Below are 72,089 nucleotides of genomic sequence, written 5' to 3' on the forward strand. Positions count from 1 at the left end.
CAGCAAACTGATTTTCTATATGTATAAATATTAGTTTATGTGTGCCAAGTTGAAATGCCACTTTTCTTTTTTTTTTTACAAACAATTGTAAGAACGCAGAATTTGAATGATCTTAGATCATGCACAGTAAATGGAAAGGCTTCATTATTCACACCAGAATTTTTTAAACCTGGGTGGGAAGAAATTGTAGGCGGATGGCAGCCCCTGTATTGTAATCCAACTTTTCAGTAACCACTGAAAAACAGTCAGTTGGTTACTGAAATGAGCTGGGGGTGCACCTGGGAGCCAGGGAAAACACTGGCCTTGTTAGGATTCACACATAAGTTTTCAGAAGAACCAAGATTGGATTTTGGAACTTACTGGCATATAAGCAAAGACCAATGCCAACACAGATTTTCAAACATAGTGGCTGTTTAGATTAAAGGCAGAGACATTAAATACGCTTAACTGAAATATACTTTTAAGAAAAATCACATCAATGCATACCATCCTTAAACCCAACCCTGCCTCCCCCCCCCCCCCCCCCCCCCCCCGACAACACCAAACAAAAACAGGAAACAAAATCAATGTAGCACCATCCACTTTAAACAAAATGTTGTTGCTATAAATAGAACAGTGATTTCTAGTACATATCTCAGGCCACCAATTTGGAGATATCAGGTTGGATATCCTTAAAAAAAAAGTTGGGTACAGTAATGTACATGATAAACCTATATACTGTATAAAGGCTTTTGGTTTCTTTTTACTAGTTAATAAATAAGTTGGCTTTGTCCTAACTCAAATCTGAACTTCAGGCAGATGAAAAGGACAAATTAATGTGTGATTTTTTTTTCTTTGTTTGATGGGGTCATATATATCATGGGTAGGTGGGCAATAGTAAAAAAATTACTTCTGTGTGGTTAGCGTTTTGACTGGAGTTCAGCTTTAAGCATCTGTCGTTACAAATACTGATCATTCATGGGTTCCAATGACATGATCCGAGAGAAGGTACCACTCCACAGACACTACTCCAGCCACCTCCTGTTTTGAAGATGCATAAACCACTATAGTTGTGCAAAAATTTGGCAATTTTTTGAGTATAAACACCTCATTTATGAAAGCATTTAATGGAAGAAGATTAACAGCAACTAGTCAGAATTATCTTCCTCCTTTCCACTGCTGAAGGACAGCAGACCATGCTCAACCCAAGCTAGGTGCAAGCAATTGTAGGTGACAGCCCCTGTATTGTGACCCCACTTATCAGTAACTACCCAAAAATAGCCGGGTGGTTACTGAAAAGTGCTGGGTTGTGCACCCAGCTAAAAGGGGGCTGGGGAGAACACTGGCAGAATAATCTGACTGACAGGAGCAATGCAGTTCTTCCATGCCATCTATTGTTCTAGAAGTATCCATGTGATCTTATCACGCTTATCGCTGGGGAAAAAAAAAAAAAAAAAAAAAAAAAAAAAAAACTTTGGAGGAACACAAGTTCTCCCATGTTGTATGTGACACTGGATTGGCATTCTTCACCCCATGTTTTGTCTAGGGATTCGGGAAAATCCCCCCCCCCCTCCTGGCTATGACTTTGAGGCTATGAGGCACGGTTGGTTCAACACAGACACTATGGAAGAAATTTGGCCCATTGTTTTCTTGGTTGTCCTCCCTGAGAATTTGCCTCAATACATGAGCGGATTGTACTCAAAGGTCCATATATGAAAAAGCTCTATTCTACACCTTCTTGTCTTGATTTTTGTCTGCGTTTTCCTGATTCCAGTCTTTAAGACCCTGCGGTAATGAAGTGTCTTCTTCAAAGCTGCCTGTCCCTTCTACGAATTCTTCATATGTAGACTTCTCAGGGAAAGGCCTGGGGCCTAGAAGGTCAATCATGTCTGCCTTCTCCAAAACTTCCTTCTCCAACAATAGCTTCCCAACCTGTTTGTGAGAAAAGCCAGAGTTAACTGATCCTTGAATAAAGTTGATGAACATTGCTACGATATAAAATAAATTCATTTTAATAATAAGTCAGGCAATCGGATGTTCCCTGGATCAAGTCTTCTGAATTGGAGACATTCTATCTTGCATGAGTGGATTGGTTGCTAGGTAAATGCACCTAGAGAGGCTGTCAGGCACTGGATATATGCCATACAACTCTTACGTGCAACTTTCCCAGCAATCAATTGGCTACTTCAACCTCAATGACATGAGATTGTATGTTTTAGGTCTAGAAAATACAATCTCCTGCTGCCTAGGATGGATGAGTTACCTGTAACTGGGTGGCCAGCAATACAAATCCTTTATGCAGGTAAGACGGCTCCCCTACATATAAAGGCTGGGACATTCATCAGGCTGCTACAGTTCTTTATCTAAATAGATAGCATCTGCCTTTGTTGTTTTCCTGGATCTCTCCACTCATAAATACTCTGGCCTTCCAATACTAACACTACAGATTTATAACGCACTCCACAAAGTTTAAACACTTGCTGCCAGCTGCACTGAAAGTCCTTTGGTATGGCTCCAGGAAGGAAATTATTGAGCCACACTGCAAATCTGATCAGATTGAATGCAAGGCGCAGCAAGGACTTAGATTTTCTCCAACTGCAGCAATACAGCTATGAGGCAACAGAACAGGGGGTGCCTAAGCACAGTCAATTGTTAGGAAGCAGAATCAACATTTTCTTATATGATCAAATCCAATTCAGGGGTTACAGGTCAAGAACTGTACTGTTCAGTTGAGTCAATTGTATAACTTATTCACTAAAGGTTGCTTGCGCTGAAATATTTGGCATCAAAACTCTCACACCCAAAAACAATCAGCCAAGGTGATAATAAAAGTACAGTTTAAACGATCAGTCAAAATTTTGGGTAGAGATCTTACAGAACATTGTTTATTATATTAAGGTGCCAAAAAAGCGGCATAGTTCTAAAGAAAAAGTGGAAAGATAGCGGCTCTTTATGGCATGCTAGACTTATTTTCTGCCATAAAGAGCCGCTATCTTTCCACTTTTTCTTTTATGTACTATTGGCTCGGCAACCACTCTAGTGGTATTTTCTATCCTTATCACTGCGGAGCTGGCTTCCTCTCCTTCTGAAATCAGCATAGTTATGCATTACCTTTTCCACCTGATCTTTGCAGCTTGTTAGCAGCTCCAGAGTTCTCTCATAAGCAGAATTAATCAGGTCTCTGGCTTCTCGGTCAATAAGCTCTGCTGTAGCTTCACTATAAGGTTTATCAGCGAATACCTCCCCTTGGCGGCCGAGATCGAAAGACACCTGGCCAAGCTTCTTGCTCATTCCAAATGTAGCAACCTGAAAGAGGAAAAGTGTTGGTGACACTTCGTTAAATGTTGGAAATGGTTGCATTTGTTTATTTTCATCGGGTGAACATGCCAGTAACTGACTTCCTGGTATAGGGAAGACACAATTGTCTTTTACCCTTTACCTGAGAATATGCTGTATGCGTGACCTTCCTCAGATCATCCTGTGCTCCAGTTGTGATGCGCCCAAAGAAAATTTGTTCTGCCACACGACCTCCCAGCATCATACACATTCTGTCAAATAATTGCTCTTTGGTGTACAGGTATTGCTCCCTGGGGAGGTACTGAGCATAGCCTAGGCCTTTTCCACGAGGAATGATGGAAACCTAGACAAAAATCAAATCAAAGAGATGACATCACATGAGTATCATACACCTACATAGAATAAATAAAAGCAAAAGCAGCACAAAAATAAGTACAAACAATAGGCCCCAAAATAAAGACTTTGTGGTTTCAAACAGTTGCTTTCTCCAATTTGTGAAAGGTTATAGAAGGAGATTATGAAAAAAATATGGACACCTACATGCAATGGGTGTTTCACAAGTTCTGGCCAGGTGCCCAAATCAGTATTGGTAGACATATGGTTATATTTATAAGTAAAGTAAAGTATTTATAAGTAAACAGAAATGTAAGGCTGTATACAATAATGTGGGTGAAATGATAAAATGTTTCACAAGATGTGTTAGGAATTACAAGTGTTAAGTACAACAAATTACTTTTGCCCCACATAAAGTCGATGTCTTAAATGATATGCCAAGTTTATAGTTTGTGGAGGGGTTAAAAAGTGAGTTAAGGTGAAAGATTTCACCCAGAGTGTATGTAAACTTCTGACTTCAACTGTATGCTCCTCATATAAACATTTTGAGCACATCTGGCCCAATGGGTGGAGCTACAAAATGCAAAGGAATGCCTAGAATCTCCACGAATTAGAATTTCCTACATAGAACAGTGTAATAGATCATTCTTGTTCCCGATATGCTTTTCTAGCTTTTTTATAACAACCCAAATCTATTTGCATGAGTTTGACATATTCATAGAAAGAAAAAGAAGAATCTTCAAAAATCTAGTCATGGAACAGCATTGTAGAGCACAAATTAAAGAAAATTTGCTTAAGTGTTTTGAAGGATCGCGTTATTTAGGACCCTATTACCATTCACTTAGTAGATCCCTATGCCATAGGAATGTCCTGAATGGCCAACAAGAAACTCTCACTGGATAGGAGCTCGAAACCAGACAGGGCTTTAACTTGGGTGAGGTACCTGTTCTAAGGCAGTATGGTTATCTTTAGATAGAGTGGAGAACAAGTACAAACCTACACTTTGTAGGTATTGGTGGTATTAGATGAGAAGGATATAAATGGAGATACAAAGGAAACTGCACTCTGGGGCAGTGTTTCCCCAGATAACCCTCCCGCATATACACAGGGATAAAATCTCTTAGCAATGCTGGGTGACTACCTATTCCATTTTCTACAAAATGTGCACCGTTGGAGCACCTGTACCTTACCTTTAGTAATGGATCAGCATGTTCTAGGAACCAACCAACTACAGCATGGCCGGCTTCATGATAGGCCACTGTGCGCTTCTCTTCTGGCTGAAGAACTTGAGTCTTCTTTTCCAAACCTAAGGAAAAAAAACGGAACATGTAAACAACTATTCTAAGAAAATACCTTTTACTGTGATAATAATTGTGAAGCTTGAACAAAGTGTTTGAGTGTGTGAATTATGACTAGTTAATAAAGTATTGTGTGTAAAAACATTGTGCGTTGTTGCTTACTCCATGTTGGGTTAACAAGGTAGGAGAGGCAATGCTCCTATGAATTTAGAGTAGCCAGCTGAACTGGTCTGGACGTCATACACAGATGTCCCTGGGAGCCTCCAGCTGGAATGGTTTCAGGAACCTCCTGCCAAGATGAGGCCCCATAAGAGACCAGAACACTCAATAAGCATCATTTCCTCCAGTTAGAAAGAGATGACTTGCAAATGAAGTGGCAAAATTGCATATCACCTCGATAAATGGATATGGAGAAGCAAGCCTGCCAACTTATATTTGAATAGGTAATTCTGAGAGCCTTGTGCAATAACTCCCATTACAGTTCTTTCTCAACTTTGTTTTTTAAAGGCTTAGAAAAAAACTGTATGGGACAACACACAGGACAAAGTAATACCCTGACTAAATATATATTCTGACATATCATGAACATTCTTACCTCCAACAACACGTTCAATGGCTTGTTCAAAATTTTTCTCTCCCACAAATTCATTTAAGTGCCTGGCTGCGATAAGGGCTGCTTCATTACAAACATTGGCGATATCAGCACCTGAAATATAGAACAGAATGTCATGGCTCAGAAAAACAAAGCAAAGGAATCTCTCACATACGTGAGCACTTGCTCACCATAAGGTGGCTATAATCTCACCGGTGAAACCTGGAGTCAGGGCCGCTAACTTCCGAGACAAGGCATCCTTGCTGAGGTTCTCAGGCAGCTTTAAAGGACGAAGATGAACCTTAAAAATAGAGGCCCTGCCTTTAATATCAGGGGGGCCTAAAGAAAAAAGAAAAGACAATGTTACTAAAACAATCATTCACTAGAAACAAAATGAACAATTTATTTTTATTGGGTGTTTGTATTCATGTATAAAAGGGGCCCCTGTATGCACTGCTATCAGCTTCAGGGCCTTGATTATCGCTTCAGGGCTAGTATTGTACAAGAATCCGGTGTGTACAGCGCTCGTCCGACATCATTCATGGATCCATCCTGCCGGATCCACAAACGACCAATGATCATAATACAAGTGAACGGGAGAGAGCAGCGGGGTTCCGCTTGCTCATTCTCTCCCCTTCCCTCTCCATAGAGCAGAACGCTTCTGTATGTACAGCACTCATTCATACATCTTTCAGTCTTTTGTCGTTTGAAAGAATCGTGAAATATCTTTTCCAACAACAAAAATTTACCATGTGTACGCAGCCTTACAGTGTTTGTTTTCCATAAATTATTTTAATACATTTGTATTGAACCTTTAAACTTTCAATTACTCCAGGAAAAGAACATAGACATTTTTAAGGAAAGCTCAGTGGGGCTTGAAAATTCAAAATCAAAAGGACACCTAAGGCTCTATTTATAAAACACTGAATCTGACATTCCCTGGTGAAGAAACCCCAAAAGGGAATGTCTGGTTGCCTGTTTTCTAAATAAAGCCCTTAAATTGAAAAAAAAAAATAGCAGTTTTACCTATATAAATCTGACGATCAAATCTTCCCGGTCTCATCAGAGCTGGATCCAGTGTGTCAGGTCGGTTTGTACCAGCCAACACAACCACATTGATGTCAGAACTGAAACCTATCAGGACAGAAAATAAAAAAAAAAATAAGATGCTATTCTATCCTATTTTGAAATGTATTTACAGTATTTGTTTCCTTTTGATTCTTCCAACTGGATTAAAAAAATATCCGCCTTCATGGGCGGGCACAAGTGCCGCACGCTGGATCTCAGGGGAAATCAAATGAATTTTTTTTTTCTTGTTTTCCCGTGCGGAAAACCTGGTGCGTCTTATAGTCCGGAGCGTCTAATGGTCCGAAAAATACGGTAAGTTCATAAAGTTCAATCACTAGGGAAATAAACATATCCCAGATAAAAACCCTATAGACATAGTCGATCCAAAGGGAGGCAAAAAAACCCTGGTAAACTGTGCTCCAACAGGGAAAAAAATCCATCCTGATACTGTGAGGCAATCAGATGTTCCCTGGATCAACAGTCTGTTATATTTATTTTAAAACTTTAATCCTCAGTTATATTCTGTGCTTCTAGAAATCATTCAGCTTTTTCATAAAGCAAACAATAGTTTTTTTTTTTCAGTAGAATATAACCCACCCTATCTTCTCATCATGTTGGCCTTACCCGTGGAATTTTAGCTCCAAGCTCATGATACTGTTTGGGATTTTTCAGGAAATTCACAAACTCCATGATTTCAAGTTTTGCTTCTTCGCAGCCAGCTACATCCTGGAACTTCACATTGATTTCCCCTTTAAGCATCTTTGCTGTTGTCTCCCCTACACCAAAAATCCCTCCGCTCTTCCCTCCTCGGGCTGTGCCCATAAGTCCCCTCCGCATGCTGAAGATCAGGTAACCCGCAATGAGCAGCGTTGGGATGAAACTCATAATTAAGGTCCTGCAAAGGAAAGGGGATGTTGAACAAGATATCATTTGAGCTGAGAAACAGTAATCCTTCCTCTAAAATATGTGCAGCATGGGAGATGTAAGAATTTTAATGAGAAGGTTTTAGCAAATTAGGATATGTTAAAAAAACATATTATTTTTCTTAGAACAAATATTATCAAGGTTATTACATTAATCCTTTTAAAATTGATTTCCTTGTGAATAGTAATTTTAACCAAAGACCTGCTCTGTACTGCACCGGTAAGCTGATATTTGTGCCACTCACCCATCGCTTTCATTGCTGTATACCACTGTGACTCTGTCCACAGGATCAATCTTCAGTTCTTGCTGTGCCATCTCCAGATTGCGCTCAAAGATATCCACGCTGCCAATGTAAAACCACGCTGGTTTCTGCAAGTGACAGGGTTAGCTGAAACTGGTGTACTGAAAAATATTTTACATATATGTGTATTCAACTCAGACACCTAGTGAGGGACAATAACAGCAAGAATCACACATCTCCTGTCATACACACACACATCATTTTTATGGTATTGGATAAACAGCCGAACATTGCCTGTATATACAAGAAGTCAAAGAAGGCAGCACTCACCTCTGAAGTTGTAGTTATCACTCTGACAAACTGCTTATTCACAATCTCCAGCCTGCTCACCTACAGCAAATAAAGTGGAATGAGAATACAAAGAGACATCTCCTATAACTACTAAGAATAACCCTGTGATTACAGCTAACATCCAAGCAAAAAAAAAAAAGGACAAAAAGGAATGTAGATCTAGATTTATTATGTAGTATTTACAATGCAAGCATTGCCTGAATTTGATCAATTATCAGTCTCAGGGTTCTCCCCAGCCCCTTTAGCCGGGCTCTCCACCCGGCACTTTTCAGTAACCACCCAGCTGTTTTTGGGTGGTTACTGAAGTGTTTGGTTACAATACAGAGGCTGCCACCCGCTTACAATTTCCTCCCAACTGGCGTAAAAAAAATGCCAGGGTTGAACACTGTCTCTTAACCCCCCCTGGCCAACCAAGGTCATTGGGATGACCTTTGATTTCCAATACACAGGAATACAAGAGCAGGCACAATAAGATGTCGGAGGATGGACCCCTTATAGGTCTTTTCCAGAATTACACTGTGGTGCAGCAAAAGAACCCTGACTCCCATGGTATATTGTGGGTTGTGACTCTCTGAATAAGGGTCCTCACTTATACCCAAAAGGGGCATATTAATGGGCATGCCCAAAAAACATGTAGCATACTACCCTTCGCCTGGTCACAACGCCTGCATCTGTCAGTGACCTCAGGAAAGAGGCTATGTAACCTCTCCGGGGTCCTGTACCATCTAGATAGGATTTTAAAACTCAGTTCCGGGTATCTACTGCTGATAGAGGACTTATGTACCAAGTGAGTAATTTAGCTTTCTGATTGGTCTCAATGGGATACCAGTAAAAATATATAAAATTTATAAAAAATTAATCCAAATAAAAAAATCGGAAAGTTTAATAATATTTCTAATTTCTAATATTGTACCCTTGTTTTTTTTTTATTAAATTCATTATTTTTTTCTTATTATTATTTTACTTATTTATTATATTTTAATTTATGATTTGTGTTACAAGCTTATCATACCTGGGATTTATTCCTAAGGATTACAGGCCTAAAATATTAAACAACCACGCAAAACAATGTACCGCTTTTGACATAAAAATACGGATAATCAGAGCGCCAGGGAGGTTAAAATCCATGGGGGAGCAAAGGAGAGACTGGGGAAACGGAGAAGCAGTGCAAGAATAGAACTGGGTGCACTTGTGCCAAGTAGTATCTAATGTGCCAATAAGAGGTGAGAACAGCATGACAGATGATGGGTTAGCTGCTTTCCTCTAACTGCCTCATCACAGGTTTGTTTGAGGGCTAAAAGATATACGTGTCTAGTATAGGTGGTCTAGTTGTCATCAAGTTATAAAAAAGTTTTTACTGGTACAAAATACAGAGTGAAATATTCATAAATCAAATTCAAGGCTGTATGAGCAGAAATCAAAAAACAACATTTAGTAAATTAAAGATGGTAAAAAAATTGACCAGTAAGCATGGTCTTGTTAAACAAAGTCAGTCCTAACTGGTTTATATTGAGAACTTAAGTACACATAGAGTCTGTAGGCTTGATGCGTTTCGCCTCTTGGGCATCCTCAGGGGTACTTGTGGAGAAAGATGTATACAATATGTCGCAGGAGGAGGATGGAGTATAGACCATGAGTGGGTTATAGGATCTTCTGGAGGGGAGCCTGATCAGGCTCAATTTATTTGGAGAACATTTATCTCCTGATTAAATGGGTTAAACCATTTAAAAATATTGCTGCTAAAGTTCCTTTAAGGAGTGTGAGAGGTTAAATTGCAGCCAAAGGGTTCCCTGTATGTCCAGTTGGGCATTTTATTGTGCTAGATATCCACATTTCATTCTTATGTTAAAGGCATTTCCTTACACAAATGGCTTCCTCAGCTCAAATAAGCATTGGGAACACAACCCAGCATTTACAGGTTTACAGGAAGCTCAATTGCTTGAACCGAAGAAGCCATTTGAGTGACTGGTGGCATCTCCAACATTATAGAATGAGCAGTGCTCAATTTTTTTTAAGCCGGGTGAGAAGAAATTGTAGGCTGATGGCAGCCCCTGTATTGTGACCCAACTCATCAGTAATCACCCAAAAACAGCCAGGTGGTTACTGAAAACTGCCGGGTGGTGCACCCAGCTCAAAGGGCCTAGGGAGAACACTGATGGGTCTAGTTGATGTGATTACCTACCTATACCATATTCTAGAGAATTGAAAATCTTCCCAGACATATCCACAACTGTTTGGTGATTTTAATATTGTCACTTACCAATCCCCTTTCTAAATACAACTGCACAAATTCCTTCCAGTTGATCTCCTTTCCAGGATCTCGGAAAAAATAAACCACTGCCAGACCTGTGACAATGCTTCCTATAATGGTGGCAAGGCTGCGGAATTCATTATCATCCCATGGAAAGTCACCCTGTAAAGAAATCAATATTACATTTTTGATTTGGGTTTTCACCATGCATGCAGAAAATTTTTATACTGAAATCCTGTAGGCTCAAAGTAGTTACACAACCACAGTCTTTTGCCTATGTTGAACTACAATTTTTTATTTTTTTTATTTAAATACCTTCTGCATACGTTGCCACCATGTAGATCCGTTCTTCCTTCCATTCTTTTTGTTGCCGTTGTCATTGCTTCCATGTGAACCATTATTTTTGGACTTGTCTGTGGAGAGACAGAAAGGCAGCATTAGTGGTGGTCTGACTGTAAAGCAAAGATAATAATAATAATCCCACTTACACCTAACTACCAGATTTGGGACAAGGAGCTTTGTTTGCATTAGGTGAGTTTTGTATTTCCAAGTCCAAAACTCTACTTAATTAGGTCAGAATTAGGTTAAGTACAGGTCAATAAATTCTGAATTCTCTCAGAAAGATCCTAAACTGATGTCATAGACACAAGGCCTTAAAGGGTCAGTCCTGGTTGAAGGCCAGCGAAGTCACACACCACCTTTAGCATTGATAATGACCCACAATCAGCATGGTAATTCTAACAGTACCCCCCCCCCCCGGCTTGTATGATTATCTATCTATCTGATTAGTTTAATCTGCTTAGTTTAAACCAGGTAGTGATATTTTTTGGCCAAGCAGTGTATAAGATCCATGTATATGATCTAAATACCGTATATATATGTAGTCCACAGGTTACATAACAGATAGGTTTGTTCTTAAGTTGAATTTGTATTTAAGTCAGAACAGGTACAATATTTTAATAAATGCAATTAGGACAGATGTTTGTCTCAACATATTATTAGGCAGTGTGGTGTCAGTAACTGAATAAAATCCTCACCGAGAGCTAATCACAAACAAAGCAAAAAAAAAAAAAAAAAAAAACATTTTTGGAGCCTAGACATTCATTAACTTCTGGAGAAAGCTGTGATATGCAAAAAGAAACAACTGCAGAGTTTGTCTTGGTCATTAACCTTCCTGGCAGTCTGAATAATGAGTATTTTTAAATGTAAAAGTGGTACATTTAAAAAAAAAGCATCTGCTCCCCCTGGCCTTGCATGCCCAACGTTCAGGGGACGCAGATGCTGGCCATTGCTGGAGGGCGCTGCTGGAATGTGGGAAACAGGTGGGACTTTAAACTTCCTGGCAAATCCACCCTAAGAGTGGCTTGGGGGTTACCGCTTTTGGCACTGAAAATTAACCTGGAGCCACACTCTGGAATACAACCGGGGAGGTTAAAGAGTTACAAGAGCTTGCAGAACAGCAAAAGATTTCTTCTGCAAGTCGTGCAAACTGCTCCCTCCCCCCATTAAGCTTTCGTCAGATGTCCTTAACTTGGGGACTACCTGTATATATTTTATCAGTAATATATATTTAATATATGTAATGTTAAATCCCAATTTCTAATTTACTATTATTAAAGTAACATTCCTCTTCTAATCTCCAATTAGACATGATTTTTAAAACTAGCCAATGATCACACACTTCCATGGTAGCATACATGCATACAGAACACCTGAGAAATAGAATTCCTGTTTGAGTAGCTTACTACATTTCCTATAGGGCTGCAAAAAGCTCACAATAGAAGGTTCGGCATTCTTTATGTGCCGAAGAGATGTCGGGACATCTGTCAGGAGTGGAGGGAAGCAAGGTGCTGGGCAGGAGAACAAGGTGCTGTGTCAGATGAAGGGAGATGAACAGGTTTCTCTGGTAAGCATAGTTTTGGGATTGGAAGTTTTAATGACAGGAGAGGGAAAGTATGCTGCACAGGGTTCTCCCCAGTTCTTTTTAACCACTCGGCTGTTTTTGGGTGGTTACTGAAGAATTGGGTCACAATACAGAGGCTGCCACCTGCCTGTTGTCTCTTCTTAGTTTCCCATTTCAGATTTTCTTTCTATACAAACATACAAAGAAGTGAACATCCTCACTGTGGCACTTACCTTGTAGTGGTTTGGAGCCCAGAAAGGACAACATTGGCGTTGGTTTCCATGAATACATCCGGCTTGTAAACTAAAACAGATACAAAACCAGAGATATAGCATTTTAGGATTTGTACACATAGTTTACACCACAGATATAGACGGCTCTGTCACACAGCACAGCACGGTCTGGCAGCACCAGATATTTCTCCAGCATTACCAGCAATCTGCACTGTGCAGGATCTTCCCCAAGTCAGACAGACTGCAGCCTCATTTTCTGGCCCTCTCCTCCCCAGCCTGGCCATCCCCTTTCATTAATTGAATTTCAGTCCTTTCAACCATGGAGGTTCAGTATTACATGTGTGCCATAGCAAGAGAATTCCGCATGAGGCCGGGGTCACGGAGTTATCACGGAGTTACGTACAGCACCCGGCAAACCCCCCCATCCATGATCTGCCTACATTGTATAGAGGAACACAGAAACAAAGTGATGATGCCACTGATGTGATGATGTCTAACATAATGTATGTATGGAAAAAGGAAAGATTATTATAACACGGTATTTATATAGCACCAACATATTTAACATATTGTACAAAGTCCATAGTCACGTCACTAGGTGTACCTCATAGGGGCTCACAATCTAATGTCCCTACCATGATCATAAGTCATTACCACAGTCTAAGGTCAATTATGGGGGGAACCAATTAACCTAACTGCATGTTTTTGGGATGTCGGAGGAAAGCGGAGTACTGCAAACTTCATGCAGATATCCTGGCCGAGATTCCAACATGGGACCCTGCGCTGCAAAGGCTGCGTATATAAAACTAGCAGGGAGGGGAAAATATCAGCAACTTCAGTTATTTAAGTCTTATTCTGCAACCATCATGTGACTGGAGAGTAAAATAAGCAGACTGATAAGTTCTTCTTTCTGTCATTTTGTTTTATCCTCCTAATAATTATTATTAATAAACAGGATTTATATAGCGCCAACATATTACGCAGCGCTGTACATTAAATAGGGGTTGCAAATGACAGACAGATGCTGACAGTGACACAGGAGGAGGAGAGGATCCTGCCCCGAAGAGCTTACAATCTAGGAGGTGGGGGAATTATCACACAATAGGAGGGGATATGGAATGGTGGGAAGTAGTGACAGAGGAAGACGGGTAAGTGAGGTTGAAGCGTTGGGTTTGTGTGATCTTTTAAATGAGCAGAAAGTGGGAGCAAGCCGAATAGGATGAGGAAGACCATTCCAGAGAACCAGGGCAGCTCTAGAGAAGTCCTGGAGCCGTGCATGTGATGAGGTTATGAGTGAGGAAGTCATTAGTAGGTCATTGGAGGAGCGGAGAGAGCGGCAGGGGGAGTATTTTTCTATCAGGTCAGAAAGGTAAGTGGGACAAGAACTGTGGAGGGATTTGAAGGCAAAGCACAGGAGATTTTTTTGATTCTAAGGTGAAATGGAAGCTAATGAAGAGAACTACAAAGAGATGCAGCAGAAGAGGAGCGGTGGGAAGGATGGATGAGTCTGGCTGCAGCATTCATGATAGATTGTAGAGGAATTACAATATGGTCCCCCTAGGACAGGCATTATTCTATAGAACACCTCCCCCTCTCCTCATATTCATAACATAAGGGGTTGCTGTTCCTCCTGCCCAGGCTGCTCCTCCATAGCATTGTACAGTAAATAAGAATTCAAGGTTGTGCAGTCCTGACACCTTTCCCTCTCCATATCAGAATGCTGAAGGTGCACATGTCCTGGTCACAATAAACAGAAATTTATGCTTATTCTGAATAATTTCTTCTTTCTTCATATTGTGTCCCCATTACAGGAAGTGAGGGGAAATTACCCCAAGGAAAAGAAGACAGAAAAATGTAACTAGAAATAACACAAAGTGGATATATGGTGAATGTGCTGTGAATGTTATGGTGAAAATATAAACAATGGTCATTTCTAGTGTTTATAGAGGCTGGGGCTGCCCTTGGAGTCTGCAGGTCACTACAGTTTTCTCACCTGAAGAGGCCTAACCCGGCTCGCCGGGCCTCTCCACCATACCGGGCCGCAGCATCTCAGCAGTCCTCCGGATAGCAGGCGCCCGAGCCCCGCACTCATCTTCCTATGTGGGGCTGAGGCAATGTCACTGAAACAGATACCCGCCTGACTTCTGCAGCTGCCTGATAACTTTAAACCAATAGGAAAACAGAATCGGGCGCAGGCATTTACAAAGACAAACTATTAGGGTCCTTGTGCGTTAGGGCCTTAGATGTCCTTTAATTATTCTGTGACGAGTAGGAACAAGAAAATACGAACTTAGTTCCGGTGTAATAACAAGCATAGTGCAGTCCAAGGAAAGAAACATGTTGGATATTTGTGGATATTTGGTAACTTTGTTGAAAACTGACCCATTTTTGACGTTCTGAAATGAATATAGCAAAAAGGACAATTTTCTGCCAAGTCCTAAAGTGAACCTATCAGCATACCCATAAAAATAAACTAAAAAAAATGGTAAAATGCTGACTTTTTGGTGCTTGCTCCAAAAACACAACTTCCAATTTATGTAGAATACCTTACCCCCCCCTACAGCATGACATGGTAACTTCCACATCAATACACAAAGTATATGCCAGTGGGAGATACCATTACGTAAAGTGGGGAGGGGGGGGGGGGCAAACAGCATTTGATCTCTAGTCATATGGCCCATTGATTGCAAGGAGCAGTGAATGTCGAAAAAGCAGTGTTTTACCAAAAGACTCACCAGAAAGGTAAATAAAAAGCCTCATTAAATGTGACACTGCACTGATTTGGTCACTTACAGGTTTATACCTTTTTTCCTTTTTTTCTGGTAAATAACTTTTAGTTTATTTTTATACTATCTGTGTCTGGTTGGGCTGATTTCACATGATTTCTGGTGTACAGAAACAACAGGGAGTAAAAGAAAAATTACTCTTATTAATAAATTTTATTATCAATGACCAAAAAAAAAGTATCAAAACATTTGCTTGTTGATCCTTGGACAAACAGTGGGTGGCGCTCAGCTGTCATATCCCGCATTGTAACCACCATCGCCATCTAGCGACCAAAGGAAAAAATGACACGCATGCGCAGTCCCGACTCTTCCGCAGCTCGCTCCTGAGTAGACTTGTACGTGCTCGCCGGCGTCGGGTGTAATCTACAGACATGTCCCGCAGGGCCTTGAGGAGGCTACGCGGGGAGCAGAGGGGCCAAGAGGAACCGGGGGGCCCCGAGGAGGCTGAGGAAGAGGAGGAGGTTCTGTCAGTCGAGCCACGAATCAGGAAGAATCGAGGAAACCGCAAACTATTGGAGGAGCGGGGTCTGAGTAACCCATTCCAGCTGGTGTGTACTGACACCTAGTGGGGGGAAGGAGGGACTGCAGGGGCCAAGGGGAAATGGGATTGGGGTAAGTTCCAGATGGCTGGGGATAGAGGGGAATTTCATGTCCCTAGAAGGAATATATTGAGTACATGCAGGATTTAATATAGGGATGTTTAGTACTAATATATCCTCTATCTGCAGCTGCTAGGGTATGCTGTGATATGTATATGCAGCTGCAAGCCCTTACCTTGGACTACGAACTTTCAGCCTTGGACTCCTAGGAGAACTTATAGAAGATACCCCTAAGCAGGGTGTAAAGACCAATGCCAATATAGCATGCCAAGCCTCCATGATAGCAGGAACTGAAGTCTAATGAATGAAAGAGCAGGTTAGGAAGGAAAGCGATAGATGGTGCTGTCCTCCACCCAGGGCTCTATCTGATTTGCTGCAGCTTCCAATGCACACTGAGAAGCTCTAAGTACAGTTGAGGAGCCGGTACAACCAACCAAGACTAAAAGGAATGCGTTCACCCTATTGGGGGCCACAGAAGGAGTGGGAAGGCAGTGCTAGTTTTGCCCCATCCCCTAATCACACTTGGACATCTAGTTTTTTTTATGCAATGCTTGTTGGCACTGCTCACAATATTGCAGTAGAAGATTAGCTTGGTTTGGGATAATAATCTGGGTATCGGAGATTGTCTGCTATACCAGCATGAAGGTTGGCTCATTTATAGTAAATTCAAGACTGGATTTAGCATTAGGTAAAGTAAGTTTGTGCAGATAGGAAACAGAAGCAAAAAAAGTAACTACAGTCATTGGTAACAATGTTGTTTTTTTTTTTTTTTATCATCGGTATAAATACCGGAAACTGGAAAACATGAATGAACAAAAACTGTATAAAGTACCTTCCAATGTTTGGGTCTTTGCATTATTCTTCCAAATAATGTTATGAGATGATTTCTACTGATGTTGGAGGAATTATTTATTAGTGATGACTAAGCAGGGGAAGGTCATTTCTTTTATTCTCTTCATAGGCACAAACCTGCAGGGCCTTATGATCGGTCTGGGTCTGTCTGTCTGTGGTAAGAACTCTTGTCATTATATGTCACTTTGTTGCAGATTACTGACGCAGATGAAGATCATCACAGCGAGCCGGACACAAGCTCAACACTTCAGTCAAGGCTTACGGATGACGAGGAACAAGATGGACAGGAGGGTCAAGAAAATGGCAAGGGCGCTTCCTCACAGGTAAGAATGTCACTTCATAACACAGATAGTTTGTCTCAAAGGCTTACAGCAGAACTAAATGTAAAATATAAAAAATTGCAGAAGGGAGAGCCAATACAATTCATTTTGCAATACAATAAACATACCTTACTCATTGCAAATATTTATTTTCATTGACTGTCCTCGGGGCTGCCATCTTCCTCCACTCCTCTTCTGGGTACTGGATCTTCAGCCACTTTAATTGGCCATGTCAGCATGATGGCGTGCATGCAGGTGTTCATTCGAGCTCAACAAACCTGTGGGATTCATGGATACTTGGCATATCCTAGCATCCTGCACTGGAAATTATTATTATTATTAATAATAATAATAATAATAATAATAATAATAAACAGGCTGTATATAGTGCCAACATATTGCACAGCGCTGTACAATAAATAAAGATTGCAAGTGGACTTTGTCTAGCGCTGTGTAGTATGTCGGCGCTATATAAATATTGTGTATTAATATTAATGGTGGGTAAAGGTCCCAGACCAAATTCTACTGTCCTGACTGTCAGTGTTGGAGTGATATTTTGTGGCTCATGCATGGGGAAAGGTAACTAATAATGTTTATATTTGTAACAGGGTTGCATTACCAACTTGTAGTGGTTTAGTTCAGGTAGAATCGATTTCTGATCTGCCTGTACTGCTTCCCTACACTGATCACTCTGCTGTAGTTCAGTAATCCTTGTTAATATATTATTTTTAGGCTGCAGCTGGTAACAAAACAAAGAAGAAGAAAAAGAAGAGAAAAGCTAAAAAGACGCCAACAGATGGTCAGGTAATGAATGTCATTTCTAATGCAAACAGGTGACCAGTGCAGTGGGGACAAATAAGAATAAAGTTAACATATTATGTAAGAGGATTGTTTGGTCCTGTTACTCTTTATAATATAATATAATCTTGGTGACACTCCTCTGGAAGTGCTAAAGTTCATAATAAAAATCATTACATTATACCATGAACATAACCTTTCATGTTTACCTTTTATCTTAATAATAATTGTAACCACAATAAAAAGTGAGGGGGTTTTAAAATGTTTAAGTTGTCCCCAGAACAAGAAAAGGGGTAAACTTTCAAGGAGGGCAGCTGTTTGTTCCTCTCACTTTGGGAATTTGACCAAACCCACTGTTGCATCTCTAAGACAGAATGTGATGGGAAATTTACTCAATTGTACATAGGCTGTGGTTTAAACCCTTCTCTACTCTACTTAACACTAAAAAGAAAGTTTTGACTATCCATACACTATAGTACGTAACTAATCCCCTAAAAACTGAGACCAGGCAGGCCCTTTATTGCAGAAAGGAAAGGAGATGTACCTTCTGCAATAAAATACCCTTACCTGACATCTCAATTTTTTAACATACACTCACCTGTACCTGTGCTGTCACAGGCAGGGCCATCTTCGTTTCTCTGTTCTTCCTTGTTTCAATCTTCAATCACCTTCATTGGCTAGTATGACGTAACTCCTGATACCTGGCGGATGCCAGGATATCAGGAGTTACGTCATCGTAGCCAGAGGATGCCAGAGGATAGCAATCAGACAAGTAAGCATGGCAGGCAATGTCACTTCTACTCCTTGCTTAACCCCCTGAGCGGTATTCCCGAGTGTGGCTCGGGTTAAAAAAAAACGTGTAACTAAAAACAATAAAAAACACACACTTACCTTGTCCCATCGCGTCCTCCAGCTTCCTGTCCGACGGATCCCATCCTCGGGCGGCGTCCTATTCTACAGATCTTCAGCCGGCGAATGCAGTGATGTTCTCCGGGGTTTCCGGATGACACTGGTGCATGTGTTGGTGTGTGTGGGAGGAGGGGCGGAAAATTTAAATAATTTTGTACAGGATTCAATACAAAATAGCTGTACTGAATCCAATACAAAGACATTTTTATATAATAAATATATATATATAATATTCATGCTACTGTACAGTTATATTACAGGTTTCAGTATTTTTATCCACCCTTGCTTTAACTGATTTTTTTTTATTATTAAAAGTTTATTATTAAATTTATCAAATATTGGAAATATTTCAGTTAGTTATGCCTAAAAATTATAGGCCTACAATGTAAAATATATTTTCATGAAAAACAATTTACCGCGTTTTGCGTGAAAAAAAAAAGGAACGGAAAAAGAATGCCAGGGGGGTTAACGACCAGATTCCTTTCCTGGGACCTATGCTCCTAGGAGCATAGGATAGACTCGGTGTGCAGTGCTGCGAGTGTGCAGCACCTGTCAATGAGAAGTTTACTGACAGCCTGGAGACCGGGGAACGAGAGGAATGTGGAGGAGGCAGACAGAGGGAGCCCAGAAGACCTAAGAGAAGATACTGTGTGGATGTACACTGTACAGTTTTGTACTCATCAGAGGCTCCGGTCCTAAGTGCAGGTGGTCTGTAAACAGGTAAGTCATAAAACAAGAATACCTGTATTGAACTTGCCCTATCTAATTTGTTTTTGCAGAATTACAGTTCCTCTTTAACTGGCAACAGATAATGAAGCCTGCATAGTGCTCAACCAGGCATTTTTTTTAAGCCAGTTTGGAAGAAATTGTAGGTGGGTGGAAGCCCCTGTATTGTGACCCAATTCTTCAGTAACCAACCACAAACAGCTGGGTGGTTACCAAAAAGTTCTGGGTAGTGCGCCTGGCTAAAAGGGGCTGGGGAGAACACTGCTGCAGTTCCTTTGCTGGAAGGAAATAAAAATAAAGCAATACATTGGTGTATATTTACTAATGTCCTTTGGCCATAAAAAGAATAAATGGAAAAAATAGATCCACAGACCAGTAAACAATTGGGCAGTTAATGACCATTTTATTTTTCCTGTTTCTATTTCCACAGCCAGATGGCAGCACAGAGAGTAAAGATGAGCTCGGAGATATTGACAGCATTCTAGAGAGAATCGAGAGTACCAATGGCATCGCTTTCCAGGGCCAGACCACTGGTAACACTGACAGCCGGCCCTTACTTTATGTGGAACACAGGTATAGAATTACCACTTTAATGCCTCACTGCCATGTACAACAGAATTAGGTAACATATTTCTGCACATACTGTGAAACTACTAGTCTGCGCTTCCAGACAGCCTAAGGCAAGAGGGGCATGCTACACAATGTAATGTCATATTCTGTGCTGCCTGCTGGATATACCCACATTCATGTATTAGGGGAATGTGTTTATAGTAATGGGATTGCAGCCAATTAAGTCCATCATCCTTGAATAAAGGACCTTGTAGTTTGCATTCTCTACAGACACTATGATTTATATTTATCATCTTTTTTTCATTTGTTTTCTTTGAACAGAAATTTGAACCCAGAGACCGAGCTGAAAAAATATTTTGGTTCACGTGCCGTCATGGGAGATCAGAGGTAGGATAATAGAAAATGTTGTTTATTCTAAAATATCTTGAATTTCAGTAAAGCTTGTACTTAAGGGGTTAGATAGCTGGTTCTATGATAATGTCCTCTTTTAGCTTGTTTTATTGCACCATATACCACACAACACTATAAGGGTGACTTAGCTTTGGGATTGTGAGCCCCCTTGAGGGACATCTAGTGACATGACTTTGTAAAGCCTTTTATAAATAGTGATTAATAATTTTAATAAGTAACATAACAAATTGTGGTGGAGGTTGTGTATGTAGTTTGGTAATAAGAGCTTTACCCCTCCTTCTTCTTCCCTCTGGAGCCATACTCAGCATTATTTTTTTTATCTCTGCATACAAAACGTTTTCGCAGTGATCTTAAGTCTGGCCGTGTAAATGGGTTTCCTAGATTTGCTGCATACAGTGAATAACCAAGACATTGATTTGTATTTTTGCCAACTTGCAGGGTGAGACAGAGACAGCGACCACATCACAGAAGCACCTGGATGACCTCTCCAAAGAGCACATGGCCAAGATTCAGTAAAACAGGTGAATTTATTACTTGGTATATGAGAATTCTGTTTTTTTTTTGTTATGGAACACAGAGTGTTTTCATATTTCCATAAAGAGTAACTTAATTTAAAAAGGTGCACCACCATAAACCTACCTTCTTCCATCTCAGGCATTTCTATGAGCCTTTTAGATACCAGACGTGGGGTCCAGTATTTCACATTTGAGCACCAGCGAGATTATCAGCAAGTCCAGTTCAAGTTCTTAGATGCTGTGGAGTCTATGGATCCTAATAACATAGTGGTGAGTGTCAAGCTTGTGTTGTTTCTGCTAAGACAGTTTTTGCTGCCCTTGCTCAGAAGAGGCCTAGTTGCTATAGCTTGCACTGATGAGATGCAACAAGTGGAAACCATGTGTGTACTTGTGAGAAAGCTGCATTAACTCTTATGTACTAAGGCGGCTCATTCACCGTTTTGGATAAAAAAGTGAACATGGCCTTAGTCAAGGTACTACAGGCTACTTGTAGTGCGGTAAGAAACTTTTTAAAATCAATGCAACCACAAAACCCTGTACTTTATGCAGTAAATTCCTAATTTTCCGCATTTGAATAATGCATCAGTATGAATGAGCCCTTATAAAGAATACCTGTAAATCTCCCTACCCTTGTGGAGGGGTCACTTATATAGCCCTTTTTACAGTGTGTTCATGCCTGGCGCTGCACAGCCTTTCTGCTAAAAGCACCATGGTTGTGTTCTTACCTTTTCGAGAGACATTTTCATGGAGGCCTCCAGCAGAATACAGCTTTTCCAAAGAATAAAAAGGGCTGCGGATTTTCAATAAGAACAAGATCTAGCAGGGACATTTTCAGAAGAAAGATCTTGGGCAGTGCTGCTCAATGAAGATTGCTGGAAAAAGGAGGAAGTGAGTATATAACTATGTGTTAAAGCATTAAGGATAGTGGGGGTAGGGTATAATAAAAGAGAACTTGTTCTGAAGTTTTAATTGTCCTTTAATTCATCTAAACAAAAAAAAGGCTGGGGAAGCGACTATATTGCAAAAAGGTTGCATATTATCAATTATTGATCTTGTTTTTCTTTCTGGGGCAGCTTCTCCTGCAAATGAACCCATATCACGTGGACTCGTTGCTGCAACTCAGTGATGTGTGTCGTCTCCAGGAGGACCAAGAAATGGCCAGAGACTTGATTGGTAATAAGCTGTTATTGCTGTTTTTTTTGTGTGCGTGGAACAGCACATACAGTACAGTGTTCAGCCCGGATTTTTTTTCTATTTATGCTAGCTGGGAAGAAATTGTAGGCGGGTGGCAGCCAATGCTGAAAAGTGGTTACTGAAAAGTGCCGGGTAGTGCGCTAAAAGGGGTTGGGGAGAACACTGTACACTGGTGTACACCAGGGAGATGTATTTGTCTGAGACAAAACACAAACCATATAGGCTAAAGCTCCTCATTATTCAGAAATCTGAAGTGTTGTGACGGATAGTGTTTTTACCAGCATACCTCCCAGTCGTTTTAATCTCTGAATCTGCATCCCAATAAGTTACCACTCTGCAGCCTAAAGTTACAATCTATGCATGCAATTGGAAGGACTAATGAGCAGGTTGGAGGCACTTAAATGTCTTTTGTGGGGGACAGAAATTTATCATCATAAATGTGTTAATGGGCAATGGTAATCCTAATATTGCAAGGAACACTAACACTGAAAAACACTTACATCACTTCTGTGCAACCATCTTGCAAGGGTAGTGTCAGAAACATGCGAAGCAGCTAAGCTACCTGCTGATGGCATAGGTATATGTCAGAACATTTTACATGGTTTCACATTGCTTTTAATGGGTAAAGATTTTTCTATTTATGTCTTTCAACTGTTCATTTAGCTGTTTGGTTTGCATTGCTTTTTAAAATAACACAAACCATCTATTGCAGAGAGAGCCCTCTACAGTCTGGAGTGTGCATTTCACCCTGTGTTCAGCCTTACCAGCGGGAGCTGCAGACTAGACTACCGCCGACCAGAAAACAGGTCTGTTATCTGCACTAGACTGTGACGTCTTTTACTTGTTTTGACATTTGCAAGTACAGTAGCTGTTTCTGCAGACCAATGTTTCTCAACCAGGCTTCTGTGGAACCCTAGGGTTCCTCCAAAGGTTCCTTGAACAATGAGCAATTTGTACTCCTTATTTTAAGTGATACGAAAAAGACTTTTGGCTACCTGTGGATGACATTCTACTGACTACCACACTAATGTATTGTGACCTGTGGATATAGTAATTATAGCAGGGATTCCCTGAAGACCTGAAAGGATTCTCCCATGATAAAAGGGTTAAAAACACTGCTAGAGACAGTTTGAAATTTATATTGCCAAAGAATAAAGGAATAACTGGATATGAGTTTGATATTTTTCTTTTGACAGAGCTTTTTTCTTGGCTCTTTTCAAACACATGATGTTCCTGGAGAAGAGAGGCTGTCCAAGAACTGCCTTGGAGTTTTGTAAACTTATCCTTAGGTAAGTGCACACTCTAAGACAGCTATTTTAATTTTTTGGATAACAAATTCAGGTGGCCTTAGACCCAAGGTTGCATTTGGTTGGGCAGGCTCAGCATCTGAAGGTTTATTTTTGGTTTCATGATAAAGCGCTCAAGTCACTGGAGCATTCCACACTGCTATGTGCTGATGGCAAGAGGGAAAACTGTACACTGGTTGTTACTCCTGACAGGTCTGTAGTGCAGAGGGTAACTATGGACACTTTGTGAGGGTGTCCAATACTGGATTTTAATATTATTATTCTTAAACAGGATTTATATAGCGCCAACATATTATGCAGCACTGTACATTTATTAGGGGTTGCAAATGACAGACAAATACAGACAGTGGCACAGGAGGAGGAGAGGACTCTGCCCCAAAGAGCTTACAATCTGACTATATTCTTCTCTCCTATTGTAGTAAAAAAAGGTTTAACTTTAAACTTGACAATACACTGATTTTGGGAGTTCTTAAGTCAATTTCTTTGCCCTCCTATTTAATGTCCACAGTTACAGGTATTCTCTTCTGTGCCATATGACCTTTGTCAGTCACAAAGCTCTCTCTATTCCTTTTAATATTATTATTATTATTATTAATAATAATAATAATAATATTAATAATAATAAACAGTATTTTTAGAGCACGTGTTGAGTGTTGCTCCAAAGGGAAGAAGAAGGGGGGAGTAAATCTCTTACTAACAAACTACATACGCAACCTCCACCACCATCTGTTAGGTTACTATTATTATTCAGTATTTATATAGCGCCCACCTATTACGCAGCGCTTTACAAAGTCAGTCATACCACTAACTGTCCCTCATAGGGTCTCACAATCTATGAACCTACCATAGTCATATGCCTCTAACGTAGCCTAAAGACAATTTTTGAGAGAGACAATTAACCTACCTGCATGAGTACCCAGAGGAAACCCACGCAAACACGGGGAGAACCTGCAAACTCCATGCAGATAGTGTCCTGGCTGAGATTCCAACCAGATAGTTTTCTGAAATTAAAGATTTCTTTATGGCATTTTAACTTACTACATTAGTTGAATTATAGAAAATTAATATATTTTGGCTTCTGGAGAAATTTAGAGGTGGATTAAGTGTCACTGTAGGTATTTGCCTTCTTCAAGCCCTTCTCTAGCCAGAATTTAGTTCATGTGATTTTCTATAAAAAAAAAAAAAAATAGTTAAACCAAGTTAGACTTGGTTTGTTTGGTAATGTTCATTGGTCTGCTTAAACAAATTCCAAACGTGGATCTGCTTTCTGCTTGCAGTCTGGACCCAGACGATGACCCCCTGTGTATGCTGCTTCTCATTGATTACCTGTCCCTGCGTGCGCGGGAGTACATGTTTCTCAGCAGGATGTACGAGGAATGGGAGGTGAGGCTGGCACCACACTGATTGGACCTTCTTTTATAATGCTGGGAAACAGCAGGGGGCTCATCTGGTTGAGAGAAGGGTGAACAGAGCATAAAGTATGATTAATTAGGAATGAAGCTACGCAGTGAATTGCAGCCTGAGAATTATCACTACTTAACAGGAATTTATGTAGCATTGTATTTTCCACCTGGTTAAGCGTAATTTATATAGGAGCTCTAAGGAGTAGAAACATTGCAGGCACTATTGCAGCTTCTGAATTTCCACCTAGTTAATCTCAGTATACATTTATTATAATATCTTAAAGCAAGAAAACAGATTTTCGCTCGGCTTTTGGTGGAACTATTGCCTCTTACTAAGCAACTGTTAGTGCAGCCTTTCTTTGTAGATGTGTAGATATTTTTTTTTTTGTTTTGAATAGGTTAGGAAAATATTGGAACACCCTGTCTATTTTAGTATTGCTCACCTCCTCCACAACTAGACTCTAGAATAGGTTTAGGGGTATAGCCCCCGGAGATAGCTGACCTCCTTTTTTTGACCTGCATTGTATCCTAATCTCCAGTAGGCTGTAGTAAATCCACACATATTGAAGAAGTCCGTCCTGTGTCCTTCAATGGCCAATGAAAAAGCGGATTTAAACCCGCACCTCTCACATTCTCCTTCCCTTTATCCTCACAGAGGCAATCATTGTTCTTGATTGTCTGTGCCGGGACTACGTAACTCTTTCGCAGGCATGCAATAATTTATTTATCCAAGGCACATGTAGGGGAATCCGGGAAAGCTGCGTTTTCCTGGCAACTAAAGGTGATTCAGTTCTGAACGCAACTAAAGCTGAACTCCGTTCTATCAACAGGTAAAACACATTATTTCAGAATTGACATCACCTCTCCCTTTCTGCAATAATGACTGGCCTGATCAAGCATTTGTAAAAGTGGAACATTTACCCCAAAACTTAAATAAAAAAAATAAAAAAAGTACTGCTAAAAACTTTTTGAGTGACATTTTTTGTTTTCAATGATTTTTATTAATTTTTACAAGTAACCAGTACAAAAATTAAATACACAAAACATCCACATTACAACAGTGGGGTAAACAATACAATACACGGGACATATCATAGAGTCCAGATACTAGTTACATTTTGAGTGACATTTTTTGATAATGTGCCCATATGATGTAGTGGTTAGACCAGTAAGAATTGAAGATCACCTGTCATTTATATTTTAGGCTCACCGGAACTTATCACAGCTGCCGAACTTTGCATTCTCTGTCCCACTAGCACTATGGCAGTATAGTCAGCAGGATGACGTATTGGAGAATGAGGAGAAAACGGCCATCAACCGAGCATCAAATCTTATACAGCAAGCACTCATAATGTTCCCAGGAGGTAATTTCCATTTTATGACCTTTTGTATATGCTGTTTTGTAGGAAAGTTTTGTGGTTTATGTTTTGTATTTAAACCATAGGTTATGTTAACAAAAAAATGATCACTTCAGGTAGAGACTTAAAAAGGATTTCTCTTTTGGACATCTCATCTTTTGTAGTTGACATTGCCGTTTCTTATGAATCTGTACAAGTATCTTTTAGGGAAAATTAGACATATCCGTCACTGGAGAGCATATCATGATGTGGTCTCTATGTAAATGTTACTGCCCCTTTTGTTATTCTTTTGAATCCTGACTGAGTCTAAGGGTTAGTAGAATGATCAGTGGGAGTTTTTGGCTGCTGAAAAGTGTATCTAAACCTAAAAACAGTCATATTTTGCCCACCATACCTTGGATGTAGTGAGTGCATTTTACAAGCTTCTTGCACTTTTATTTTAACCTGGTGATCTGGTCAGTAACACACTTCTGGTTTCTATGTTCTTTGGTATATAAATAGGGACAGTATTGTCACCCCCCTCCATTTGCATAATGTGGGAAAGGTGTTCTGTAGCTCATACAGAGGAAGTAACCAAGTATCAAAAAACTGATGCAACATTTCAGAGCTTACAAAAGGAAAGGTATTTACTGAGCTTCTGATAGGATAAACAGTAAAAAAGCAAAATTATTTCAAATATAATTTTATTGGAGCACATAGGTTTAGTTCTTTGTTATGATTTACATACCTTTGAATCTAAAAGTTTTATAAAGTGGCAAACAGAAATACTTCTCATTAGCTTACACATATTTGGGCTCATGAATGAAATGTTTCGCTCTTACTTTTAATGTCCATTGGAATGCTAGATTAAAACTCTTATACTGTTTTTCACAAATCAGTGGTTTGGCTTTAACACATCTGCCTATACACTACCTCAATCACTGCTAGTGCTTTGGGAGAGAAAGCGCTGTTGTTTTGGAACAGTGCTAGGAAAAGTAAAGGGATGGTGGTGGTGGTAAATGACTGGAGAACTGCTCTGCTGCTTTGTGTGCAGAAGCAGTGATCTGACTCCTCTATGTGCTGCAATCACAGTTTTTTTTTAAAGCACTTGGCAGTTAAAACAGCAGAGGTTTTACAGTTTATGCGTTCTTGATTCATTACAGTAATAAATCCTGAGGATTCATTTGGGCTATTGACTTTTGCTTGCCTCTCTTTTTGCTTGGATTGTGGCAAAATATTTTACACATTTCTGTATATTTATTTTTTATCTTTTTTTTTTTTTTTTTTAGTTCTTTTGCCACTTCTGGATGCTTGCGGAGTTCAGCCCGATAACATTGTAGCTTCTCATTCATTTTTTGGAACTGCCTCCCAACTAAGGTAACCAGAAAAAAGATACCTTTTTCATTTTCCTGAGATCCTCATGGTTATTAAGATTTAAACAGTTCATTATTATTGTGTGGCTGTCCTTGTTTTGCTGCTGTTAGCCACACAAAAGTATAAGACTTGGCTTACCTTGCACCAATGTGAATAGGATACCCATCTACCATTCAGCAAATACATTGTCTGCTGCTTCAATAGAAAAGGCTGAGCTACAGATATACTAGGAATGCCAATTTGTACATTACTTTTCTTCCTCTTCCTGAGGACGAATATTGTATTTTCCCAAGGGGAACTTATTAAATATCAGTTTTGGTCTTTTATTTATGTCTTGATACAATGCCACAGGGGGTTTTAAATCTTTTTTTCCCTCTGCTATTGCCTCCTATTAGCTGATCTGCCTTGTCTTTTCACATATATTGGGTATTAACCTTTAGCATGTTTTTCCTTTCTATTTTATGCAGCCAGCCTGCAGCCTTGTCACAGCTGATCACCTTGTATGTAGGCCGGTGTCACAGCTTGTGGAAGGAGCCTTCGGTCATGTCCTGGCTGGAGCAGAACGTGCGTGAAGTCCTCCGTATGGTGGATAATAGTGAACCTATTGTGAAAGAATGTGAGATGAGGTAAGCAGGATTCTGATATATATTTAAACCTCTGAACAACATTAAACATTCCAATAAAGTGTCCTTGAACTTTGGTCGGCCTTTTTTGTAAAAAAAAAATGTGTATGTTGTTTTCTTGTTTTTACTTCTCTACCTACATCCCTTACCCATGTTTGTGCTGTCCTTTTCCTGAGACATTCACACTTTCTGGCTGTCAATTCTCCACCAGTTACGACTATTAGACAGGCCTCTGTCCCTCCTAGTAGTTACCTAGATTGTCAATTACTCCACTCAGTGTTGAACCCAGGAATCTTTTCAAGCCGGGCGCAAAGAAATTATAGGTGGGTGGCAGCTCCTGTTTTGTGACCCAACTCTTCAGTAACCACCCTAAAAACCAGCCAGGTGGTTATTGAAAGGTTTGTAGCGCCCATCAGTGACAAGCTCACTGACAGTCTGCAGACCAGGGAATGAGAGGAAATGTGTAGGAGAAAGACAGAGGGAGCCCAGAAGACCGAAGAAAAGCTGCTGTGTGGATGTACACTGTACAGTTTTGTACTCGTCTGAGGAGCCAGTCATAAGTGTGAGTGGTCAGTAAACCGGTAAGTCATAAAACAAGGAATACCTGTATTGAACTTGCCCAATCTAATCTGTTTTTGCAGAATTACAGTTCCTCTTTAACAGGCAACAGAAAATGAAGCATGCACAGTGCTCAACCCAGGCATATTTTTAAGCTGGGTGGGAAGAAATTTTAGGTGGGTGGCATCCCATGTATTGGGACCCAACTCTTCAGTAACCACCTAAAAACAGCTGTACGGTTACCGGTTACGGGTACAGGCTAAAAGGGGCTGTGGAGAACACTGACTCCACTTTACATATGACAAGACTTCCCTGGCAAGTGACTAAGATTAAACAAAAAGAGACATATATTGCCCGTAGGAGAGATCACCTCCAGCTATATAAAGCTTCCTCGTGTGAGTTACCCATCTGTTTGTGTGCATAGTTTGTTAAATATAGTCTATTAGATTGTTGTTCAAAGGTATTTACCTGCACTAAAATATATAGGTGCAAATGCTGCCTGCTCTTTCAGGCAGGGAATGGGTAATTCTTCCTTCATTTCCTCTGGGATTCTTGCTATGGGGGCCCTGTAATATATCAGTGGAGTAATTAACCTAAATCTAACCTAATCTAAATTATCGCAAGAGAAGGAGAGGAGCAGATTCTGGGGACTGACTAATGAGAGAGAAATGACAGCCAGAAAGTAGCTGGGAATATCTCGGGAATTGAACAGAGACATAGAGTAGAAATAAAGGTGTAACTTATCATGCTTCAGAGGGGAACTTACATTTTAACGTACTTTTAAGCCATCCAGAGTTCAGGTACACTTATAAATAGATAGAAGGACGCAGCTAAGTGGCCTTTTCTTGGACATTTATTCTTGTTCAGCTGGCTGCCCATCAAATAAATCTCCCTTGTTTGGTGGTTTCCTTATTAGGGCTGTCAAAATGCAGCCCAATAAGTACCCATGTCCCAGTGCTAGCCTGTCAGTGAGATTCCTGTAGAAGAGGGAGTGTAACTTTTTTTTAGCTAAAATAGAAGGGGGAGCATATTCATTTTCTGCCAGGATAAGTGTAGAGGTTGGGTATGCCCCTCTATGAGTAAAAGAAAAGACACTGTATTGTTCTTCCTTGAAAAATCCACAAGCTGGGTGGGAATAAGTTGTAGATGGATGGCGGTCCCTGTTTTGTGACCCAGCTTTTCAGTGACCACCCAAAACAGCCAGGTGGTTACTGAAAAGTTCTGGTAGAACACTGCTGTAGCCAGCAATAAAATAGGGTAATGTGCTGTCAGAAGCGATGGGTGCAAAAGCTGCTTTGACAGATACTATTAAAGGGTTGCTTGGAGCTGCACATGATGGTAGTAAGTAGGAAAGTACTGTGATTAAAATATGGATCAAGTAAATATAAACATTATTTAATCAATTCATATGAAGTTAGAATGAACACACAGCAGTGTTCCTTTCAGCATACTCATTTTGGCTATCGAGCTCCAGAGGAGGATGGCTTGACAACAGGAAACATTCAGGTCAGTTTAGCGAGCTGCTGAAACTGCTTTGTTGGAAGCGATTTAAAGAATAATGATCGAAGACTTCCTACACTGCCGCTAACCAGGCCAGGCGAAGTGTAAACAGCTGAGAACAACAGCATATTGATGACATGAAAAGCTTTATATTTGGCCAGAAATAGCGGAATCGTTAAGAAAACATGAACGACTTGTGATTGCTTGGCTAATACTTCTCTGCTTTTCCCCCTGCCAGAAGGAAGATTCGCTATCAGAGTGCCCCTAGGAATATCCATCGTCATGTCATCTTGTCTGAGATCAAGGGAGTGAGTTCGGCATTGCCAGTGGTGAGTGAAAAGGCTCTGTGTGTCTTCTGTGCTCATCCCTCTTACAGTGTTTTTCTTTTCTAGCTGTGTGCTCGGCACTGGGAAAATTCTAGAGATCCTTATATTCATAATATCACAAGATGTTAATACAAGTTGGTGTCTGTCACTGCTTCACCACCAGGAGGCAATTTAATGTAAATACAGTAGAACCTCATTTATCCGGCACCCACGGGAAAAGTCCGATTCCGGATAAATGTAGTTTCTGGATAACTGAGGTTTCCTTTTCTCAGCTATTCAGCACTAGACTTGGGGAAACTTGTCCCTATTCACCTCTAGTGCTGAATGGCTGGGAAAAGGGAAACCCTGATGACGCTTGAGCCATCAGGAGGGTTTCATCAGCAGAGTGGAGTTCTGCTTTCTTAATTGCTCACCCAGCCATAGCGCAGCTGTGATATGTGTTCTTGGATTTTCAATTTGAGACACTTGTTGTGGGGTAAACTTTCTCTTTGGAGAGATATCCTCTGCTGTGTTGATTGCTCCTGAAGCCCTAGCGGAGCTGTAGGATGCTGGTTATCTGAGTTCGGGATAACCGGGGTTCTACTGTATAAGGCAATAGCCCAGAGATTCTTATTATTCCAAAGTCCTTACTTTTTGCAAAGTAGGGAACAGATGAAATTGCTGTCTATCCCAGATACCCAGGAATAAATGACAATATCTCTCCAAAGAGGAAGTTTACCCCCAAAAAAGTGTTTCAAATTGAAAATTTATTCTCGCTTCCTGTTCCTAAATCAGTTTGAAAAATGTTGAATTATGCCTCACTTGACGTACCAGTGACTGTGGTTACTAGGAGCACATAGAAAATCACAGAAAAAGGTTTTGCTTTGCATTCACTTTAAAGTGAACATTTAAATAACCTCATATTTAAATGAACCCCAGCACATAGCATGCATTAACTACATTAGGATTAATTTTCAAGGGTTTATAAAGGAAACATTTTGGTTGGCACACCAGTAAGGATTGTGTTGCTGCATCCTTGCTAGATAAATTCATCCTTCTGGAGATTGGAGAAAGTTGCAAAATAAATCAGAAGCAATTGTTGCAAACACTCTTTTGGACATTGGCAAAACAGCTTACAGGCTCCACCCGGCAAAAAGGAAAACCACAAGTCACACATTGTGAATTCATTTTAAGCTCCTAACTTTATTGGTCCCAGATGAACCAGGTTGATCACGGGGCAAGCATACTCAAACCGATTTTGTCTCCAAATGGACCACCTGGAAGGGCCAAACACAAATCCACAGTGCGCAGTTTGCCATTTTCTTATCGTCTTATTCACAAGTAAGCAATGGTAATGTCCAGCCTAGGATAATACCTAGGAGAGGTAGTGCAGCAAAAGTCCCTGAGTAACCAATTACAATCTATCTGTAAAAAGGAAAATCTCTTTCAGCGTATGGTTAGGAATGTGAGTCATTCTTATACGTGTACATGGAGATAAATATATTGCAGCTATAGGCTTTTAGTGTACCTTGCACCAAGCAGATTCACGGATTCCAGTATGGTACAGTATTGTTATTATAACACAGTATTTATATAGCGCCGACATATTATGTAGCGCTGTACAGAGTCATGTCACTAGCTGTCCAAAGGTGTCAAAGGGACTCACAATCTAATGTCCCTACCATAGTCATATGTCATTAATGCAGTCTAAGACCCATTTGAGAGGAAGCCAATTAACCTACCTGCATGTTTTTGGAATGTTGGAGGAAACCCACACAAACACACGGAGAACCTGCAAACTCTATGCAGATAGTGCCCTGGCCAAGATTCAGTACAAGCAGTTCTTTTATTCATTACAAGTCATATTTTTGTATTTATTCTTCTATATGATGCTCTTTTGTATGAGCCTGTTTTAGGCATTTCCCAAACAGAACTTTCATAGAGATGATTACTTGCATGTATTATAAAAAGACTTTTATGGAAACTAGACACTGACCTGCTTTGTACAGCCTTGTCCTTTGCCAACAGTAATGGCTTCTGCATGCTTGTCAAAGGGGTATTGATTGTCATGTGACATTTGTAATTTTATTTTTCTTTATTTTTTATATTCATAGAGGGACAAGGGAAGTATTTCACCTCACTGGGGAAAAAGAGACTGACAGAAAAAAAATGTAGACCAGCTCAGGATAAGCTTTTCTACAACCAGCATGCCTCCGTTATAAATAGTGTTCCAGGAGGGTGTTCAAAAAATAACCTAGTTTGTTTATACACCTAAATATATTTTCCCTTCAATCAAGACTTTTGTACAGAATCCTCAGATTCCAGATCTTTATCCAGCTTATATTTAATTGTGAATGTGAATTTGAAAACCACTGAATTCTGAACCCTGCTAGACTAGACACAGTGGGCCTGATTTATTAAAGCTCTCCAAGGCTGAGGATAGATGTCAAGGATGGAATTCTTTATTTTTATTATTTATAAGTCATTTTTTATTTGTTAACCTCCCAACCGTTAAGCCCGACCTTGGTACGGGCTAAAAAAAGTTGCAATTTTCTTTAACCCTGAACTTTTCTCCCTATATTAAAATCCTCACTTACCTGGTCCCACTGTGCTCATCCAGCGTCGTGTTCGTGTTCCAGCGCTGTCCTCCAGCGTCAATCTCTCTCTCCAGCGTCGGGTGCCTTCTCCTATACCAGCGGGACCGGTAAGAAGCCGGCCAGCATCTTGTGTTCCGCCGGCCGGCTTCTTACCTGGTCCCGTTGATCATCCAGCGTCGTTCTCGTTCCAGCGCCGGGTGCTCTCTGAAACAAGAAGCCTGCCGGCGGAGAAAAAAAAGCCGGCCGGCTTCTCCCTGCGTGCATGCGCGATGACGTCGGCGCGTGTGAAATTCAAAAACTCATTCAAACATTTTGTATTGGATTGAATACAAACTCCTGTATCCAATCCAATACAAAATAAATACAAAGTATGTAATTGGTAAATTCAAACTCTCATTTTGTATTTGATTGGATACAGGAGTTTGTATTCAATCCAATACATAATGAGAGTTTGAATTTTGTTCTCATTTTGTATTGGATTGAATACAAAGTCCTGTATCCAATCCAATACAAAATAATAGAAAATATATTTATGTGGTTTTGTCTATAGGTATGTGACGGACACTAGGGAGGTGTTTTAGAAAAATATATTACTATGCAGTATACCGAATTATTGCATTTTCAGTATTGGATTGAATACAAAGTCCTGTATCCAGTCCAATACAAAATAATAGAAAATATATTTATGTGGTTTTGTCTATAGGTATGTGACGGACACTAGGGAGGTGTTTTAGAAAAATATATTACTATACAGTATACCGAATTATCGCATTTTCAGTATTTTTCATTTATTTATGTATTCTTGTTTAAGCTGAATTTTGTGTTTTTCCTTTAATTTTATTAAAAGTAATTTTTTTTTTTACATGATTGTGTGTTTCAAACATTTTTTATATTCATTTTATCTACTAGACCCCTATTCGGACATATTTCTGTAAGTTACAGGTCTACAATTTAAAAAAAAAATTTCATGAAAAACAGTGTAACGCTTTTGGTACAGAAATCTAGACCTCAGTGTAACGCCCAGGAGGTTAACAAACATTTTTAATAGTTGGCCAGATCAATTCCAGGTTTGCTGGAATACCCAGCTTCACCCTATCCTCTCCAGCCTTGGAGAGCGTTAATAAATCAGGCCTAGTGAGGCTAGCCTGGAAGTCACCCTTTAACACTGAGTTCTGGGTTCAAAACTTTGAGAATCAGCCCTAGTTTTCCTGCCTTGGGTCCTTTAGTGCCCTAAAAACTACATGGACCTTCCCACTCCACCCAATTTTTTTTCTCTTTGGGGATCATGAGTTTCTTTTTTTATTTCTTTTTCGTCTCTCCTTTTCAGTTGAACTCTATGGATACCTAGGCTTGCTGTTCTTCTATCCTAAGTGGCTCAGCTAACCATATTTAGCTTATAGTTTTGGGTATCTGGGTTTTCTTCCTACCCAGGCAATTTCTGATTTTTCTGTGAGTTTCTTGCACTTTCAGAAGTCAGGGATTATCTAAGATTGTATGATTGCTGGTTTTGTTCCCATGTACCCTGTACTACCGATGGCCACTGTGCTTCAGGTATAAGTTCCTCCAGGTGGCTTTTTTGTTCCCATTTTTTAGGGGGTCTGTTGCAGTTGCCTGGTATTGCCTTGAACTGCAGATGGCTCTCAATAGACTAAGAATATTTTTAGTAAAACCTAATTTAAAATCACATTTTTGGAGTCTGTTGAGAGTCTTTGGTCTCCCTTTCCTTTGTGTCTATATTAATTTGGTACTATATTCACTTGGTAGTTCATTCAATATAACTAAGGCATGCTGGTAGAAGGAGAGGTTATCGTGGACGGGCTACAGTTTATTATTTGACAGTTTGTAATCCTCCAGTAGGTAGCATAAAAATCTGAAGTTTCCAGTGTCCTTTAATAAAAAGATTTTAAAGTAAGTTAAAAAAAAAATACTATTTTAATGGTGTATGTTCAATGTTCTACCCGCAGGAAGTAACGTCACAACCAGTACTCAGCTTTGACCCGCTGCCTCCACTGGATTCTATAGCGTCTTATACAAGACCTGAAAGGTAACTGAAGTTAACTTTTATTGACGAATGTATAGCAAATAAATGTGCTTATGTTGAAGGTTGACTATATATGGGCATTCAGTGTGAGCTTTGCTGAACGTGTATAGGTAAACATGCAAACATTGGTGCAATAGAAAGCACCAAATTGCTTTTTATTTTTAAAGATAGCTATGAATGATGGAACAAAATCAATGGCTTTAATATACGACATTGGCCTGTTCACAGCAACATGTATCATGTGTGCTTGTAATCCAAGGATCTTCCCACACTCACACAGATGGTCACACAGGGAAAAAAAGCCAGTTACCCTTCCAGTATGTTATTGGGAACAAATATACATAAAGATAATGCACTGACTACAACCAGGGATCTGAAGCAAGTAGCCCAGTGCTACCCAAAGGCCACAATGCTACCAACTATGACCCTGTGCTGAAATTAAAGAAGAGCTAGACTGTTCAGACTAAAAAAAAAATGGCATGATTGGATAGAAATAAAAATCTTAAGACAGGCAAATCTCACCTATATATGTACTTAGCTATTGGAAGTTTCGCTTTAAAGGATTTTCAGTTTTTTAAGGTTCAACCAATTGCCCCAAAACCCATTTTACTTATCTGATTCTAATTTGTCTCCTTTCTTCCCCTTTCTAGAACACATCGACCGGCTAATGAAGGAACTCTTTCTTTATTCTTTAGATCCCTATTGCCAAATTTTAATTTGCAGGTACGTTTTATGACTTGTTACGTTTTTATTACCCAGCAGCTGCTGTTACCATGAGCTTTGCACTACCAGCACAATGGGTTACAAGAAACTCTATGGAGACCGGTGTCTATTATATTGGTGAATTTTTAGCTATAAAAAGGGCAACAATTGTAAATAGAGTTCAGTCTGTGTATTCTAGTTGAGTTGCTTTGCTGCTTCTCTTTAAAAAAAAAAACAAAATATTTGAAATAATTTTTAATAACCTTAGATTTGACTCTAAAGCTGCGTACACACTTCCAATTTTTGTCGTTGGAAAGGATCTTTCACGATCCTTTCCGACGACAAGGGAGTGCACGATACATGAACGGTGCTGTACATACAGCACCATTCATGCTCTATGGAGAGGGGAGGGGGAGAGCGACGGAGCGGCACCCTGCTGCGCGCTCTCCCCCTTCCCTTTCATTAGGATCGGCTGTCGTCCATCGTCCGTGGATCCGGCAGGTCGGTCGTCCGGACGATGGACGACACCGACTGTACACACGCCAGATTTTCGCCCGATAATTGGCCGATGCCGATTATCGGGCGATAAAAATCTGACGTGTGTACGTAGCTTAAGACTCGACACACAAAGCTAAATTAAAGGTCCTTGTTTTTAAAGTAATGTAAATTAAACTTCAGTCTGGGCCCTAATAAAGTATCTGGTGATCTGTAAAGTGGTGATATTTACTTTTGGAATTTTTATGTTCATGTGTTATTTTTGCAGTTTACTGTTTCTTTTAAAGAAAAATCTAAGCAAAGTGACCCATAAAGTTATAAAAGTCATACGCTGATTTCTGATGGGCAGCGTCTTTATCCTTCCCTCCCTGGGTGCTTCAGCTCACTAACACTTCCAGGTGTGCCAGTATTTTCCTCTGCTGGCTGCTCTGTTTTTTCCTGCTAGTGACTCTGTCATTATTGTTGATTCTGTGGCAATATAGTGGCCCATGGATGGGTTTTACACATGACTGGGGAGGAGGCATGGATGGGAGCGTAGAGCCTCCCTAGATACCTATGTCACACATTCTGGGAGGCTCTTGGCTGCTCATTCTGGGCTTGACCGATCTCGGGCATGCTCAGAAGGGGTATTTCTTACATTGAGGGGAAATAATTTGCGGCCCCACATATATGCAGTGAGATCAGCAGTCTTTTTTCCCCTTTACATTGGGCTATGTCACCTGATCTTGTGCCTGCGCAGTGTGAGATTGGGCGACTTACCCAAAAAAGGAAGAAGAAGGCCAAAGATGGCAGCACCATGCGCTTTCTCCGTGCCGGATCGAAGTAGAATTAAAGAACAGCGCAGGACCCGATCAAGGACTTCTCCAGCATGATCGAGGGATTTGCGGAAATAAAGGTGTTTTTTTTTTTTTTTTCAGTTAAGTTTTGTAAATCTTGCAAATCCCTTTTTTTGCAGTGAATATGATGCATATTCATTCATATGTGTTCCTCTAAGCGTTTTGCTAATATAGCTTGCTTAGGAGATGTGCCAAATATTGTACAGTATGACTACTGATTCCAGCGTTTGCACAACAGATGAACATTCAAGGAGACCATTTCAATGCCGTATGGGGAGAGATAGGGAAGGAGTCTCCATAACCAATATCCACCCAATGGGGGCGGGGGGAATCAAGTTCTGTGTAGTGATATTTTAGCATTGGTTACTGTGGAATTATGGGTAATATTAGTTATTCATGGAACTTTCCTCAAAAACAGCCTGGTAACTTTTTTCTTTTAATGTATGGGGACATACTTTAGTGGATATTGGTTATAGAGACTCTCTCCCCATATGGCGATGAAGTGTTCTCCTTGAATATTCATCTGTAAGGCAAACGCTGGAATCTGTAATCATTCTGTAGAATATTTAATTATTTATTGGAATTAATGGAAATGAAAACGCTTCATTTTCACACCAAAGAAAATAATTTGCAACATATTTAGCACTTAGGTGAAACTTGTTTTTTTTTTTTTTTACTGTACATTTATTGTATTGTATATTTGAATAAAAAGTAAATTCCACCAGTGGTATGGACCTTAAAACTCACACTATTAGAATTATCAATAATATACTAGGGGGTCTATTAATAAAGCAGTATATCCAACATTCACTGAAACATTCCCTGATGGAGAATGTTATGTAGAATTTTCCAGGTTCTTTTTTTTTTTTTTTTTTTTTTTAATTGCAGTGATTGTTTCTTTATCATAACATAGTTCAGTGAATATCATATTCACTGCTTTATAAATAGACTTCTAAATAACCTATTTTTGAAAACTGCTTTAATCTTGAACTGCATTATTTTCAATAAATCTTCGTTTTTGTGCAGTATGATTCATATGGTGAATATAATAAATGACTAAAAGTCGGGGAAGGATCTGGAGTTTTCACATATTGATAATGATTTGGGTTTTGTTTCACAGGGGGAGGCTCTGCCAGAAGGAGAGAATGCAGGTGCTGGTCAGGACTTGAATCGAGGAGTGAACCGGCTCATGGCAGCCATGCGGGACATGCTTGCAAATATTCAATTCCAGGAACCCCCGAGAGAAGATAATCCAGATGAGGAGGTAGATGGGGAATGGGACTGATTCTCCCCCCCCCCCCTTCCCCCATTTCTAGCACACTTCCAGAATGACCAGTCATGACTGAAATATTGGTGCCATTCCCAACTACTTTTTGTTGATGTTTGTTCCTCAGTTTTCTGACTCCTCCTATTGGTTCAACACTTCCTACACAACAGTATGTAGCCAGGAAAGTCCTCACTCTTGATCTGTGTCATAGTTAAAAAGGCAAACTAAACTTCAAAAATAAATTGCAATCAGGCATGTTCTCTATTGCAGAAGGGACATCGCCTTTTGCAGGATTTTATTTTAGAACTATAGTTCTGCTTTGTTATGAAACAACCAGAGGATAAACCTGGCAAACCATTCACCTGTCAGGCTCAATAAGAAGATAACAATGGTCGCACCTTCTTTCTTCGGGAAAATGTTAATTGGATTGTACAGTAAAATAAACATACTTAGAAAATAGTCACTGCTGCTGGGGTGTATTTATTATTTGGGTTTAAATGTTGACATGCAAGACATGTCCAAGAACAACTGAGTGCTGTACACGCTATGGAGTAGAGAAGAGGAAGGCTGGTGGGTGGCACCCTCTCCCCATGCTCTCCTCCATAAGAGTGCTCAGTGGTTGTTCCTGATCGGTTGTTTACCAATCTGCTACAGCATATTAAAGGACAATGTTTGAGGACTGCTGTCAGATTTTCTGAGATAAGCACAACTTGAATAATATCTCCTGTGTGCATGTAGCTTTAGAGCAATTTCAAGTCACTTATGGTTTCACCAGACAGGAAATGAGGGAGAAACAGCAACAGGGACACATACAGAATAAAAAGATCAAAATCTGGTACAGTTGAGGCACTGGATCCAAATCTATTGTTAGAAGGAAGAAAGGGTTAAACAGGGCTTATTGTCATCAGGACAAGAAGTGAGAGGAGATCTGTCTAACAGAGCCCTAGAGTGCAGAAAAACCTGAAAAGCATTTTAGCCCTTCCAAAGAAGTTTTTGCTACCTGAGGTTTACTGCCGATTCCAAGACTGCACAGATGAAGCTGCTGGGTTCTTAGTGGCGTGATAGTAGAATTCCTGTTCTGTGCATCAAGTCTAAACAGCAGAAATGACTGTTACCTAACCCTAACAATAAAAATTCTCTTATTCTTATTTGCTCCCTATTGGTCTTTTTAATATAACATTAAAAGTATTTTGGAAAATCAGTGCAATAAGAGGAAAAAATAACATGTTACCCTGTTTCCCCGATTATAAGGCACTCTCTTATATTTTTTGAAATGCCAAAATATGCCCTGGGTCTTATTTTCAGGGGATGTTTTATTTTTCCATGAAGAAGACTACAGTACACATTTATTGTTGAAAGTCACTCATGATCACTCATGTTCCATTGATTGTCCCCTTCTGCAGCCAGCATAAAGGACACACACGCAGGATCAGATATCTGGAGCTGTCTTATAAACGGGTGAGTGTCTTATTTTAATTATTTTTTTAAAAATCGGGGGTGGCTTACTTAATGGGGATGTCCTAAAATCGGGGAAACACGGTAATACTTACACAAACCCAGCAATCTCCTGCATTAAAATGCATATCAGACCTGTCCAGTTCATCTTTGTGGACTAAAGAACACATCCTGCTTATGCTAGTAAGATGAGTAAGGGAAGGTGACTGGATGTCCCAACACACTTTTATGTTTTAGGTTATCTATGCTTCACCATAGGTACTTTACAGTGAATGTTCACTGCCACCCTAAGACAGAAAGAGTGGCAGGATCACCACGTGAAAATGAAGGAAAAACCCTGAATAAAAAACGCATGCAGCCAGCACATCTAACAGCTGGTAAGCTGGAAAAAGTAGTGTTATTTTAACATTGGTGAGGAAGCTATATTAGCAAAATGCATAAAGGAATTATTGCATCACTGCCAAGAAAATATTTTGCAACATATTTAGAACTTAGGTGAAATTTGTTGTTTTTTACTGTAATTTTATTGTATTGTATATTTGAATAAAAAGTCAATTCTACCAGTGGTATGGAACTTAAAAGTCACATTATTAGAATTATCCAATATATACTAAGGGGTCTAATATTAAAGCAGTATATCCAACATTCCCTGATGTGGAATCTTCCAGGTCCATGTGTTTTTAAAGAGCACAGGATATTGAATTTGATTCTAAGGTGAAATGGAAGCCAATGGAGAGAACTACAAAGAGATGCAGCGGAAGAGGAGCGGAGGGAAGGATGGATGAATCTGGATGCAGCATTCATAATAGATTGTAGAGGAGAGAGTCGGGTTAGTGGAATACCAGAGAGGAGGAGGTTACAGTAGTCCAGACGAGAGATGATAGGAGCATGTACAAGGAGTTTGGTGGTGTCAGGGGACAGGTAGGGGCGGATTTTGGAGATGTTGCGCAGGTGAAAGTGACAGGACCTGGAAATGTTCTAAATATGAGGGGTAAATGAGAGGGCCGAGTCAAAGGTGACACCAAGACAACGTGCCTGAGGGGAGGGGCGAATAACAGTTTTATTAACAGATATGACAGAACACGTCCAGTGATATATTCTTAAGACCAAGAGAAGTCCAATACAGAAATGTATTATCAGGGTCTACATACACTTTCATGTGCTCACAATTCAAATTGTTTATATTTAATTATATATCATATCAGAATCAAATCCGATTGTAAAGATCCTGCTGCTGTTTGTGGGTTGTATTCTGGATATGATAATGCAACTTTTGTCCGTCCATATGAGTGCTTTACAGTCCCCCGAAGTGTTCAGCACACAGTGCGGCTTGGTAATAAATCTCATGTGAGCTGCAGCAATCTGTGTAGAATTAGAATCGGTCACATGGAAAACTTCAAACTGTTTTTGTTTTGATGATGAACTGTGCTGACTCTAGGACCGGACTGATAGATGGGAACACTGTTATGTCCGTACTTTTCTTAGACTTGCAGAAAAATTCCACTGGCTTCTGTTTCAAAGAAAGGTGCAGATTTTATGACAATTAATTAAATTTTGTGTTTTCTAAGCTCAACAACAAAAGTTTCTTTGTCTTATCGGGTGTGAGGACTTTTCAATGGGTTGATATGAGCACTGAAGGCCAGCATTTCTTTTGGCCCATTTGTTTTTGTTTCTATAGTGTAATACACACACTTTTACCCTTGTTTTATTCATTTAAAGAGCCTACAAATACAGAAGAATATCAGAGACAGTACAAGTACAGAGAGGCCTGACCGTAAACTACCTGATACTGCACCAAAACATGCACCAGAACCCTGTATGCCTAAACCTTACACTTCATGCCTTTGCAGCGCTGGGTCCAAGGTCTAAATCTCGTCCAGGACACTATCTGCATGGAGTTTGCATGTTCTCTCTGTTTTTGCGTGGGTTTTCTCCGAGTACTCCAGTTTCCTCCCACACTCCAAAAACATGCAGTTAGGTAATTGGCTTCCCCAAAAAACTGACGTTACATTGTATAATGACTATAGTAGGGTCATTAGATTGTGAGCCTCTTTGAGGGACAGTTAGTGACATAACTATGGACTTTGTACAGCGCTGCGTAATATGATGGAGCTATATAAATTCTGTATAATAATGCCTAAAAAAAAGTTTGATTTCCACGGGTGAAGCAGCTTGGGAGAGGTTCTTGGTGCTCTAGGCATGTAGGAAATTAGTGGATGCAGAAAATGTAAATGTTTTGTTTTTGGGCTTTAGATTTGTTACATTGCACTGCTCAGCATTTACTTGGGCCCATGGAACAATGTCAGCTCAGGGGAGATTGGGGTACAGCCGCTTCTGTTTGCTCCTCATCGGTGTTGGGCAATTGCCAACCTCTTATATGTGATTTTTACTGCTTGCTTTAAAGATGGTGCCCCAATAATTATATTAAGATTTCACAGCACTTATATAGCGCCATCATATTAGGCAGCGCTGTACAAAGTCCACAGTCATGTTACTAGCTGTCTCTCTAAGGAGCTCACAATCTAATGTCCCCACCATAGTCATATGTCTTTATTACAGACTAAGGTCAATTTTGGGGGAAGATAATTAACCTAACTGTGAGGAAACCCACACAAGCACAGGGAGAACCTGCAAATTCCATGCAGATAGTGTCCTGGCTGGGATTTGAGCCTGGGATCCAGCGCTCCAAAGGCCAGAGTATGCAAATGATACAATATGGGTGAAAGTGGTGTTTTTTTTAGAAATATTGAGTGAACAAAGTAGTAAATAGATGCTGCAATAATAATCCAGGTGCTTCATACAGGACCAACCAGATCAACACACTCCCATTATTGTACAAATATGGCTGCTCCACATACATGGAGAAACTTGCAAATAATCACAGAACAAGTCTGCAAGCTGAGCCATGTATGTATTGTCTCACTCCTCTCTACATCCTGATTTTGTATGTGACAGTTTCACTTTAAACTCGCTTTACATTTATTTAATGAACAGACGGAATATTGTTTGCGTTCTCACACTACCCTGTTTCATGAAAGGCGTTATTCAGTATTCAGGTTTATAAAAAGCTACAGAGAATTTTGTGCTTTATTTTAGTGTTCAAGTGATGAAGCAATGGAAAAAAACAGTGTGAACTTGTTTTATATATATAAGAAAACAGTATTTATCTTCGATCTCCAGGCAGTTATAAGACCTAACAGTGAGCAGTTCTTTGTCCATCATGGCAGTCCTAGCTATGTATGATTTATCTGTACCTGAATTGAACCTTGTTTCACCTTCTTGCTGCCCTTATATAGCAGAGCACAGAGTGGGGGAAACAGAAGCAGCCAGTCAATGTGGCAATGAGGAACATGTTGATTGGACAAAGCAGGGTCACAGAGAGATGAGCTACCTACTATCCAGCTTCTTCTTTACTGTGCAGGCCGAGGGCAGGGCAGTGGCATTCTGAGTTTAGAGAATGCTGCCCATCATTTAACACAGGAGACTGATGACAACTAGTGGCCTAATTAAAGTACTACAACGGATAGCTTTGGTTTGAAGGTAAGTAATGCTATAAAGGATGGGTTTTACCTTATCTTCTAAAAGGCTTTTCTTTTTGGGGGGAGGGTTGAAGTTCTCCTCTAAAGGATCATTGTATGGTGGTTGACAACAAACCTCAGCTCTGCTTATCGGCCAGGTACTTTCTAGAGCAATATTTCCCAACCAGGGTTCCTCCAGAGATTGAGCAATTAGAAATTTGTGCCTCTCAGATCAGTTTAAGTGACACCAATGATCTTTTTGGCTATCTGTAAGGGTGACATTTTTCCCACTGATCAGCAATGTAAGAGGAATTCTTCCTACTGACTCCCACACTAATATACTGTGAGCTGTGTATATAGTAATTATAGAAGGGGTTCCCTAAAGAGCAATGAGCAATTTGTGCTGTCAGGTCAGTTTAAGTGACACCAATGATATTTTTGGCTATCTGTAAGGGTGGCATTCTTACTAATGGTCAGAAATGTAAAAATCATTATTCCTACTGACCCACACTAATATACTGTGAGCTGTGTATATAGTAATTATAGAAGGGGTTCCCTAAAGACCTGAAAGTTATTTCAAATGATTCCCCCACATTAAAATAATCAGGAACACTGGCCTATTGGTTTCTAGCAGCTAAACCTTTCTGTCTTAGTAGTGTTGCTCAAATTTGCCTTGTTTGGATGGGGAGCCATTTGGTGTTTTTGTTTTTGGCTATCTGTAAGGATGACATTCTTCCAATGGCCAGCAATGTAAGAGGAATTCTTCCTACTGACTTCCACACCAGTATACTTTGAGCTGTGCATATAGTAATTATAGAAGGGGTTCCCTGAAGAACTGAAATTATTTAAAGGGTTCCCCCATGTTAAAAGGTCCAGAAAGGCTGGTATACATTCTGGTGTCCCCATTCTACTTGTTGATAAATACTATAGGAATTCGGGAAATCCTCTTGTCGTAGGAGGAAAAGACTGCAGAGCTGGTAAACATAAGCATGGCAGTCCTCTCAGCACCCTTTGAGGATTTTGCCTGGCATTGAAGCCTAATTTACTAAAAAAAAACAAAAAGAAGTTAGGTATCTGCTTTAAGCACCCTTAGTTTACATGCTTAGGTTTTCAAGAAAATTCTGAATTTTATAAAACAAATGTGAATTACCAAAAATTGAAAAAAACTCTCAATTAAACACATTCCTTAGAAACATTTGAATATTCTTTAGGAAGCTACAATCATGACAAAATAAATCCTCCCCTTCTTGATGGAACTACAAATTGATGAAATCACTAATCACCTATTCCTAGCAATGAAAACTTCACTTCTGTACAGATCCAGTACTGCTACAACACAACCTATGTGCTACGGCTCAGAGGCTGTCACCATGCCCTGTCCACCTAAATCTGTGTCATGCATTGTAATTGGTTCTGCTATATGAACATTATATTTATTATCTATTATCAATTAACATTGTGATAGTGATTTTTTTTTCTTGATAGAAATAAAAATGCACCCCATGAAAAAACGTTTTTCAGCATATCTCAATAGGCAAACATATGTTCTTGGCTCAAACAGTGCTTACAGAATATAGTGATATACTTGAATTTAACACAAGGCACATTTGCTTTTAGTTGGCACAGATCACCATTGTAATCATCTAATCCCTTAGAACAGCGGTCACCAACCTTTCGGACCTCACGGACCACTAAATTCATAATTTTGAATCCCGCGGACCATTAAAAAAAAGATAAATACATTTGTAAAATAATGATCTTCCTAATCGTGCCGACTGTGGAGGCTCTGATTCATTGATCAGCTCACAGTTAGGTGAAGTATTACTATTGTTACTATTATCATTAGTTGTATTATCTTTGGTATAACTAAAGAAATGCTAAATATTTGTTTGCTTTTTCTCACTCATTATGAGTTTATTTCATCTGAATCTAAGACCAAACAAAGAAAAGAAAGTTATCAAAGTCAAATTATTTTATTTCATGAAATATAACAGTTAAGAAAATACACAGCTAAGGTCATACCTAAAAGAGCATCTGAGAAATAAACAAATAAAATAAAACATTCAGTATTTGCGGAGCGTACAACCTAAAACTACACTGATGTCAGGCTGCGCCTCCCTTGTTTTTCGGTCTCTAGTGTCATTCAAAATATAAGAATTGATTAAAACATTATTTTTGTTCTATTATTTATAAAATTATAAAATAAAAAAGGTCCAAATTTTTCTGTGGACCACCAAAGTTTTCTCACGACCACGCCCTTTGACAACACCTTTTTTTTTAAAAAAAAAAATACATGTTTAACTAAACTTTTACGTATAACACATTTAGCAATGCAAACACAATACAGTTACATAATGCACAGCAACATAAGAAAAAAGCATAGAATAAAGATAAAAGTGGAAAAATCGAAATATATGTATCCCAATTTAAACAGTAATCTCACACTAACTATTTCTGTGTTTCATTTTATTTTTTAGTTAATAAAACTTTTTTCAGAGATTTTTTCGGTCTGTAAGGCGTGGTATCCTCTTCTTTATCCTCCATCCTGTATCTCATGGTGCTCATTTAATATCTATTTAATATAGCAGTTCTGTGAGCCCCGGGTGCTGTAACATGATGTACCCAAGAATTTGGGTCCTTGATGCCCCAGACACACAGGAACTGGCCCAAAAGACTGGCAATTGCTTGGTAGCACAGGATGGAGGGACACAGGAAAAGAAAAAAATGTATCTTCACGCCAACTACAGAAAAGATTTTTACCAAAAACTTGCAGTTGAGCTTAAAAAATCAAATCAAATTAGTAGACATTCTCAAGTAATCACATTTATCCTTCATCCAATATTCCATAGTATTGGCCCAGATAAGCCTCGTGTGATCAGGGTCATCTATGGTTCACATACAAGGGATACTCCACATGTATAGAAATAACAGAGGTGAGGGTTACATAACACTTATGTAAAATGTTGTTGAATTTCCATGGTACATAGCTGGCAGGCTTATTTAATAAAGAAGAAAGAGTCCTTATTCTTTATGACTAATTAGCCGTACTGAACTCAAAACACATTGGCTCTATTAACCCCATCCTTGCCAGAGGTTGCTTACCAAAGCAATTTACAGAATCATACATGCCTGTGGGTTGTCAACAAGTTTTTATAACTTAGGGAAAAATGATTAGCAGGTGTCAAGGTTGTTGGTTTGTTGTATTGTCCAAGAATTATATGTTCTATATATTTTAAAGGCCAAAAAGACCATGCTGACAAAACCACCCCATCCCACCACTACATTTTTAATGCACTATTTACCCTCTTTACCCTTCAGTGCTGCTTTGGGAATCCTCCTCTACCATTTATTGGTGCCCACCCTGGATGGTGCATAATCTTCATCATCATCATCAGGGGTGTAGTGGGGCAGCCACGGGTCCCCTCATTTTTTTTTAGTAAAGGGCACTCGTGCTCACTCTTATTTTGCAAAGAATTCTGTGGTTATGAACCAGCCAGAGCCAAGGATCATGTCTCCTGTATGGAATTACAGGCTTGGGCGGTGGGCGAGTTTTCTTTCTGATCACAACCAACTCACTCTGCCATGGCAAGCTCAGACCTGCGATGGGAGAGTGGAGGGTCTGGTATCATGACATCACTCTTAAGGGAAGTTTCTTCCCCTTTGAGTGACACATACGCAGAGGTGTAGTGGGCCAGGCACGTTTACATAACAAAGATGCGCATATGCACTCGCCATGGATAGTACCGTACCCCCTCTTTCTTTTTTTACGATTACACCCTTGATCATCATCATCCCTGGGCTGACAGTATTACATGGCATTGTCATATAGAACACCAAATGCCACGGGAGTAAAGCAAGGACCTAGGATGTCTCTGGACTAGCCAGAAGACTGCTGGATATAAAGTATATATTTAGGGAAAATAAAAAATAGGTATACATGGGAGGAGTTATGAAAAACTTGGGAGAACTGGAGGGGCAGCTGAAGAGTTGAAGGAGGGGGGGGGGGGTATTCTAGGTTCAAATACTGAACAACTTTGCTAAGTCAACTTTTGTTTATGGCCTTTTTATCGCTTAAGGGTTATCAGCTGCCATCATTGTATTGTTGTAGCCTTTCTTTTTTCTGCCTTAAAACTGCAGACCAGGACTGAAAACAACAGAAAAAGCAATAATTTCATGTTTTAAGTGCCAGAAATAAATAAGTGCAGTTTAGTGCAGCATAGAGTTTGACATATATAGCTTCTGGCACTAGTGACCTTAAATAGAACAGGTTTGTGAAGCAGATATCTTCATTTTTGTTCTTGGTCTGATCTGAAATTTAGGTGCAAAGTGCAGACTGGTCTACTGTAAGCAAGACAATGCTTGTAGTGACCTGGACCTGTACATTTTAGCTCCTGGGCGTAAGATTTTGTTTGAAAAGCTGCTTGCTGTCCCTGGGTAAATTAAAATGGTTTATATGTTTCAGAAGTACAGTTATGCTTCATTAAAATTTAGTAACGGAAGGCAGATTAGAATAAGATGGGCTGTGATTGGTTGTTTTGGGTTTTTGACCTCCAAAAAAAAAGGCCCCAATTCTCACAATATATTCAGGAAATCACATGGGAAGATTTGATGTTTAGCATAACAGCACGGGACTGCCATGGTGTTTGAACAAATCAGCAAATTAATTTTTTTCTTTCCTATGATTATTCATGGAATAAAAAAAAAACATTAATTAAATATATATATGTTTATTTTATTAGGGAATCAGAAAAACAATAGAAATGTCCTTTATTCACATATCACCTAAATACAATTGTACCACTGTATAAACCATATTTCTTAGAAAAAACAGCCAAAATGATGCAATGTTTTTGGGTGGGTGGGGTCACGAGGGATACAGAAATTTATCTTTATAAAAATGCTTTTTAAAGAGTCTGGGTGGGTACATATATTTATTACAGACTGAATGCATCCGATGGTTTCCCCTTCTTCTCATGTGGATGCTTATTGTTGCACCAGGCAGTGGTCCCCAACTTTTTGGAGCTCATGGACCACTAAGTCTATGGACTCTGGAGCCGCGCATACACCGGGAGGAATGTATCAATGAAAGGGGAAGAAACTTCCCCCATAGTGACGTCATGATGCCAGAACCCACCCACTCTACCATTGCAGGTCTGAGCCTGCGATGCATACAGGAGACATAGTCCGCGGCTCTGGCTATGTATTGTATTTTAGCAATTCTGCAATGTATACATATAGAAGCTATGTACTGTTTTAAATAGTAACTGAACTGTGGAAACTACTTCTAAAAGAAAAGTAAAGGTCAGACAGAGGGCAAAGAACCGGTCACCTGTGTTGTGGTTTGCCTTCAGCTCATCTTTCTTCCTTGTTTCACATTTTGGGCCTGATTTAATAAAGGCTGAAAAAGATACACTTGCATCAGTGAACCTGGGTGATCCAGCAAATCTCAAATGGATTTCTTAAAAGTCATTTGCTATTTGTTAGCAAATGCTTTCGATCCTGGACCAGATCCATTCCAGGTATGCTGGATCACCCAGGTTCACTAATGAATGGTATCTTCTCCAGCCTTGGAGAGCTTTAATAAATCAGGCTCATTATCTCTGTCTACCATCTTGGCAGGACTTTGCTTCATCATTGCCTTTGCATTACAAAAGAGACTTTTGCCTCCTTCCTTAGAGCTGTCCTTCTGATAAAAATTGATCTGATAAGTAATAATGAAAAAGCTGCAGGAGAGGGTGAAGAAGCACAGATCTATAGAATTAATAATGCAGAAATAGGGAGATTCTTGCACTGCAGATCTTTTAATACAAATTTATTTCCAGCAAGAAGAACGATGAGCAGTGCAGTAGTGACCTAATCAAATCAAATCAAAGTATGGTGCCCAAGTTCCCACAGGAAATATACAGTTATGGGGATCAGGGTACAATAGGTGGTACTGGGCGCAAAGTTAACAAAAGTTAAGTTAAATCAAAGTTAACTATTTTTCAGGCAGCTTTAAAAAAATGTAGAGTTCCTAGGCCTTCTTAGACACAATTAACCTTTTACACAATTTAATATTGAAAGAAATACTTTTACATTGAAGTCCTTTGTTGCTTAAGTGAAGTAATGCAGACAAATGTTCATTTAGCATTATGTGTAAATAATTTTGAGAATTGGTTGCACATGATTAGTGGCATATCTAGGACAGTGCAGAGATTAGTAAGAATCTGTGAAGGGCCACAATGAAAGTATTTCACTGAAAAAGTCAATTATGCTTCAGCAGACGTATAACGAGTGATAAAAAGGGACTCTGAATTCGCCATCAAACATAACAGTTGCCATGCCCTGTAATATTCAGCATGTAAAAAAAACAGAAGATAAGGGCTTTTTGGGCGTCAGGAGGAGCAGGAAAGCGTCCGTGCGCCTTCTGAACAACCAGCAGCGGGATAGCGCACCGTGAACAGAGTACGGGGGGGGGGGGGGGGTTCAATTTTCTGGCCAGAGGTGCATTTTGTGACTTTATAAACTGCTAGACATGTTGGAAAGAATGGATATTTGTAACTGTATGAATAAAAAGAGACCACGACAAATGCAAAGATTAAAGTTTGCGCTTCCCTGAAGAAGTCACATGGAGAAACGCGTCAGCAAACAGAGATCTTTGCGTTTCTTTTTAAAATCTTTTGTTGCCTATACCATGTTATGCCTAAAGCTTAGTTGAGCTCTGTCTAGTGAATGTTAGCAACTATTGAATAAATGTACTGCCAAAAAGCCCTTCTCTTCTGGTTTTTCAAGAAGATATCCTTTACATAAGGATAATATATTTTGTTAGATAGAAGCACCCAGGTAAAAAATAGGGGTTGTTTTTTTAGGTAACATACTAACATTAAAAGCACAGCCTAATGCTGGGAAACAAATCCTCCTTTCATATAGTATCATAAAGACCTGGGCAGTAAAATGCAAACATGGAGTAGCTAATTATGAAGACAATGATATTATTATATTAGGCAGACCATCTGTAGTCAGTCAAATGTAGGACAGTGTCTTAAACACAACTGGAAGAGATACTTTTTACTGTTGGGCCTTTTTGTTACCACTCTGTTCACAGTTCTCCATCTTTGCTTGTGTTGCGCCCTTCAATTGTTGCTCACGGAGATATGCAGCCATGCGCATGCCTAGGATATCACACTGGACATTATGCACACTTGAAGCTCTATGTAGATGTGCACACCAGGAGGCACGCAGCTACAGTATGCACATTAGTGAACTGCGTACACAAGTAGGAGCATACGTCCATACTCAATATGCATCTATCAGTGGTATTCTGCTCATTAAACTTCTTGGTTACCGATCCCAGCTTGACCCTGACCTGTTTTCTTTTGCAATGACCTCGGCCTGCCACCTTCCTTAACCTCGAACCGTCTTGACCTCGATCTTCGCATGTTGCTTGTCTTAGTTCTCGGTACCACCTGCTGGTTGTCTAGACCCTGACTTGGGGGTCTTTACACCTTCTACTGTTTCCAAGCTGACCTGGCTCCCGTTCTTCCCTATCCGTTTCCTGATTACCCCTGGTGGGATGCTCTGGTGAAGACCAGGAGACACTTAGACTCTGTGCTCGGGTAGTCCAGTGCCACCTGCCAAAGGGGAGAGCCCTGACACTATTAGTGAGACATTGAACATGTCAAAATTAACAGCCACCACTATATCCTAAAGTCCAAACCATGGAGGTGCACTGGCTCACCATTGCATTTGGAGGTATTGGCTGTAGGATCTGGTGGAAAGGTAAAGACTGGGTAGTGGATTGAGAGGTGGATTAACTTAGGTGAGGGCAAAATTATCCTTAGTGAATTCAATACTAGCCTGCTATAGACACTTGCATAGAATTTGAAGAATAAATGCTGAGAAAAATGGGCATTAAAACCAAGATAATAATCCAAGCCGCAGACGAATAGATGTCATGTCTCCCGATGTGGGAATTAACTATTTTAACACGCTGATTTTGCCCTAAGAACCAAATCATTTTATTTTCCAAAACCCTAAAAAATAAATTTCCTTTTGGACATTTTTGGGATGAATAATGATGTTATTGTTGCTTTTGAAGTAAACACCCTTGAACAGTATTATATTTTCAGCTGGGAAAAGGGTGTGGAATCGTTACAGATATTAAATAAAAATCCAGCCTATCAAATTTTTCCAGGGCCATAACTTCATAGCAAAAAGGAAAACCTATGGGATAGCATTCCTTCCTAGACCTGAGAATTGGCAGGTTTGGATGCTTTTGGTTTAAACTATGGAAACTTTGGTTTGGACTATGGAGAATACCAGGACTAATAGATTCTATATAGAATATAGGACTAAAAAGAACCACTAAGAAGGATTACATATTGGAAAATGCCCTGAGTCCCCACCACGGGAAGAGGGGGAGCATTAATAACAGTACTATGATCAGACTTCTTTGTTGTGGTGTAGAAGTTTGCAAGCAGTGAAAAATATTTTCACCCATGTGAAACGTCAGATGTGATATTTTTATCCTGTGTTACAATAGCTTCATTTATTGCTCCAACAAATATAGCAGATCCGTGTCAGTGGATGTCCCCCAAAGCCAAACGTGGAACGACTTGTGAATAAACTACCCTCCTTGTTCATGCTTAGCAAAGTTGACTCACAGTCTATTCTGCTGGAAAAAAAATGACCACCATCAATATGTGAAAAATGTGATTGTGCTCGTATGAATAATTCACCCAAATATAAAGGTCTTCCAAAGGAGTCCAAAAAACCAGAAACTTTAGGTATCATCAGGTGCCAGAATGTCAGGTCCGTATTAAAACTTGGCAACTTCAGTGTCCTACATCTCAAGACTCACTATTGACCTAGTTTTTTGGTTATAAGAATGGTACTGCCAGCCTTTTGCTACCCTACTGGCCAGGAAATCTATCAATTATAGGGATGGGATGATAGCAGTGAGCCTTAGAAGGCAAATAGGGAGGGATTGCATTTATAACCCAGAAAGCTGTGTAAATACTTATGTAATAAAGTATTCGCAGACTCAGGCCACTATTGGAAAATGGATTGGATGTGTAGCCTTTGTACCGACAATAGAATATTCCATGTTTATGGATCAACCACCAGACAAGGCTGAGGGTGGTTACATTGCACTGTCACATGCTAAACCCTAAATGCAAATCTCAATATTTCCCTACACTATACCTTCCGTCTTCTTTTGTTAAGTGAACTGAACATCATTGTTACCAACATTTTTTACCATAAAACCAAAGACACAGTGAATACCTATTTACCTGTGCTTGTGAGTGCTCCATTTGGAAAATAGAAAAAAAAGAATCCCCCTGTTCTGCAGAAAAGCACTCTGTAGATAATGGATAACCAAACATAACTGTTGGGGCCTCCAAACACACATAAGTTACTGGCAGGAAAATGAAGCAAATGGGAAGACAACTGTGATGAATGTGGGATCGTTGGATATATGGCAGTGAAGTATAGAGCTCAAAGAAGACCTACCTCCTAGAGGGAAGGATTGGACACCATGAGTTCGGGCATTTTAAGTAAGGGGTACTGTAATCAGGGCTGCCATGAAGGGATGGAGGGAACCAAAGAACAGTACTGGGCTCACACGAAAGGAGCATTTCATTGGGGTCTTGCTGCTTTCCGAAAAGGAGTGTCTGGTGACCACCCCTTTGATTCCTGTCCCTTGCTGAGCCACTCCACGTTCTCTGCTGCTCTTTTCTATCTGAAACTGGGTCACTGGTTGGATTCATTCAGCAAGGGGTGTCTAAGGACATCTCCCCTCAGCTGCCCTTTCGTAATTGGTTAGATTGATTTAAACAATGGTAACTTAGTTGATGTCATCATTCATCAAAGAAATCTATGTGCAAAAAAGGGTCAGATCTAGCCAGAAAGAAATCCAGGCTCAAGGCAATGGCTTGGTATAGCCAGAAAGAGATTCAGGCAAGTGCAAGTGAAGGGTCTGTTCTAGCCAGAAAGAGAATCAGGTGCAAATGATGGGTCTTGCCTAGTCAAAAAGAGATCCAGGTGCAAGTGATGGGTCTGGTCCAGCCAGAAAGAGATTCAGATGAAAGTGAAGGGTCTAATCCAGCCTAAAAGAGAATCAGGTGCAAGTGATGGGTCTGGTATAGCCAAAGAGAGATCCAGGTGAAAGCGAAGGGTCTTGTCTAGCCAGAAAGAGATTCAGGTGAAAGTGAAGGGTCTAGTCTAGCCAAAAAAAGATCCAGGTGCAAATGATGGGTCTGGACTAGCCAAAGAGAGATCCAGGTGCATGTGAAGGGCCTGGTCTAGCCAAAAAGAGATCCAGGTGCAAGCTAGGGGTCTGGTGTAGCCATCAAGGGAGCCAGGTGCAAGTGGAATCTGACATGTAGAGGGGGACTCTGAAAGTTAATCTAGTATGGAGCTCAGAAATTTCCGATGATGGCCCTGCTGGAAATACTAACACATACAAAGGCACGTTAAACATCAGTTTTACATAGTACAAATAAAATAAATAAATCATAATTGTAAAACTTTAAAAACTAAAGTTGACAAAACTATTTATACAACTATCCACATCAATTCTCAATGAGGTTCCATTGTGGAGAAAAGAAGGATTGGTTACAAAAGAGAACCTATGGGAGCTATAAGAGAGGACCCCAGTGGGAAGAATTGGTGGTGTCCATGGGAAATGATATCTCACGGTTTCATAATCAAAATGAGAAATACAAATCCCCATAATTGTATGTAAATTTATAGGTGGGGAGCTTCATAGAGAAATCCTACATAATGATTTTTTTTCTTTGAAAGTCTAAATTCTTCTATATGTCAAACAAGATCATTCCAAATGTGAAATGCGTGACTTCTATTTCTAAGGAAAATATTTAATGTAACAAAATTAAAGTTCAAACAATCATGTCAAATGTCAGCTTTATATTCTGTTAACATTCATTCTCAGATGATCGAGTTATTGTTAGCACATGTTGTATGCAGACCTGTGACAAGCTATTGAAAGTCCCAACAAATATTAAATTATTTTACATTAGACATTTGATTTTGATTTACACACAGGGGTCTGTTGATATATTTGTTCACACAGGATTCACCCAACTTTTACACATTTTTTACATTATATCCAGCTGGACAATGAATTAATCAACTTTTATATGATTTATACAGTTTCTAATGGAAGCTAATGTGAAAAATGTGTGAACTTAGAGTGAAAGCATTAATAACTAGACCCCACTGAAACATAATAAGAACTAGACAAAAAATGAAAAGAACATAATAATAAAACAATTAAAACAATTGTAAACAAATTATATCCTTCAATCCAAGAAGCCATAATGAAGTAGGATTTATGGAAAATAGTGGAATTTGTTTTTGGTATTAAAAACTATTGGACTGCGCAGAATAAAAAATAACTTTCATCAATGTCCATTCCTGCAGAATATTCATAAGAGGAGCATATACACCTTGTTGTAAGCAGCACCTTTCTTTAACATCTGGATCAATGATTTTCCACCAGGGATTTCTGGGGGTTCCTTGAGCAATGAGCAATTTGTGCTGTCAGGTCAGTTTAAGTGACACCAATGATCTTTTTGGCTATCTGTAAGGGTGGCATTCTTACTAATGGTCAGAAATGTAAAAAGCATTCTTCCTACTGACCGCCACATTAATATACTGTGAGCTGTGTATATAGTAATTATAGAAGGGGTTCCCTAAAGACCTTTATTAGAATAATAAAGTTATTTCAAATGGTCCCCCCACATTAAAATAATCAGGAACACTGGCCTATTGGTTTCCTTTCTGTCTTAGTAGTGTTGCTCAAATTTGCCTTGTTTGGTGCAAGAGCCATTTGGCTGAACAGAGGCAAATGTTTCAACTTGGAAAAGATGAAGCTAAAAAGAAGTTGGGCTGGGAATTTTTCCATGTTAAAAAGACCAAGAAACACTGATCTGGATCTACTGACATGTTAATGTTCTTAACAAGAGAATACATTCATGAACATCGAAAATACCTAAAGAGATAAGTGTAATCAGACTGACCATAGTTTCTTCTTCAGGAGATGAGTGATGTCAATATATAGGCCCTGATTTATTAAAGTTCTCCAAGGCTGGAGAAAATACACTTTCATCAGTGAAGCTAGGTGAACTAGCAAACCTGGAATGGATCTGGTACAGGATTGAAAACATTTGCTAACAAATAGCCTGACTTTTAGGAAATCCATTACAGGTTTGCTGGTTACCCAGCTTCACTGATGAAAGTGTATTCTCTCGAGCCTTGGAGAACTTTAATAAATTAGGGCCATAGTGGAGGAGATGTATGGGTCATAAAAGGAGCAAATTGTGATTTCAATATTTTATGGTAAGAAGAATAGTGAAATCCAAAGTACAAACTGTAACTGTAAGTAAAAGTAAAGGATGGGATGGAGGAAAGCTAAAGAAAGTGAACCTAATGGAACAGTTTCATATTGAAGTTGCTGGTAAATTTCAATAAGACAACATGATCATAAGTACAAAAGATAGCTGGGCTCAGCTTTTAAAAGCCATCAGTGATACAGTTAAGAAAGTGGTAGGACTAAAAAAACATGAGAACAAACAAGGAGTATTTTACTGTATAAAATCCTCACTGTGAGGTAATCACAAAAGAAAAATCTTTATGAAGCCTAGACAATCATTATCTTGTGGAGCAAGCTGTGTTTTGATATGCTAACAGAAACATCTGCAGATTTTATCTTGGTCAGTAAAGAGTGACAAAAGGTTGCAGAAAAACTTAAGCCGCATACACACGTGCAATTTCGTATGATCTTTCACAATACTTTCCAACGATAAGAACCGCAAGATGCATGAACGAGTGCTGTACATACAGCATTTGTTCTGCTCTATGGAGAGGGGAGGGGGAGAGCGACGAAGTGGCAACCTGCTGCGCTCTCTCCCCTTCCCTTGCCTTAGGATTGCTCGTCGTTCATCGTTCGTGGATCCACCAGGACGGATCCACGGACGACGAACGACGCGGGCTGTACACACGCCAGATTCTCGCCCAATATCCGGCCGAAGGCGATTATTGGGCGAGAAAAATTTGACGTGTGTACATAGCTTTAGTCTCAGCTGTGTTTAGCAAGATTTCTTCTGCAAATCATGCGAACGTCCCCCTCCCCCTATCAAGCCTTTGTCGAACGAGCAGGGGAGTCCCGTTCATATCTAGGAGTTGTCCGTATGTCGGATGTCCTTAATCCGACGACTACCTGTGATTATCAGATTTCATCAATAGTTTGATAATCTACATAACCATAGAGAAAATGAAGGAAGAATCAGATGTGGAAGACATGTACGTGTCAGTGGATCCAGATGTTAAAACAGCTGAACTAAATAAAATTTAGAGAATTGAGAAATAAAAATGAAGCATAATAACGCTACTGTTAATGATAATGTAACAGCTAAATTACTAAAATGTGGTGGACAATATCTGTGGAGATCGCTATACAAATAGTTTTCTAGGAACGACTAAGGCAAAAGTAAAGACACGAGAAAGAGTTACACAACTTTTTGAGATTAGAAAAATAACATTAAGACATGAGGGTGTATTACGTGCGTTACTGCTCAATCAGACATTATGAGAAAAGTAGAAGATATAATATACAGAATTTGTCACACAGCTGCATATGCTGGTGATATTGTAATTATTGGGAAAGGTACAGTAAATATAAATATGTTGGTGTGATAATAGATCTGGAGAAGAAAATTGGATAAGAAGAGATCTGCTGTTAGATCAGGGATTGAGTATTGAATAATAATAAAGCAAATACAAATAAAGGAAGAACATAAGATGTTATGTTCCTTTCCAAAAGTGTTTTTCTTTAAAAGTACCAATAAAATAATCAATGAAGCTATGATGAGGCCGGTGGTCACATACACAAGTGAAGCATAGATCTTAAAATAACAAAGTGTTTAATAGTTATGAAAGAAAATTCTAAGAAGAAGGATGTTTGGCCCTGTTAGAGAAAACGCCCATTGGAAATGAAGGAAAGATTTATAACTGATACAGATGATAGAAAAAAAAACGATCATTACATTTATTAAGGCACAAAGAATATGTTGGCTGGGGGTAGGAATTTGCAATTGTGACTGGCGCTCTTTCCTCAGTGGACCCATTGGGGCTCTTTTTGGTCATTAGCAGAACTACAGACATCTTTGTGCACATTGTATACTGTATCCCATTCAGACCTTCTATCAGTGCAGACCTGCAGATGCAGCCGGTGACGGCTCAGCCGATCCTTGCTGTCACTTATAAAACAACAGCTAGTAGGGGAAATCGTACAATACTTACCTCCTCTACCCGCCTGAGTTAGAAGGGCTGTCAATGAGATAGAGATAAACATCCTGATTTGTTTAGGCTCTCCAAGGCTGGTGAGGATTCACTTCCATCAGTAAACCTTGGTGAACCGGCAAACCTGGAATGGATCTGGTCCAGAATTGATTTTCTAACAAATAGCAAATGACTTTTAAGAAATCCATTCCAGGTTTGCTGAATCACCTAGGTTCACTCATAAAAAAATGTATCTTTTCCAGCTTTGGAGAGTTTTAATAAATCAGGCCCAAAGTCCCCACTAGGTTGGGACACCACTCTTTCCTAAAATTTCCTATTGTGCTTTTGGACTTCATTTTTCCATCCTTAAGAAGGTGTCCCGGAGTGCCTCAGTGTGACAAACCAGGGAGATGTCTGCCCTAAAGAGATTTATCACTGTAATGATCTGTCCCCAAGGGGAATCTGTCATTACGCCAATCTGCAATGAGTGAGTCTGTTGCTGAGGAATTTGAGCTGAGTGCAGAGTTGAAGCAAAGGTTGGAACCCAGGTCCGAATTCCTCATGGAGGGTTGTAGGGCTGTAGCTTTATCACTAAGAATGGATGAATCAAGAACTGTAAAAAAAAATGAATGGGTGCCCAAATTAGGTAACATGGCATCTATAAAAGATGGAAAATGATGTTCAAAAAGGAAAACGGTTTTAAGAAAATGGAGAGGTGGCTGTAGACCCAACCTAGTGGAGATGCCTTGTCCTAAGGTCAAGACATAGGTAAATAGTAAGTCAGGTTGAAAAAATACATTAGTCCATCAAGTCCAACCACTAGGGAAATAAACATATAATATAAAACCCTATGGACATATTTGGTAAGGAGGAAAGCAAAAAAACCCTGGTACCGTTTGCTCCAACAGGGGAAAACAAAATTTCTTTCTGATTCCATGAGGCAATCAGATGTTCCCTGGATCAACAGTCTCTGATATCTTTACTTTAAAGCCTTAATACTCAGTTATATTCTGTGTTTCTAGATATCATCCAGCTTTTTCTTAAAGCAATCTATAGTAGTTGCTGAAATTACTTCCTGAGTGAGCCAATTCCACATTTTCACAGACAGTGAAGAATCCCTTCCTTATCCAGAGCTTAAACTTCTTTTCCTCCAGACGCAAAGAATACCCTCTTGTCCTTTGTAATGATCTCAAAGTGAATAATTGGGAAGAGAGTTCTCTATATGGACCATTTATATATTTATACAGGTTGATCATATCCCCCCTTATACGTCTCTTCTCAAGGGAGAATAGATTCAGTTCAGCTATTCTCTTCTCATAGCTGAGCTCCTCCATTCCTTTTATTAGTTTAGTTGCCCTTCTCTGCATTCCACAATGTCCTTTTTGTGAATTGGTGCCAAAAACTGGGCTGCATATTCCAGATGTGGTGTGACCAATGCTTTGTACAGGGACACGATTATGTCTCTATCTCTGCAGTCTATTCCTCTTTTATGGGTAAATATGTTTTTATTGAGGTTAACAACTAAAGTATACAAACAGTTTACAGGAAATGAATAAAGTGCAGTGGCATAGTTATAAACATCAAACAACAGACAAAGGCTCAATACAAAAACAATACGTAAAAAAAGGAAAATTCAGAGGTAGAAAAAACGCATTATTGAGATTGACAGATAATAATAATGTTCGGCATATGAGCTTATGAAAATGCAAGTCACCTCAATAACAACAATGAACAGGAAAAAACACAATAAAACAATTAAAAACCTGGTTCATTGTAAATCATATAAATGATGAAAAGAAGAAAAATGAAGAGGGGTAGGATATGGGAGGGGAGAAAAAGGAGCGGAGTTTTATGGGAACATTACACAGCAGAAGGGCTGGGGAGGAGTGAGGTGGAGCCCAATCACAATTTCAACACCGTTGAGGAGCTAAAATGCTCCCATGCACTCATTATCAAATGCTCTGATTTCTTTTATCCTCATGATATCATTCACCTTGTCAACCCAGAGAGCAAGGGAGGGGACGGAGGTCTGTTTCCAATATAGCGGTATAACTTGGTGGGTCAACAGGTGACAGTGTATAGTTTTCTTATAAAAACCAGATGAGTTAGGCAATATAGACAGCAGAGCTACTTTCGGAGAAGGAGCCAATGGAATGACATACAAATCTGAGCAAATGGTGAACACCTCATCCCAAAACAGTTGCCAAGTTGGGCATAACCACCAGATATGAAGATAGTCTCCCTCCTCAATCCTGCATCGCCAGCAAACTCTAGGAGCAGAAGGGAACATGCGGTAGAGGGTGACAGGATCTCTATACCATTGTGTCAATATTTTAAAGTTTTTCTCCTGTGTGTATCCACAGTCCAAGGGTTTATGCGTGAGTTCATAAGTTGCTAGCCAGTCCGACTCTGCAACCTCGTGTCCCAGATCTCTGTGCCAAATAGGAACAAACTTAGGTGTGGCTGAGTCATAATACCCAATGAGAATTTGATAAATTACGGAAAACCAGGTGCTGAGGAGGTGTAGCTTGAGTACAAAGTTTCTCAAATCCAGTCGGGACTATGTATATTGGTTGAAAGATCCAAGGATTTACAAAAAGTTGACAGTTGCATGGAAGTCAGCCAAGATACTGACCTCGTGGGCTCGAGTCAGCAGGGATGAAAGTACCTAGGGTCGGATCCAGAAACTGGCTTGAGGCCAATTTTCCCTTGTATATCCTGCTATCCTGAGTTGGTGAAGCCCAAAAAGAAAGGAAGGATTATCGAATAAGGGGGTCAGAGGAGAGGATATAAAGAAAAGAGAAAGGCGATCTCTAGTAGAGCGCCAAATCTCCAAGGTCGGTAAGGTGAGGGGAGATAGGGAGGAGTGTAGGGAGTCTGTGAAGGTTTGTGTCAAGGCCACTGCTCTTAAGTCCAAGGGGGGAAGATCCTGTTCCAGCTAAGTGAATATTTTGCATTCCGGTTTGGTTTGCCACTCCACTACCGTGGTAAGTAAGGCAGTGACACGATACAGTTCAAAATCAGGCAGACCCATACCCCCAAACTGTTTATGTCTACATAAAGATATGTGCTTATTCCTGGGACGGTGACCACCCCATATGCATTTAATAGCCTTGAGCAGCAGGGCATAGTTGAGCTGGAAAAGGCAGGTAAGATCTGTTGGGATAGAAACCCCTAGGTACAGTATGTGATGTGAATATTGCACCATTTAAAGGGGAAATTTGGGGGTAATTGTGAGGCCAGTTTGGGTGATAGAGAGATGTTCATGGCCTCTGTTTTGGAAAAGTTTACCTTAAAGTTACTGAAATAACCAAACCGGTCCATTTCAACTGGTACATCCCATGCGTGATGTAAAGGAGAACTTCCTCACTATAGAGGGCCAGCTTATGATGATGTGAGGAAGTGAGTACACCCTGGATTGAAGGGTTAGATCATATTGCGATGGCTAGATATTCCGTTACCAGAGCGAAGAGAAGGGGAGATAATGGGCACCCTTGTCTGGTACCATTAGAGATAATAAATCTCTCAGATTGGATTCCATTAAACAAAATTTTGGCAGCTGGCCTGGAATGAAGAGCCATAATTTTTGTACAAAGGGCGGGCCCTAAACCGATTTGCTTCAAAGTCAATTCCTGGAATTGGTAATTAACCCTATCAAAGGCCTTTTCGGCGTCAATGGAGATTAGGCAAGCTGGGATTTTGTGTTTCTGTATATAAGAAATGAGGTGTATGGTCTTATGGCCCGGGATAAAGCCCACTTCATCTCCATGAATTAAGGTAGTGAGTAGTGGTGCAAGTGGAGTAGCTAAAGTCCTAGCGGATAATTTAATGTCATCATTGAGGAGTGAGATGGGGCGATAATTTTCACAGTAAGTCGTGTCTTTTCCCGGTTTGGGCAGTACTGCTATGTTTGCTAGAAGCATGTCAGGAGAAAATGGGTGATCATGGTCCACTCCCTTAAATGCTCTTGGTCATGGCGGGCGGAAGGGGAGAAGCCAAGGCCTTATAAAATCTGGGGGTAAAGCCAACTGGGCCAGGACATTTACCGGACTGGAGGGATTTGATAGCACACAGGAGTTCTTCAGGGCTCAGAGAGTATAATAGTGCCTTCTTGCTTTATCCCTAGCTATCATTTATTGGGAACCTAAAATGAGCAACAGCTCACGCTGAGTGTTAGAGGTCCACCAGGCTATCTGGCAGCAAGTCATCTGCTATTTGGCCAGGAGTTGTTGAATTCGAGTTGACCTAGCTTTTTTCAAGCGAGAGCAATGCTTAATAAAAACACCACTCAGGACACATTTCAGGGCTTCCCATTGGGTGTGTGGTATCCTGTGCGTGTACCAGAATAAAAGTAGTTATGGCTTCACTGATCTCAGCCATACAAATCTCCCAGTAAACTATCATTGGGTCTCCATGTACCTCTGGGGCCTCTAGCTGGCAAAATACCAAATAGCAAGTGAACAGGGGCATGGTTAGAACATACCCACAAACCAATACTGGATCTGGGTTGTTCTATTTCTCCTTTAAATACAAGAAAATACTTTGATAGCTTCAGATATTGCAGCTTGCCATTGCATGCTATTATTGAATCTAAGACCAGAACACAAGAATGAGGAGAGGATAGAGAGTAGGCTTTTTAAGGCAGATAGTTTTAGTAGCAGAAGGATATTTCTAAAACAAATGTATTAATCAATATACAAGATAAGACAAAATTAGAAATGTCATGACTGTGTGAAGAACAGAGGTTTGATGAGCTAGTACACTTATAGGGCTAGATATGCCCTTTCCACATAATTAGGCTGCATTAGTAAACCAAGCGATATGTAACATAAACAGAATACATCTTGATAATTTTAACCAAACGCGTTTCGCCCACTTTCGCGCTTCTTCAGGAGCTTTTGAGAAATCAGGGTATTCTGTGGTATTGTGGAGAAATTTTCAAGCAACACTAAAAATATACTGGATTGTAAAGAAGAGCAGCTGACCAGCTGGTGGTGTAGATAGAGGGTTTGTTTGGGTAGATGATATACTGGGATTCCTGGGATAGAAATCCAATGGTCAGAAACTGACCGGCTGACGATGCGAGTAAGAAATTGGTTTGGGTAGGTGATAAACCAGGGCTAATGTAGGAATCCAATCATCAATATTGATTAAGGTGTATTTCAATTAATGGATTAGGATAAAAGATCCAACAAGTTATCTTGATACTAGGTAATCCAAGTAATAGGAAGGCGCAACCTGAGGTCAAATATCAATTGCCAAGTAGAACATGCAGGTGTAGTAGATGTATTTGGGCAAGGGAACAAAAGGCATCCCTAAGTTTCCTTAAGTATTATATTGGTGATCAAAAAGGTTAGTGTTGGGGATATGAAGAAGAAAATCACCAGCACCTTGTCAGAAAAGGATCTAGCTTTAGATATTGCAGCTTGGAATTGCATGCTATTATTAAATCTAATACCAATGCAGACTTGTAGCACCTAATAAATAATGGGGTACTGAAGCTGAAGACATGGCAGACTGACAAGGTTCCTACCAATTGATGAGATGTCAAGTTGGAGCTGTTGGTTTACAACTGGAAAAAACATTTGCAGCAGATTCACAAAATAGAATTTGCTTAGGAACACTGTATACGGTAAGCCATGATGCAAAACATAAGGAAAAAAGATTTGGCGTTTATATATACTTCAGTAGAATCAGTACCTAATGTTATTCATGTTTTCAAGACTCCCTTCCCCTAACATCAATCTCAGATATATTTTGGATTGGACTGAAGCTTTAAAAAATACTTTTTCAATTTTATGGATTCTTGGTATGTATCACATAAACAGTTTATATAATTAACTGCACAGTAAAAGATAAATGAGCTCTGTGAATTGGATTCTTTAATCCCCCTGGGACATAAAAATGTGACAAACAACAAGGTCCTAGAATTTCCTAAAAAAAAGGGTGCGAGGGTTCTTGGAATTCTAAAATTAGCTGGCACATTCACCATATTTTATTATTTTTCATTATTTTTCCGATATTCATAAAGCACTGATATGTTATCTGGCTTACTATAAATAAGAACCATATGATCCTTCCTTGTCTTTGAAGAATTTTACAACTTAGTGTTCATTCTCCAGGATTTTCAGCGCCATGGTGTAGGGTACCAGTTGACTCACCTGGAATTGAGTGTAATAGGAGAAAAAATACACAGATTTAGGTAGAATTTACAGTGTTAAAGTCATGCAGATAGTATATGTGGTCTTCCGGTTAAGGACATCCGACATACAGACGACTCCTAGATACAAAGGGGGCTTCCCTGCTTCCTCGTGTGCACTACAGAGGCTTGATATGGGGGAAGGGGCGGTTTGCATGACTTGCAGAAGTAAAATTTTACTAAATACAGCTGAGGTTGTGGGTGATTTTAAGGTCTGCAACATCTTGTAACTCCTAAATTACCAACATAAACTCAGCAGTTTCTTTTTGCATATCAAAGCACAGCTTGCTCAAGAAGTTAATGAATGTCTAGGCTCCATAAAGTTTTTTTTTTTTTGCTTTGTGATTAATTCACAGTGAGGATTTTATACAATAACTGACACCACACTGCTTAATATTATGTTAAGACAAACATCTCATTTTTTTAAAATAATGTACCTGTTCCAACTTAAATACAAATTCAACTTAAGAACAAACTTACAGTCCATATCTTGTATGTAACTCGGGGACTACCTGTATTGTTGGAATTTGAAACCAGGAGATCTAAAGATATATGGTGCCTTACGCCCTGTCCAGCCTTTCACTAATTACAAAAATTAGAGCTCTTTTGCTATTTTAAATTGTTAAAGAGTATGTAACCCCTAATAATAAACTTTTTTTTATTTTATTGAGCTGCTAAATCACAAAAACACTGGATGGGCTCACAGTCTAAAACTTGCTTTAGTTGCAAGTTTCTATTGAATGTAAATAATGGGCTTGTAAGCCCATTGTCAGGGTTAATATCAGTGAATGCTCCCATTGGCTAGTGAGTATTGGGACAGTCCCACTTCCAAAACCACCAGCCAATGGGAGCACTCATGACTATGTACTTGGACAACAGGCTTTCAAGTATGATATTTACATTAGGTATGAGTTTACCTAATGCAATATTAGGCTATAGGCCCAGACAGGTTTCCTGACGTTCCTGAGGCTGCCCATTGTGTACTGTCAAAGAACTTGCAAATCAACATCTGTTTAGCTTTTGAGGTGGAACATTGGCCACTATTCAGCCAAATGGCTCCAAACGAGGCAAATTTGAGCAAAACTAGTATGACCGTGTTATTTAATGTGGGTGAACTCCTTAAAATAACTTTCAGGTCTTCAGGGAACCCCTCCTATAATTATACCCATAGCTCACAGTACAATAGTGTGGTGGTCAGTGGGAAGAATACCTCTTACATTGCTGGCCAATAGTATGAATGTCACCTTTACAGCCAAAAGTCGGATCATTTATGTCAGTTAAACCTGATAGCCACAATGGCTCCTTGCTCAAGGAACCCCTAGTATCCTCTGGAGGAACCCTGGTTGAGAAACACTGCTATAGGCAATACTGGTGACTAGTTGTTTTTGGTGGGGAAAATCTTCTTTATTCCTGAAAAAAATATCTTATACCAAAATGCCTTTTTTAAAAGTTTCCTTGAACTTTAAAGTAAACTCATTGCTTTGCCCCTTATGGTTTTGCTTTTAAGCCTAAAGTTCACTATCCAAGATTCATAGTATACCAACATGTGCTCGGAAATGTGATCCATAAATAACCATTATGAAATCAGTAGTTTATGTATCTATAGCTCTGAGCGGCAAAGTGAAGAGCTTCTTGTTTTTAATTAGAGGGCGGTGGGTTGCACATTGCATGGTTTTTAAGACGTTTCATAACAATTCACTGCCTCTGGCTTCCCTGGTCATGTGTGTCCATCCTGAGATCTAGGAGGGGCCTTGAAAGATGCTTTAAAGGACAAAACAGAAGGAAAAAAAGACAGTCTTTGTACTAACTTCTTCTGAAACAAACACTTCCATCGGTTTATGGAATGGTGTAGAAGAAGAAAATAAAAAGAGGTGACAAAGAAGAAAAGGTGAATGAGTTCCGTTCTGAGACCTCCTGAGGCTCAACCTGGGAGAGCTAGAAGACGAACCTGCTGCCAGCGGGAGAAGCCTGAGCATCTAATCTACCCTAAGCCTAACCAAGCAGAAGAACACCAGCCTGGTATGTCAGAAGCACAGTGGGAAACTGCTCTAAGCACAAGCAATTGCTCACAGTGCAGAACTATTAAATTTATTGAGATTCTAAGGTCATCAAAATGTACAAAGGGCACCAAAAGGACTACAAATAAAAAGCCCTCCCAACGGTGAGCAAGACATCATTCAGGACATAGTACAAGACAAAGCCGGACTCATTGCAAAGGTGTTCTTATCTTCATAAAAGGTAGTATGACCATTCCTAACATTGATATATTTTATTTCACTTACTTATAGGTGCATTGGTATGGTGGTATAGTAACAAAAACTCTCGCCTTGCATTGATCGAGTCCTGGTTCAGATCCACCTAACTGAATGGAATTTATAGTTGGTCCCATGGTTTTCTCTCACTACTGATTTTCACCAAAGCAAAGCATTTTCTCTAAGTTGCTTAAACAAAAGGGTCTACTTTTTCAATTTGTAGATGATGTGCATTTATGTATTTAGGGTACTTTAGAAAATTCTATTTAATGCTGTATATATATATATATATACATATACATATTTGATTTGATATATTTGTATATATTATTACATATTTGATTTATGTGCATTGTCACCTTAATTTTTTCTGTATTTTCATTCTGTTAAAAAAATTGCTGATTGAGTCAGGTCTGGGTAAGTTGAAAGACGTTTTTATAACTCTAAGGTTGCATTTGAAGCTCATTGGCTTCCTAAAACCTTATTACATCTTTCCTATGTATTCCATGTTTATGCCCAAAATGCAGAACAGTTGCTGAAATCTTTTTATTTTTAATGGAATATGATTGAAAATTAAAACTCCAAATTTTACTCATGCAAAACCTTCCTGGAAGGTTGATTGGTTACTAAGCAAGCTCGGTGTGTGTTAGTGTGAAGGGACATATAATTGCATGGATTTTGGTGGATTGCCTGTCATTTGCAACCCCTATTTAATGTACAGCGCTGCATAATATGTTGGTGCTACATAAATCATATTCATTATTATTATTATTATTATTATTATTATTAATAATAATAATAATAATATAATAATAATAATAATAAAAATAAAATGTTCATGTTTTTAGGTAATTATAGCAATCCTTCCTGATATAAATCAATTACTGCCACGTAACTAATCAAAGAAAGAAAGCCGGGATTTTTTGGCAATGAATACTTATATTGTAATAAGTTGTCACATAGAAAACAACTATTATAATATACAGAAGTTACACTTGGTCTTTTCCAATTGTGTAATTATTGGGTAAATAGACGATTGACTATACAAATTAGATCGTTGGTTCAATAAAAAATGATGATTGAAGCTTTACGTCTCTTGTCCCAGCTTTTTTAGGGGATCTGCAGAGATTGTTATTTATGTGCTGTAGGTAAAAATGTTATGCAAATAATTGATAAGATACTGTTTACAAATATCCTTCAAAGTATAAACAATACCAAGAATAAACAACAATTACATAAACTCTTAAGCTACATACACAAGTGCAATATTTATCGTTGAAAACGAACGAATAACGATCGATTGTCCGATAATCATTAACAATAAAAGTCAACAACAACTGGCCAACGACACGGATGAACGAGGATTGTTGCTAGAAACGACGACCGCCCGGTGGATCTGACTGGGCAACAATCGTTTGCTATCTATTGTGTGTACGGACGTTCAGTGATTGTGGATTGTTCTGTAATACACTTTCTCCTGTACATGTCACCTCGGCATCGTTCAAACGATCGTATCTAGTGTGTGTACATTATTGGTGGATTATATTTCAACGATCTTATCCTTTCAGCATTTACAGAATTGTGCAGAATACAATCGTTCAAAATAATCGTGAATAATCATTGATCGGTTCTTAATCGTTCAATTTCTAATGACAATTATTGCACGTGTGTACCTAGCCTTAGTTTCATACAGTATGGCTGAAAATGTGTTAATGAATTGTGATAATGATCTCTGCAGATCCCCTGAAGAAGCCGATAGGCGAAACGCATTGGGACAAGAGGCATATAGCTACGACCATTATTATTTTTTTATAGAGCCAGGGATCTAAGTTGTATAGTCAATTGGTCTATTTACCCCATGATAACACAAAGGGAAAAAATAACTTGAAACCTCTGTATAATATAAAAATTGTTTTATCTGTGACAATGTATTACAATATAAGTATTCATTGCCAAAAAAACCCAGATAAATGTTTGTGTTGCATGCTATGTGGGTGTTTTATAAATACAGGCAATTAATGACAGTTTTATATGACAGAGGTACAAAAGGCAGCAACTTGCAATCGACAAGTCTGTTGCAACTGCCAACATTTTCTGGGGAACCTGGCAAAGGCAAAAAGAGAATTGCTATCGTCCCTTTGATTTTATTATTAATGGGCTTTCATGTTTATGTATTAGGTCCTAGTCTGTTGGCACTAGGGATGAGCGGGAGAGAGAGTATTAAGTTTGATCTCGCGGCGAATCGGGATGTTCTCGCTTACTGAAGATTTAAGCGTGAGCGGCCTTGTGATTCGCTATGAGGTCGTGTTCTCGCCAAACAAAGGGAGATGCAGGGGGTGGGAACGCCCACTATTTCCGGCAGGAATGGCGCGGCTAGGAGCAAATCATTTGCTCCCAGGATGCACAGCATGGCCCAGCAGCACCAATCATCAGACATCTCAGAATAGGTATATATACAAGGAAGGAGGGAGGGGTTAGTCACTCCATCTTGTGTTCTGTGTCAGAGAAAAAAGCAGAGAGAGAAGTGAATAGGGACAGGTTAGAAGCCTTCTGTATATCTAGAAATATACAGATTGTGCAGTTTTTCTTGCTACCTCTTGCTATTTATCCAAAAAGGCAAAAACATTTCTGTGCTACTCTACAAAAAGAGATATTTCAGTCTGATACTTCTCAATCTATCACATATCTATCACAAAAGCCATTGTGCACTGTGACAGGGCAGGTTAGGAGCCTTCTGTATATCTTGAAATATACAGATTGTGCAGTTAAAGTTGCTACTTCTTGCTATTTTTCAAAAGAGGCAGAAACATTTCTGTCCTACTGTACAAAAAAACACATATTTCAGTCTGATACCTCTTGCAAGCTATCCAAAAAGCCAGAAAAAATTCTGTATTTCTCTCAAAAAATACAGATATTTCATTGTTTAATACCTCTTGCTATTTACCATAAAAGACCATTTGGTACAGGTGCATTTTTGCCCAAATAAGTTAAAGATGAGTGGTAGACGCAGGGGAAGGCGTTGGGCGACCTGCCGCATCTGGCAGGGAGCATATTTCCCGGGAGTCCGCCACTGTAGGACAGCAGCAGCAGCAAACTGTTGGAGGCAGCAGCACAAGTAGTCAAACAGGTCTGAGATGTGTGCGGATCACCAGTATGCTAGTAGATTTATAGAGACGGGGAATACATCATACAGCCACGTCATGTGGAGAGTATTGTGGAATGGGTCACAGGGGCCTCAAGTGCAGCAGGCTTTTCCTCTCCAGCACCAGCAGCAGCAACCAGCAGAGCCGTCACAAAGACAGGAAGCTCCCCCTTATTGTTTGACGAGCAGCCTGAGGATCTGTCATTGCGAATTTCAGAGCAGGAGGCAGACTTTGAGACCCTTGGAGAGTGTGGTCAGCAGTTGCTGGGCAAAGGTTCTGCATCAGTGGCTACATTAGCAGATGTTGGCTTAGACGAAAATGAGGATGATGATGACTGTGATGTCACCTGGGAACCACCGGTGCGTGTAAGGGCTAGCAGCAGTTTCGAAACAGACGTAGAGGAAAGGCAGCAGCAACAGACTGGGGATGGAAGGGGCCGACAAAGTCCCAAAGAACACACAGACGAGTGGGCACAAGCAGAGGAACAGTCAGAGACGATGTGATCGTGTGGGAGATGGAGCAAGAGCAGACACAGAGGCAGGCAAGGAAAAAGACCAGCAGAGTGGTTGCATGCACCTCTCCAGTGTGGGCCTTTCTCACGCTGAAAGATGATGAAGGGTGCGTAGCAATCTGCATCCTCTCTTCCACCTCCATTGACGCCTTCTACACCTCCAACTATCATTGCTACTACATCTCAAGAGGCTGGTGACAGCCAGACTTCAAGCTGCGAGGAAGAATCAGCTTCTGGCCGCAGGTTTCGTGGCGTACTCTAGTGACCCCTTCAGCTTCCAGTCCCTTCAGGCCACTTGGGCTATGAGCCCAACCAACAAAAGAGTAATCAAACTCAATTCACCACTAGCCAAACAATTGGCCTTGCAGCTACTGCGTACAGCATTGTGGACTCGGCTCCCTACTGTGACCGGATGGCCTGTGCCGAGCGTCGATGGAAAATACCAAGCAGGCATTACTTCTCCCGCACAGCTGTTCCCAGTTTAAATGCACATGTAATGGGTAATCTCTCTCAGGCATTGGCATTCTCAGTGTCTAGTCAAATTCACATCACCATGGACAGCTGGACAACCAAGCACGGAGTGGAACGCTACCTGTCCTTCACTGCTCACTGGGTGGCCTTGCATAGCTCAGTGGGCAGTAATTTGCAAGAAGCATTGCAGCACCTGGTACCCCCGCTGAGGGGTGTGGTGGGAAAGCATGGGCCACCCCAGTCCTCTCCCTCCTCCTTCATTCCTTCTACCGGCAAACCGTCTCTTTTCAACACTCCTCCTGAAAGGCCAGCAGCGGAGGACACTGTGGTGAGGGGGCATGCCACTACGGCTCCCTCAAGCACACGCGTTGTACGCTGATCCCCTACTGCCGCCACGGCACTTAGCAATATCCAGCGCCAACAGAGGCTTCTTCTGACACTGTGACTGGATGAAACTCCACCCTGCACATGCTCTAGCATCTGCGTGAGCAAAAACTAGCCATCCGCTATTACTTGGTCAGCGTGGTGCATGGAGGCAGCGGGGCCCTTGGTACAGCCACAACTGAGCTATTTTACCAGTGACCAGTGGCTGCAGATGGAGACGCTGTGCAAGGTACTGGCCCCCTTTAAGCAGGCCACAAATATTGTGAGTCGGGAGCAGTCAGGCTGGAACAATGTCATTCCCATCATCTTTCTGCTTGATAATACCCTGTGTGGCCTGATGGGAAGTGGCAATGGGAGAGGAGGGCAAGAAATGGGGGAGGAGGATGAGGGTGACATTACACTCCATAGCGCACAGCCAGCATGAGTAGGTGCAAGAAGGGACACTGGCCAGCATCAGGAGGTTCAAGAGGAGGAGGAGGAAGATGATTATGATGACGATGATGAGGGAGACCATGTTGAGGCTGCTGGAGAGGACCCCTCCAACCCGCATTTGTGCTGTCATGTTCCAATGGAACAGGAACTGCTGCAGCTTGAAGATGAACAGGAACTGCTGAAGCTTTAAGGTGGGTGATGAGGAGGAAGATGTTTTGGCGCCTATTGAGGCACAGGAGGAGGATGAGCCCAGGGAACCCCTCTTTCATATGTGTGTCCACATGTTGCGATGCCTACAGAGGGACCCCTGCATTTGCAGCATCAAAAAATGGGATAATTACTGGCTGGCCACCCTTCTGGATCACCGCTACAAAGACAAAATGTCACAGTTTTTACTCAACCCGGCGCAAGAGAAAAAAAAAGGTGACCCGCCTGAGCAGAATACTATGCGACCGGCTGAATGAGGAGTTCGGTGCACCACATTCCACAAAGAGAGCTCAGGCAGCCACCGCCTCCACCGTATCCTCCTGTAGTGGCAGCAGGCCGCACACATCCAAAAGTGTAGGCCAAGACAAGGGTTATTTTCTGGATGCCTGGCGAAACCTGATGCAGCCACCTCAAACACGTGAAGTGGAGGGGCATAACCATCGAGAATGGATGAGTGGTGCACAATTACGTTGGCTCTTTTCTGGCTGTTGGTGGTGGTGTTGACGACAGCAGTTATGAGGAGGTGGCTTGTCCTGACAGTAGTGACGCCATTAATTTTTGGGTCAACAGGCTTGAAATCTGCCCGCAGTTGGCACAGTATGCCATCAAGCTTCTTTCATGCCTGGCATCCAGTGTCCTGTCCGAAAGAACCTTCAGTGCCGCTGGCGGAGTGGTAACGGACAACCGATCATGACTGTCGCCGGAAAATGTCAATTGCCTCACCTTTTTGAAAATGAAT

The 72,089-nt window shown here is 40.1% G+C and overlaps 3 protein-coding genes across 3 annotated transcripts in view; 2 read left to right on the plus strand and 1 right to left on the minus strand.

Annotated features, from left to right (window-relative positions):
- Positions 1–563: 563 nt before the first annotated feature.
- LOC140338479 (mitochondrial inner membrane m-AAA protease component AFG3L1-like) lies at positions 564–14,626 on the minus strand. The gene is made up of 14 exons (XM_072422715.1): positions 14,464–14,626; positions 12,471–12,540; positions 10,650–10,747; positions 10,344–10,496; positions 8,063–8,122; positions 7,736–7,860; positions 7,192–7,462; positions 6,526–6,673; positions 5,713–5,838; positions 5,503–5,613; positions 4,800–4,915; positions 3,419–3,619; positions 3,091–3,285; positions 564–1,911 (listed from the first exon to the last, which is right to left on the minus strand). Exons 1-14 carry the CDS (start codon positions 14,560–14,562, stop codon positions 1,708–1,710), a joined length of 1,977 nt encoding a protein of 658 aa, XP_072278816.1. The 5' UTR covers positions 14,563–14,626; the 3' UTR covers positions 564–1,707.
- Positions 14,627–15,541: 915 nt separating this feature from the next.
- Positions 15,542–38,954, plus strand: TCF25 (TCF25 ribosome quality control complex subunit). Its single transcript, XM_072422598.1, has 18 exons — positions 15,542–15,804; positions 16,902–17,030; positions 17,760–17,831; positions 19,891–20,033; positions 20,352–20,417; positions 20,880–20,962; positions 21,096–21,226; positions 22,030–22,129; positions 22,863–22,956; positions 23,347–23,439; positions 24,735–24,840; positions 26,065–26,224; positions 27,487–27,574; positions 28,039–28,197; positions 30,491–30,581; positions 35,119–35,198; positions 35,846–35,918; positions 38,349–38,954. Exons 1-18 carry the CDS (start codon positions 15,628–15,630, stop codon positions 38,511–38,513), a joined length of 2,010 nt encoding a protein of 669 aa, XP_072278699.1. The 5' UTR covers positions 15,542–15,627; the 3' UTR covers positions 38,514–38,954.
- Positions 38,955–65,782: 26,828 nt separating this feature from the next.
- The window catches only part of MC1R (melanocortin 1 receptor), an 18,096-nt gene continuing 11,789 nt past the window's right edge, over positions 65,783–72,089 (plus strand). The window contains exon 1 of the mRNA XM_072422601.1: positions 65,783–66,188. The gene's annotated coding sequence lies outside the window, so the exon portion shown is untranslated. The remainder of the gene's footprint in view (positions 66,189–72,089) is intronic.

The sequence above is a fragment of the Pyxicephalus adspersus genome, chromosome 9 (assembly GCF_032062135.1).
Source record: "Pyxicephalus adspersus chromosome 9, UCB_Pads_2.0, whole genome shotgun sequence".
Lineage (NCBI taxonomy): Eukaryota > Metazoa > Chordata > Amphibia > Anura > Pyxicephalidae > Pyxicephalus > Pyxicephalus adspersus.

What these genes read in the sequence shown, in the direction of transcription:
- LOC140338479 (XM_072422715.1), bottom strand. Translation starts at nt 14,562, where the DNA reads ATGAGTGCGGGGCTCGGGCGCCTGCTATCCGGAGGACTGCTGAGATGC. An exon ending in GCCGGGTTAGGCCTCTTCAG is followed by an intron (nt 12,541 to 14,463) that starts GTGAGAAAACTG and finishes TATCTGTTTTAG; the next exon opens with TTTACAAGCCGGATGTATTC. An exon ending in GGTGGCAACGTATGCAGAAG is followed by an intron (nt 10,497 to 10,649) that starts GTATTTAAATAA and finishes ATTTCTTTACAG; the next exon opens with GGTGACTTTCCATGGGATGA.
- TCF25 (XM_072422598.1), top strand. Translation starts at nt 15,628, where the DNA reads ATGTCCCGCAGGGCCTTGAGGAGGCTACGCGGGGAGCAGAGGGGCCAA. An exon ending in GCCAAGATTCAGTAAAACAG is followed by an intron (nt 20,963 to 21,095) that starts GTGAATTTATTA and finishes CTTCCATCTCAG; the next exon opens with GCATTTCTATGAGCCTTTTA. An exon ending in TGGATCCTAATAACATAGTG is followed by an intron (nt 21,227 to 22,029) that starts GTGAGTGTCAAG and finishes TTTCTGGGGCAG; the next exon opens with CTTCTCCTGCAAATGAACCC.